This window comes from Argopecten irradians, chromosome 1 (assembly GCF_041381155.1).
Source record: "Argopecten irradians isolate NY chromosome 1, Ai_NY, whole genome shotgun sequence".
NCBI classification, from domain to species: domain Eukaryota; kingdom Metazoa; phylum Mollusca; class Bivalvia; order Pectinida; family Pectinidae; genus Argopecten; species Argopecten irradians.
In genome coordinates, this window is record NC_091134.1 from 16,022,190 (window position 1) to 16,091,450 (window position 69,261).

Genomic DNA, 69,261 nt, shown 5'->3' on the forward strand with positions numbered 1-69,261 from the left:
ACCAAAGAAATAACTCATGCCATTCTAATTTAGACTCGGTAGATCTAAAATACGTCATAGGACATTTGACCTGGGGCATATTTTTAGCTCGGGCAAGACCTGCGCGAGGCCCAGTTCGTGAAAGAAGGAATATTGCCATATGTTTAAGATTTCAATTATTCGATGTATCTTTATTATTTTACAGTTCATCTGAAATTCTTGATTTCACTAATACTTAAAGATGCTCCACCGCCGACAGACGCATAAATGATAGTCATCATTTGAACACTAATTGGTGTTTAATCGTGTATATATATGTCTAATTAACACAAAAAATGGTATAAAATAATTTATTTTGCCTTTGGTGCATGCACAATCAGTATAGGATATAGTGCCACGGATTTTTGTCGGGATGCAATTAATTATTTTTCATATTTTTAATTTGAAGTAAAATTAGAAGCTCAAACTTTTCAATGGTGGTAATGGTGTAAAGCAAGGAACTTTTGTAGCTGAAGAAAAATACTAAATCGTCTGCTCGTGCTTCTGAAAGTGAAAAAAATACCATTTGTCAGCGGTCGAGCATCTTTAAAGTAAGAAAGTCAACTTCTTAATCCTGTTATGGAAAATTCCTTCAAGTATTTCAACTCTGTTAGTAACATCATCTAATTATTACTCATTTAAGGAGCATTGGTTTCAACAGTCATAGTAATCAGTTGACTTAACCTTCCGCTTCAATATATATTACGTGTTATCAAATAGGCTTCAGAGTTAGTGTTTTTAAAATAAATTAACACATACAAAATACCGTGACATTGCTGGACTCCCTAAAATCTCAAAAATAAGAATCAATGTTAATAACTGAACAATCAAAACTAGAGAAAGGTTTTAAGATCGATTGTAATCTGGAAAAACGGATTTGAAAATCATAATAAGTGTAACGAAAGTTTCAAAGAGCGATTCGATTGATTTCTAGAAAACTAACTGTGAACATGTACGCAAAACGTTGGTGACTCGAATTCTAGTATAGAGAGAGGTTCGCTCCCATCCCGGGACCCTTTAACAGTGGAAGAAAGCAATCTCGTCCTTAGAGCATCATTTATCGATAGCCCGATTCGCCTATTACATGGATATAAGGCGATGGAGGAATCACGGAGCTTAACTCCGCAGCATCAGTCTCACATACGTATATCAGAGCACTTGGCTGTACAATACGGTTATCACTGGCATCCGATGCTATCCAGCAGCAGCAGCAGCGCGCGCTGATTCCGTGTATCTGATTGGTTCTCAAAGAATCGTTTCCTTTCTGACAATATGCCTTGACAAAGTTTCGCGATCACTACTGAGTCTGAGTTCAGACAGCCCTTACGACTGGGAGAGATTCTGTCACCTAAGTCATCATCACAGCTTGTTTCTATAAACATTCCAGCGTCCTTTATGGTAACCAACATTTCATGTTTTCAATTTCAAAAGTTTTTAATTTTTGATATTTCAAGAATTCATTTCAATTTCTTTGACTCGCATTTTAAGCGATTTACGAAGTCTTTGGTGTGGAAAAACACTTGCTTCTTTGTTTGTTAATTTTAATAGAATACATTGGTTGGTGAGAGTTTTTTTTATGATCGCTTCATTTGTTGACATGTAATGAACATGATGTTTTCAATGACTTAAACGTGATTATTGGGACACCAACAACGTGCTGTACGTCCGCTACGGATCTTCAGTAATCTTTAAGAGCACGGTTATGATAATAGAAGACGTTTTACGGATATTGTGACACTATATATTTTCTTCTGTCCTGTGGGGAAAGAACACTTTAAAGGAGAATTCTATAGTGACAGGTAAGTTTGTCTACTGATATTCCCAACCTAAATGATATATATTTAAAGGTTTTTATTTCTATTTAAAAGGTCTCTATGTTCTCGAAAGTTGTCGAAAGACTGGAAAAATGTGTTGTATTATATAACATTTAAATAACTTTGAAAAACCGCTAAATTTTCGCGACATAAAATGTTCGCGTTATTTCGCGCGAGAGAGATTGAACGCAAAATAAAATTTTATAAAAGGGAAAATGAACAAACATTGTTGTCCGTAAGATTTATTGATTTATGTGAATATGTTAAAGATAAAGACGACTTGTTTTACACAAAAGTAAAGCGATTGACAGTGCTAATATACTCGGCTAATGATATTGATTCTCTCGTCAAACCAGGATACTAATCAGGTTTTCAGCTAAATCTTTTAATTGCAAAATATTTTAAAATGTGAAAGGATCAAATCAATTCCAAAACCCATATTTATCAATTCATTCGTGGAAAAGCGCATGAAACAGTGAACCTGGAAATTGGAAATACCTGTATTCAGTGCTGACTGAATACTAACGCATTTTGGTTGTTAGAGTGTGATACAAATAACTAGTAGTAGATTTAATATAGACTTGCTCGTAAATATAGGTTACTGAAGTCGACGTGACACTTAATACAATCCCAAAGGCTCATTTTACTGCTAAAGTGAATTAAATAGTTGTAGTGAAAGTGCTGAAAATTGGTCTATGAATCCTGGCACGATATCCTTCCGATTGATCCACCATCAATGTTAGACCGTTTGCCATTTGGTTATGCAATGCATCCCTTGAGAGATGCTCTGAAATGAATTATGTACACATCTAATAGGTGATGTTGAGGCAAATCATTACCCTTTACATGCCGCTAATGCTGTGTGTGCAGGCAATTTCATCCGTATAAATATATATCGATATACAGTAACAGTATCGCAACTGTTAACCCTGTCATTTAAACATTTGTTTCAAGTATCAATCCTGTCGAGTCTATCAGCCATTGATACTGTGAACCAATGTATTCTCGTGGTAACTTGATTTCGCGTTTTCTTCCTTAGCGTGTGTTCATGGTGGGTTAGTTAGCTTCGCGATTTAAACGTATACGGTTCAACTGTTCCTGTGTTTGAACAAAGAAATTCTATTTAGAGTACAGTTGCGTTCTTATTTTTTCGCAAATGCAAAACAAAACTGTTAAGTATGATGCATTTGCGCGGATAAAGCAAAATTTGATGGTTTAATACTGGAAATGTCATGTAACATAATTCAGAGCTGTACATGAATTAGCGCTTGGTGGAATTGGTTTTCAGTAGTTGCTAGGATTTGGCATCTGATTATTTACAATGTGTGATATCATATTTGTATATGATATATCATGTATATGGAATATTGTTTGTATAATTCTTAGTAAATCACAACAAAACAATAGCAAAAGTATTATCAATATATGGTAAGAAACATTTCGTACAATATCAAAATTGTGTATTTATGCAATATATTTTTGTAGTGAAATGAGATTTTTGAAATGAGATAGTTTAGAGAGTAATTTCTTTTGAAACGGTTTTTATATGACGATTTTAAATATAACGAGAAAATTGTTCTTTGTACAACTACGATTTTGACATTCTTAGGATAGCCAACAATTTTTTACATGTTATTAAGTTTATCAAGTTTTATTATTTATTTCCGAAATATCGTTAGTTTTCGCTAAAGCCTTAGAGGGTATCGACAGTATCTATGTATGCTCCTTCATTTTCCCGTACGATTCTATAATATTTATTGCTAATAATATTATATTTCGTGGAATATGCTTTCAAGCATTTATTTTATATCTAACGTTTTTGGTTATACGTAATATTCACTTTAGAATATCAACACATACCTACATGTAATTCCTAAACGGTTAACTGTCGAATTTACAACAAAAGAGATATGTTTATGATAATCGCTTTCGAGCGTGATTTTTAAATCATATATGCCTAGTTTTATATAGGAACGGCATTGATCTTTGATAAATATATCTAACTTGCTTAACATTGGTATGCCATCAACATGAATATACCGCAGTCTCCCAAAACACGCACCTCGCACAACATACACGCAACACACCGCATACATGGGAGGCCGTCCTTACATGACCATAGCTGTTAATAGGACGTTAATTAATCAAACAAACAAACAAACAAATTATTGGAAAATTAACTTGTGACTGACGAAATGACATTCGATAGACTTTGGGTAGAGTGCTCGCTCCATATGGCAAACCAAGCCCATAACATTGTATCATCTATGGTTATGATGATTCAACAAAGTGTACTAACAATCAATAGAATCTATAAAAAATATACACGAATGGTTATTCAACATTTCCAAAGCGTTCATTTTAAATACTAAATAATTATTCTGACACAATTCAAGAAGTATATCTTTATTTGTTCCATTTCAGGCTTTAAATGTCAATAGGTCACACACTTACTTATTCTTAGGATAATATTTACAAAATGTCATGAGTTAAATTATCCTTTTTATTTCATAGAAGTATATTAAAGCAAGAAATTATAAACACAAAATATTTCCTCTAGAACATGTTATTCTCACTCAACAATTCTTTCGACACATTGTTGCACAGGCAGTAAATACAAAACTTTGACAGGAAAGCTGTCATTTTGCTATGGCAACCGCGTTACTAAGGTTTTAGGGTTCAACGAACATGTCTCCGTACTGTGACGTCATTACTGCACGATGGCCTTCATTACAAATAGCTCCTAAAGAAAGAAATACATTACTTTGTATATATTTGCTATATTATTTCTTCATTTCCATGTTTTAATGTCTTTTCAGAATAGAAACATTAAAACATAATACGATTCTATTTCGGGTTTTTAGCATTGATTTACTTTCAGTTGGCATTTATAAGATGAGGAACGGGAATAGACTAATGGTATCTATTAATGAGGCACATTAATCATTATGATGACAACAATCCATACACTGTTAAGTGCTAAATATATTAGTTGGATTACATAATGGGACTGCAACGAAAATCTAAATATAGGAATGTAATATGAAATACCATAGCATTAGATTAATTTATTACACACAAATAAAATGTTTCTTTGGACGTTTATTACATTCAGTTTATCATTGTATAGCAGACCGTTCATCGTTGACAAGTTTCCATTAATAAAACATTCAGGTATTGTTCGAAGGTTCCGAGTTTGAGTCCCGCTCTGGCCGCCACATTTTCTCCTTTCCTGAAATACACTTATCTTCGCGTCGAATTCATTGCGCGTTTTCATACCTAAAGACATTTTGCGAAATGCGCTAAATTTATTTTTTGATTACAGTACGGGTCTATTTGGTCAATTAATTTCTTACCATAGGTAAAAATTAGCTTCGACCGAATTTTAGAGATCAAAGCAATAGTTTATTTGTCATTTTGCTATGGCAACCCGTTACTAAGGTTTTAGAGTTCAACGAACATGTGTCCGCACTGTGACGTCATTAATGCACAATAGTATTTATTACAAATAGCTCCTAAAGAAAGAACTACATTATTTTGCATATATTTGCGATAAAATACTTCTTCAATTTTGTGTTCGAAGGTTCTGAGTTTGAATCCCGCTCTAGCCGCCACAATTTCTCCTTTCCTGAAATATACTTGTGCGAGAAAACATGAAAAAAATGTTTTTGTACTCGTAGAAACTACAAGACATCGGCATGCCTGCAATGTTTAATTGACTTTCATAACAGTGACATGTCGATCTGATATGTTAGAATAATATGGCAAGCTTCCTGGGGTAATTTGTCCTTTTGTCTAGACAGGCAAGGGGCAATTACGTAACACAAAACACACTGGTGCATATAGGCGATGTCTCCGTATCAGGTCATGACGAAGCTAATATATACTACTCGGGTTTATTCGCATCAAATTGTCTGACATACAGTTGCTTACTCTTATCAGACCTATAAATACAAATGTATTATTATAAACACATATGGGACAAATAGTAATATTAACCGTGTAGACAAAATACACTGTCGAATTCTCAAGGCAGTCCGCCTCTTTATTTAGCAATAACATAGATTTAGCAATAGAGAATACACGAAGACAAAGAAAAACGCAATAAATCCTTCAGTGAGGGAGGCTGAAGGCAGAATCTAGCGAGGTTTTCTAGAACTTACTAAAACGCTAGAACGCTATGCTTGAAACCGGTTGAAACGACCATTATACTTATGTTGGTCAAAGGAAGTTTGTGGGGTAGGTGGATTCAACAATTGTGACTGAACTATTTCCTTTGAAAATTATTTTAGATAATTCAATTTTGCTTGTTACGAGCATTTTCATTGGCTTGAAAATTAACTATCAGTCCATAAAGGAAAAAATGGCGTCGCCGTTTGTAACGTTGCTTCAGATTGGCTGAGATGACGGCGTAATGATTCCATAGATAAAAGAGTCACAAAAGGAATTTTGATTATTGAAGAGATAATCTTTAGTAAATTGAATTATAAGGATTCATTTGAATAGATTTTTATGCTATGGAGATATAACACAAAAATATGAGTGTACTCTCATCATAAACCGCTTCTCGGTTTATTTATAGTGCACTCTGATTTTTGTGTTATATCTCCATAACATAAAAAATCTATTAAAGTTAATCCTTAGATATTTTGATAAAATAAATCACTTAAACAATTTCGGATGATAAATATAAACAATAATTCATACTAATAATTAATTTTATCATAGTTTCCCTCATACTTTGGTATCAACCGCTTATACAGAGTATATAATTGATACATATTTACCGTACACACAACTCAACAGATCCATAGCCTTACTTAACATATGCGCAGCTATATGCACGTGATTGAAACGTGGTGAACAGAGAGGGATACTTTTCAGGGTGCGCAAGGAACAAATCAAGCGCATCTTTTCGCTGAAAATCTAAGGTAAAATGCAAGCGTTTGGGGTTAAAAATAAAATTAAATAATGTGTTTCAAAAGTAGATGTTAAAGAAACGATTTTTTGATATGCGTTCGAACTTCTCAAAAAATGCGCGAAAATTTGTATCTTACAAAGATAAAGAGGTTTCAAACATGTTGACCTCTATTTAACGCAGGTAAAAAATATTTTCATCAAAAACCTTTCTTCGCATGCGACCCAATAGCTAGTTTGATGGAGAGTGTCTTCTAATGCTGTTATTCTCCTGCCTGGATACCTCTGACAGTTTCATGTTAAACAAACATCACAGATTTATTACCTCTTTTGCGTTTGTATGGATTAATTTTGAGTACTGCAAACGAACTTATCTTCGCGTCGAATTCATTGCGCGTTTTCATATATCTTACGACATATTCAAGGCAAATGAATTTTGCGCCATGCGGCAAATTTATACTGGATTACAGTACAGGTCTTTCCAGTAGATTTAACTCTGACTATAATTAAAAATAAGCTTCGACCGAATTTTAGAGACCTGAGAAATAGCTAATTTGTATTAATTTGTTATTTAAGTTCACTCGTTTCAGTATTCCCCTAAAGGTACCGATTTCCGTTTTCTCAAGGATGAAACAAAAGGTTTGCAATTAAAAATCGAATGAATTTCTGGTGAGATAAACTCGAAGCAATGTATTTGGTGTTAAAAACTAGTCTCCTCGGTCGAATATTGATTATTACATGCAACTACACCTGTACACTCATAGTATATAGTTCGTTATTCTGGTCTATGTCTTATGTAGAAAGTTGCTGAAATCCATTAATTAAGCCAAATACGAACTTTTACATAAGTCAAAAAGAAGTCATCAATACTATAATACGCTAAATCTAATGATGCATGAAGGTGATTGCATAATGTCGCTGGAGGATTGTGCAGTATCTGGAAGGTTCTCGGCATTCAAGCCGGAAATAACACGAACCCGTTACTTAGCGTCGTCTCTCATACTGTCGGCAGGGTGTAAAGATCTGACAAATCAATTCTGTGAACCGCGTATCATTGTTGGCCCCTGTGGAGCCATGGATTTTCTTTCATTTGAGCTAGAGAGGGAAAATCTCTTGTGGTGTTGGCAATGGTTTCTCGTGGGTCGTAATGGTCTTTTGATTTTGATGTGATGTCAATTATTATTAGCTTAAGTGTGTATATCAACTGATATATAAACTAATTTTAGCTGATATAAAAGTTTCATAGGATAAATTCATTGCTTTGAAGTATCAGAACGACCTAACCTAAGGTAATACCAGAAATCACATCGTACAATTTCTGGATGACCCTCAGACTATATAAAACATTTTATTCCCGCAACGTCACTAAGCGAAAGTATGAAACAACGCATGTCTTCATGGTGGATTTATAGGAAAACGGGCCGGGCCGTTCACGATGTAAATTATATATCGCGAGCCGGTGACAATATTTAAAATTTTGAGTGATAACAGCGACCTTTATGTACTCGTATTGGGATGACATTAGTTAGCGACCTTGACTCTTTGGACATAAGACCTCAATCTCTGTGGGCGTCAGAACAGCAGCGTTTTGACTTCATTAGTGACCTCTGTATATTGGAACGTAAAATGCTACTTCTATCTATTTGGGTGTCAGTGTCATCCTTTATCTATCTGGCAACAATAGCGACCTGTATCTTTTCGAATATTAGTTCGCATATCAGTTATCTAATTGGGCGCCAAAGGCGATTCTACAGTTTTTGAGGTCTGTTAATTTCCTCCATATTTGGGCGTCAGAATTGAGTGGTTACCTGTCTTTATGTTATCGTCAGTAGCGGCTTCTATCACATTTGGTGTCAGTCATGACCTATTTCCGTGATGGCGTCTGTAAAGATTTATATCTTTCGCGCCAATAGACACCTTTCTATTTGTCTTTTAGCGTTAACAGCGATTTCGTCGGATAGGGAACCCGTATCTGTTTGGACGAAAGTATTGGCATCTAGCTAGATTGTCCGAGTGTCGATTGAATTTAGGAACAGAATAGATATAATTCTTGACATACCAGCATTTGTTTCAAGAATGCGTGGCGACTATAACATACACAAGAGTTTTACTGAATTTAGTGTCTACCATTACATAGTTACAATCGCTGTCCAGTATTTCATAGCGAGACGTGCATAGCCTACATATCCATTAAAAAGGTATTTTTTTATCCCACTATTTGTTTTAATGAATTTCATCTGTAATACGGTATTTTAATAATCTAATTTGGAATTACAGTCGTTTTAAAACATTTTTTTTTATTATTTTCTGCGTGGAGGTGTATAATTATTTACATCATATCATTACGGTTACCACTATCCATAGTGTGTTAAAAAGCCCAAATTAACTGTTTCTGCCTCATTTAGAATTCTTGCCATCAATGTGTTCCTTTTCCCCTCTTTTTGAAGGTGCTAATCAATTTATTGTGTATTTTTCGTACAAGCTCTTCAATTACCCACACTGTACATAATGTCGCGTTGTAACCAATAGCCTAATTGCAGTATCATGTAACAATTCTTCGTTAATGCAGGCTTCATAATATCGGTCCTTGCTAATAGCAAATAGTGGGGGAATGTCACGTGATATGAACGTTAATTAAACTAATTGTTGCGGCACGTGAGAGAAATGGTGCAATGGTGACAAAGCTGTTTTGGCCTCTGTTGATTGTGAATCAAATTATCTGTTCTCATCATGGTACAAAATTCAATATGGCTCTTCCCTGTTAAAAAAACTAATCACTTTCATCCTTTACATTTGCAAATACAAAACAAAATTTAGCGAAAGAGTATGTTCCAGGATGATAGGAAATGGAAAGGCATGTTCCCAGAGGATGAGTGTTGTTAAAGCAATCAGAACTATATGCAGAGCGTCTCGGATTCCAGCCTACCATTATATAGTGACCACATTACGTAAGCTGTTGTTTCGTATAGAAGATACTTCCACCTGTTTAAATGGAGTTTCCTCTCAGACATAAAGTGAAGGCGAATAAGGTTTCAGCAGGGTTTCCTATATATTGGCCACTTCACTGTAGTTGATTCTTGTTCCGGAAAGGGGAATAGATCTAAAGTTAGAATTTCGTATTAACTGAATCAAGCGCTTTCAGTGGTGTGACTGATGTGGACTTCTTCGACCTTGCCGTTAATTTGAAATTGGCATTTGTAACGTTTTCTTTTAATTGGTCAATAGATGAAATTTTAATAAAAATTAATACATGTCTGAAGAATTTTCAGCAAATGCTGTGCATCAACATGATACAATATCTTAAAGTTTTAATGAAATTATTTATTAATTAAAAAGTACATTTTCCAGTCTGGAGTGCATGGAATACTTACGACAAAAAATATTCCTACGATAACGGTCTGATGTCACGCCTCTGAATGTTAATTATCCTTTGAAACCATAAACGCATAACATCAAAAATGACATGAACAGTTTCTGGGTAGAAATTTTGGTTGTTTTTTCGTGGTTACATGTACTATATTTATAGTACGAATACAAAGAGAAACATATTTTTTTTTTATATATTGGCATTTTAATTCCAAGGCGGACCCTCTAGTTCTATACATGCTTAAATTAGAAGAATTAAAATCATTTTAGTACATTTATAGTATTTCTAACTAAATCAACCCAATAAGCAAATGCAGATGTCTATCCACCCGCCAGATGTCATGAATGCCCATTGAATGGCATTTGTAGAAAATAAGTAAGGCATTTACAAACATTTTACATAAATATTTATTTTGAAAGCACGGGAATTTCAACAGTTAAAGTTGTATGGTCTATAAATTTCACTCTTTTTGTCATAGTGAAAACTGTTTTAAGTGTTATACATATTTTTTTCTCCGTCTTTCTGAGGTTTTAATCTTTCTAATTTTACCACTTTTTATAAAGTTGCAGAGAAAAATAGGCTCGAAAGATGCCGAATTATTCCGAACTCTTCCGAACATCGTCGCGTCCATCTCGAGGTATATAACACAAGAATTGTGAAACCAAGAGAAAATGTCAATGTCTTTCTTAAACAAAAAATATGTTCAACACCAGCAGACTGGATCTACTAAGAAGATAATGCTCGCACATTTGTGACACAACACATACACATGGTATTTAGTTAAAAGTTTATTTTGTACTTCCATTGTGTTTTACATATCCTTTGCATACTCCAGTTCCGACCACCTCGGACCCCCGTCCGGGGGATGTTGACTCGTGGCCTACATCCCGGAGTCTCTTTCTAAACTCTTCAAATTCCCAGTATATCTAACAACCTAACGCCTACTCCGCCACACATCTTTGTACATATATTAAAAAGGCACGTGCGGCCTAAAATACACTTATATTAATCATCTATCTGAATTGCAACATCCACCATACCCTTTCCAAACCAGTGCGTTATCATATACGCTCTCCCCCATCTGACAGACTGCCCTCACACTGACCATCCAAATCACTACTATCATCTACAGGCTGTCAGATCGCTGGCTAGTGGCTGCAGAACCCTAAACTACCGACCACAACAGATACTATGCCCATCACCTGTGTGATGCATTTTGGCTGTTATTCCTAAACCTAACCCCTTGTACTGAAGGCTCGTCATTTGAATATCTTAGTTACCCTTGCATTTCACTAATTATCAGCCCATTTTGTTACACATTACAATATTTGATACATCCAATGTTTTACGGCGATGTGTTAATTAGATGTTTCAAATATTCACCAGCATGATTTGCTCATATCAGCCATGCAGAAGGAAGACGTAATAAAAGCATGTGCACTTACGCTAGTTACCTCGCTCTCTTGTCGACGTCAGTCACGTGATACGATTCGGAAATTCCGACAAAACGATTTAAGGCGCTTTAATAAAATCCAGGAATATATGATCCCTATATTTCGGCTCTCTTATAGGCTAACATATGCTTTTGAGGAGCTCAAATTACATGCCCATGTTCAAATATCAAATGTTTAAGCGACATCTCGTTACAGGGAAATTCTCATAAAATATAACACAGATATGTCAGTAATACATTATTACTGATTTTGAAGATTCCATAGACATTGATAGAAAAAATCCTGAATTTGTTTCATGAATATATGTTACATTGCTATGTCATAGTCACATGTCCATGTTAATGGATGTCACAACAGAGATTAGCGAACATAAGCTGTTGCTTTTATACAAAAGACATACAAAATATCAATATCTTTAAAACGGAAATTGACTGATGGATCCTACCGTACAATCAAATCCCTGTTTGATTTGCCAGCAATACTGATGATGTTGAAGGAGGCAATCAAAAATAGAATTTTTTATAATTCATTATGTTTTGTTGGTGGGGTTCGTTATTTTCCGCTGTTTGGTTTATTTCAAAAAATACAGTTGAATTAAAACAGAAGAAGCGTGGGTGATCGGGTGGTGTAGTGGTTAAACCAATCGCCTTTCACCTAGCCGGCCGGGGTTCGATCCCCGGCATGGACGTGAAAAGGTTCGGGGTCACCTGCCCGATGACATGGGTTTTCTCCGGGCACTCCGGTTTCCTCCCACACTGAGACCCCTCACGCGCTTACATCCGGGCCATCGAGAGTGATTTGCATAAGTTGTATAACTTGTTTCGTAATCGATGTAAAAGAAAAGTATATATATATATAGAAGAAGCGAATGTATGTACTAAGAATAGTAATATATATCAGTAATTTGTACAAGATGACGTTGTGAATTATAAACCATTCAGTTTCAATTGCTATTCAGTCGATATGGTCACACCATTGGTGATTTAACAAGATTCGATCAAATTATGACAGAATATTTAACAGGTAGCGGGCATATCAGTCATTAATTAATAATTGATGATTGCAGTTGTTTACTGTGCAAATCGCCGTTAGCCAGATCAAAGTATTCAACGTTTACCAATTAGCTCAATTCAGAATATTGGGAAATCTGTGATGGCATCTCACTATAATTAAACTTTCATATCCCTTGATACATTTGTTAATAGGTTTGCTCTTGATAATAGTCGATATCCATGACTATTTCGTAAAATATATCATTTATATATGTATTGTAATTGTAATCAATGATTGATGTATTATTGTATTTTCGAAACATTATATTCAAAACAACAATATCAGGCAATATGAAATTTTCCCCAAAACAATATCGGATGTAATATTCCAGATAACATTAGACCTGTACAAACGTTAGTCGGCGGGATACGGCTAACAGATGTACTAAAAATGCCCAATAAGGGACATAAAACAAATGCCTACCGTCGCCTTGACAGAAAATCGAATCTTTGAGGTCATTCGGACATATGCCTCGAAGACAAAACAATAAAGATACAAATACAGGCATGGAATATGAACTATACTTAAACCGTAAAAAGATATATTACATGTGTTCAGATTTTTCTCTATTTTGATTCGCTAATACATGGTCAGGTGGGGTTCAATATATAGCATATCGACTGGGTGTTATCATTTTAGAAACATCGAGTCAATATTCCTTCTGTGACCATATTATCCAAGGTTCTTCAGGGTGACATCCTTTGACCATCGCTCTTCTTCTAATACTTCTATCACACACTTTGAATCATTTTTATCTATGTCCGAGGAAATACATATCTAAGATGAAAAATATTATCTTAGTAGAATATAAAACAATGTCTTTGCCCTCGTTCATTATTTAATTCTACTAAGGCCGCATAACACTATATGAACTACAACAAAGGCCCATTGTTTGATAAGTAATATAGTAAGTGTACATTTTACTTATAAAAAGAACAAGCAACCCATCGGAGAACGGAGGCTTAAAGAAGAATGAGCATCATGAACGCTATGAGACCAATGACCAAGCTTAAAATAAAAGCTATACAAATGTCAAAAAAACTATTTGTGATAGTTTGCTCTATAAATTATCATGTTTATTACATAAAACGTGTGATCTGAAATATCTGAAAACTGGCGATAGTCGAGGATGATGCGAATTTTTCGGAATTTTGCGTCGAAGTCTATTTAAGGTTTATCAATTCAACAAGTCGGTTAATCTTGGTTTTTGTGACGTCCCATGGAAATCTCGGTTTTTGTGACTCCTGACCCCTCCTGTAGATTTTTTTATATCCACATACAAAGACTTGCGCTGGAGGATGAAAGAAATACAGATTGTTTACATGAGTATGTCAATGGTGATCCAATACAACACGTATTTAAGTCAGAACGCTCAGAATACTTGTCATTATTCATACTGCATGGACAGTTTAGTCTTTCCGGTTGATATCGCGCGTGTCATCGACCAATCAAAATAATATCCGGTCATGCTATAGCACAAAACAAAACCAATTCCGGAAAATATTATCTGGATATGGTGGTGATTTTCCGGGATTAATATTGTCATATATGTTTGCCAAGCACCCAACAAGTGCGAAAGGGTACAGGTTAGCGTCGGTGTGCTTAGTCTACCGAGAATCAATTCCGTGACGGTGTCGCTAGTACGGAATGTGTTCCGTAGTGAAATATTTGTGAAACTAATGCATATCAAGGAAGATAGACATCTAAAATAAATTTTATTGAAATAGGGAAAACAATCAGCATTGAACAAAGAAGTGCAATGTAAACAACATTAATGCACAAACTACATTAGGTTATTCATTCTCATAAAATATTTAAAAACTTGACCAATGGAAGCCATGGCAACGCATGATTTTCATTTTGACGATTGGAATTAGATTAACGCAAAGGCTGTGCTAAAAATACACCTGCAACAATTCATTTGTGTTGTGATGAAGAGCATAGATTAGATTCGGAAAATTCAAAGCTGATCAAAGGCAAATTAACAGAAGCTTGTAAAAACACCACTCTGATAACAAAAGAGGAATTTAATATGAGAGAGAAAATAGCATTACAGAGAGAATTACCAGGACGAGATATTAGAGCACCAAGGAGGAATTCTGCAAAGATGAGAAGGAAATACTCTACATTGATTCATTTTTGTGTAGGCCTATTTTACCATTTCTATTCGTTGTATTGTACCAATCGTCATTGTTGTTTTTCGCTGCATTTTATTTTGTCCCATGTCTTCCTTACCTATTTCATCCATCTTTCTCTGGAAATAAGAAAATAGGTTCATTAATTAAAGATCCAAAGGCGGTATATCAAATGAGACCACCTATTATATAACCCTGTTTAGATTGCTGCTGTGCAAAGACTTATTTATGATTATATACATTAATTATTTTGGTATTATGGTCATTAAACACATCTTCATTAAATCATATGTGCTCAGCCCGTTGTTGACCGGATGGGGTGTGTTGCTTGGTGTCTTCGGCAGCATGCTTCAGTGATATAGCACTATAAAAAGGGCAACAGTTCCACTGTACAAGAAGACGAACACATTGCAGACTTCTAAAACACGCACTTCGGGCTCTCACGTGAATCAGGAGGCCGTCCTTATTTGACCCTGGCTGTTAATAGGACATAGATACAATCAAACAAACAAACCGTGTTTTTCAATGAGGAGGAGAGTACAGCGGTGTGAGCCCGTGACAGTTGATCTACGCTCGCTGTTAGCAGTGCGGGGATGAGTAATTGACAGTTCTTGAGACAGGAAATATATAACCTGCCATTCAGACAAGATTCGAAAGTGATTTGATGTTATTCAGATCAGCCCATTGTCTTTCTATGTCTTGTCATCTTACACACCGCACGGAAATAATCCACAAACATCATTCGGGAATCCATATCATAAATAAAAACCCTCAAAAGTATATTTCTAGTTCTACTACAAAATGTATATTGCACTATGGATAGTTTGTTATATACCTTCGCTGGTTTTAAGTTATATGTGCCGTATTTTTCATTCTCACGAATCCAGAAGAGCTTTTGATATGACATTCAACACCAAAACGTAGCAATATTTTGATAATTACAAAACTTGCAATGCATAGGTTGTTGTTTTACAGGTACAAATAAGAGTTGAAACAGATATTTTGGCAGTACTGCCAAAATTTATGATATTTACGTCAATAGTGCAGTGAAATGAGTGCATACGGACAGACCATGAAGCCAAGGTGTGGTCTACAATTTCATTTGGCATTATTAGAAAGTTGTTAACAATGTAAAATGATTTATTCGGGTATGTTTCCATCTAAGTATGTATAAGACATTAAAAAGAATTTTACAGTGCATTATAAGGCACCATGCAAGTTTCTCTGTCAATGTGGAATATTTTCACAACTTAATTCATCAAAACTTACAATTTTCAATTGATTACTGTAGAAAAAAATAGCATGTCGAAATTTTCACCCTGTTACGGCACATATAACTTTAACATAAATATTTACATTTTGCATTCATTCATATAAATCAATCATGTATAAATTAATTCTTTCTCTCACCAAATACATTAATTAATTATATTCATGCATTGCATTTCTTTGTGCTTTTATATCATCAGACATTATGGGAACGAGAAAAAGAAGGTACACCAATTAGAAGTAAATTGAATTGTGCGCATGATAAAATGTTTCAAGACATTCAAATGCATTAATGTGACCAGAGAATGAAACTATGATAAAAGTATATCCTTAGCTTTCTGACATTTCACAAATCCTATAGCATTCTTATGACGGTCCAAATATACCCGCACTGGTGTTTGAAACACCTCCATTAACATACCGGTATTTGCCTTGCAGACACGGACTTCCATGTTCCACATGCCGTTCGTTATCCCGCAGCCCACTGATACATGGTAAGGCAGTAAAACATATTTAATGACGCACACAATAAGCTTGTCACATGCAGACTGTAAGGCCAGAGGGAGGGAGGATATTTATAGGAATAGCCATCAATCGGCAATATCAGGTTAATTAAGAGGCAGCGAGAGATTCATTAAAAGTGTGGATTGATAAATCACAGACTTGTCTTCTGGTCATTATCACAGTGGTGCGGAGGGCAACACTGGAGACCCGGTCATTGGGACATTGGGATAAAGTATCGGTCAGCGGGGCCTGGGTATAGTTTATAGTCTCTCTCATGGGTTAAGCGATTCTCACTGAGTCTGTAGATAGATTATAGTCTTTTTTACAGGGGCCTGAATATAGAGTATAGTCTCTCTCACAGAGGCCTCCAAGTAGAGTATATTCTCTCCCATACGGACATGGAGATTGAGTAAAGTCTATCTCTCACAGTGACATTGAGATAAGGTATGTGTCACAGGGGCTGGGGAACAAAGTATAGTCTCTTTCACAGCGGTCAAGAAACAACATATAGTCTCTCTCACAGGGGTCAGGGGACAACATATAGTCTCTCTTACAGGAGTCAGGGGACAACGTATAGTCTCTCTTACAGGAGTCAGGGGACAACGTATAGTCTCTCTCACAGGGGTCAGGGGACAACATATAGTCTCTCTCACAGGGGTCAGGGGACAACGTATAGTCTCTCTTACAGGTGTCAGGGGACAACGTATAGTCTCTCTCACAGGGGTCAGGGGACAACATATAGTTCTCTCTCTCTATAGTCTCTCTTACAGGGAGTCAGGGGACAACATATAGGGGTCAGGGGACAACGTATAGTCTCTCTTACAAGTGTCAGGGGACAACATATAGTCTCTCTCACAGGGGTCAGGGGACAACATATAGTCTCTCTCACAGGGGTCAGGGGACAACGTATAGTCTCTCTTACAGGAGTCAGGGGACAACGTATAGTCTCTCTCACAGGGGTCAGGGGACAACGTATAGTTTCTCTCACAGGGGTCTGGGGACAACGTAAAGTCTCTCTAACAGGGGTCAGGGGACAACGTACAGTCTCTCTCCTGGGGATAAATTGTGGGTTTTTCTCACAGGGCCTGTTTTTGGGGGGAGCAGAAGTTGAGCAAGGTTGTTTTTTTGTTTGGGGCGGATTCTATAATATTTATACCGTTAGTATAATGCGATCAGATAAACGCGACGCCCTGATCTCCTCAAACTCTATGTTGTTTCCAGATTATTACTGCATAGGGATATTGCTTTAAAAAGATATATAAACGTCATCTTATTGGTACAGCCTTGTGTATAAAATGTAATATAGACTTGCACGTCGTAACATGACTCTGTGATTAGGTCGTTTGGCTCAAGAAACCGACATAATAGTCTGTATATGTTCAATACCTGGTGATGTCAAATCTCAGCATGTAATTCCATCTGAAGGTACACCATTAAAATGTCTGCAGCAATATACATGAGGATTTAAAGTAATTTTGAAAATCAATCTCGGGGAAAAAAAATCAAGACTGATTTATTTTTCTGCTGGTGAGACATTATTAGATTTATATGTAGCTATACGAGTCTTGCTTTTTATTCAGATTGTGTGGTTTCTTTTTGTATTTATGAACATTTTCCAAAAATTGGTTGGAATAATAGAAAATAATTGGAACAATGCCCTATGTCTGCAAGCAAAGTATTCGGCTGCTTTTTTTCTCTTTCTTTTATGTAACATAGTTTTACCGTAGACAGAGTAACCATGTAATCTAACCATGGCAGATATATTGAATTTTCTTATTTGAGCACGATACAGCCTGTACACTTGGTAAGTAAAGACATATGATGTATATCAGAACATAAATAGTGCTTTTGAATACATAAGTCAAGTAAAAAAAAACGTTAAACGAAAAACAAAACGCAAATGTTGTCAAGACTATCTTTTGCAACAACAGCGAACACCTTGAACTGCTTAACCCCGCGGTGGCCGAGTGGTTAACATGTCCCTATATATTACTATAAGCCCTCCACCTCTCGGTTCGAGCTTGAAATCCCATGTGGGGTAGTTTCCAGGAACTGACCGCTGGATGCTGGTATTTCTCCGGGTACTCTGGCTTTCCTTCATCAACAAACCTTACATGACCCTGGCTGTTGATAGGACGTTAACCTGATAAAGACTGAACCCTTACCATCCAGTCAAGTCTGATGTCTAGTTCATGTATCATAGCGAAACTCATTTCAATGTGTAAACTTATATTTATGATATTTCATATCAAAAAGAATAACGCCCGTATGCAGCAATTAGATTACATGTTTGTTTTCTTAAAAAAATTAACGAAAAAACGATTGATGAAAGGAAATAAGGTGATTAATATTATTTAAAGGCCCAATACCTTTCCGGAGCAAAATATAAAGGTTTCTTAAAAAACATAAATAACATCAGAAAATGCGTACCGATGACCTAAATAAGGTTACGACACCAAGCATATGCAAGATTTCCTGCGTAATATATGAAAACAGTGGAGAGTCAATTCGCTGTTTTGCCGTCTGCGCAGTGATAAAACTACCGCCAGGTATTTAGGACGACGCGGGAAACATAAACGACCCGCGGTATGAAAATAAACATTTTATTTATTTTAATCAAATCGTTCGGAAGGTGATGATAATGTAATAAGGTGCGACTCTACAAAATTATCGATCTTGTTTTACATTCCCATTTTAAAAAATTTAAAACCGTTTTCGGAAGGTAGTGTGCCTTTAATGTAATTTTCATTACGGCAAATATTGGAGATATAGGATTATATAAGAAGCATTTCATTCTTTTTAAAATGCACCTTATTTGTTATCTTAGAAATACCATAATTCCAAAGGAAACAACATGTCCGGAATAATTACATGTCTTTCACTTTCAGTGGGGTTTTTTAGGATAGAAAAGACTAATTTAATAATATTGGTCGAAATACGATGATAAACACATTAAAACCATGTTAAGTTAAGATTTAGTAAGGCATAAGCCATTTTTGATCCAGGTGATGTTTTGGGACGCAATATATGAAAAATAAATAAATCCTGATAAAAATGGATAAAATTCAAATTATTATTGTTATATTTGGAACCGTATGTAGGCCAAAATAACTAGATTAGAGTATATATTGGATTGTTATCACGGCTGTTAATAAGATATGCTCGCGATGGTCTATAGACAAGAGTACGACAAAGCAGAAAATCCCATATTCCAATTTGGGAAATTGGTGATATATGAGACTGCGGGGCACTGATGTGCATTACGAACAATTATTTTCAATTTAAATATGGATATTGGAGCTTTTAAAGATTTTAAATTCTCGCTCTTATATTTCCATCCACAGAAAGGCTGATTAAACGCTAAACCCAATATAATACATTCGGCAGAAATGTTCATCAATAACCTATTAACTTACTTACAGATTGTTTGAATGCCTTGAAGACAATTTCGCTTGTCCTAGATAATGGGTTTATAGCAGCTTAGATAACGGGAAGTATGGATGCCTACATGTGACACTTGTATTGGTGAAACTGAGTAGAAATCAAAGTCGAAAAAAAATATCAAATAGTACATCACGCCATATTTAACAAACGTAATTAATTTAGTTCTGCTTATTTTGTCAAATTGTTTATACAGAACATAATTTATGTGTCAGTTATAAAAAGAAGAATACACATTGTGTCTGTGTGTGTGTTTTTTATTTTATTTTTTTTTATATTGTGTGTGTGTGTGGGGTTTTTTCTGTTACATTTCATTTGCGCAAACAATTCATGTCTTCAAAGAATCTCTCATTAACTTTAGGAAAAAATCGCCTATGATATAGGCAATCATAGTCGGAGACAAAGTACGGTTGCTTGCACACCGCTACACTACATCTGTACTTTCATTTATTTACTCTCTGTGCTTTTTCTGATTTACGTTTTTGTTGCGAATGTTGTTGGTAAACCTGCATCTACTATAACAATCCTTTTATGTGAAACAAACACGAGTTTAGCAAGTGTGAGTGTTGCGAGACAGCTATTATTTATTAATGTTTCATTGTGGTGACAAGCCCTTATGTCTAAATCATAGTGCTATCTTACTGAATCATACTATTGTTATACCCCTATAAAATAGTTTCTATATAAACTCTATTGACAAAAATGCCAATAAATGAATTGTTCCGTCGAGCGGTCCAAAGACGTATATTTACACTTGCTATGCTTGGTCACTATACGCTAATACTAGCCGATTTTGTTTACCATAACTGCATGGTAACATTGAACTTTGAACTTGCGTAAGAAAATGTTCTATGCAACGTAAAAGGACTACTTTTTTAAACAAACACATGGCTTTGTTTACATTTTGATGCAACATTACGTGTATATTGTTGTTTTTCATAGAATTTTGGAAAAATGTAAACAATAAATACATGTTTAATATTTATATATGATTCAAACAATTTTTAAATTAACAATTGTATAAAGAAACGGAAAAATATCCCGACCGGGGCGACGTGCTTTCATTTTTGTTAAAAATGATGGGTGTCAAATGTAAACATTACCTCTGTGTCTGTGTTCGTCATACGATCTAGTCTTTTGGGTGGACGGGCGTGAGACCTCCTGATAGAGGTCAGTTATAAACATATCCTCTTGTCTTTGTTCTTTGAGAATTTAATCATGTGTATTATAAAACATGCACCGCTAGTAATCCACGTGTTGACAGTTACGCGTCACCACAAATACATTGTATCCATCGAACACAAGTGAAGTTGTTCCATCTATAGCCTAGATGGCGATGGATATAAGCGTAGATTATATAATCACATGGCTCCGAAGGATGTAATAGACGACAATCTCAAACAAATTTAGCTACTTGAACACTGGTGTTTTGACAACTTCGGAAAACTCCACTGTGTAAGCGTGCGTCAGCCTCGCCTCGCTGCACAATAACGGTCACCGAGTTCACACATGTGGTCGAGAACAAATACTTTATGTTATTACGCTATATATGAACTTTTTGCAAAATTTAATACCTACTTAAAGTTCTGATCTGATTAAATAAAATTATCTCTGAAATTTACTTTGTTTGTCATGTTTATTTTACACTAAAACATTAAACTTTTTTGTCATTGCGCGGATGAATAATTCTACCTTACGTGCAGAGTCATCATTCGCTGTTCAATTGAGTAAGCTCCTCCCACTTTTGACCGACTTTTATTGAATAATTACGTCACTTTCAAATGACGATTTTATTGCATAAAATATAAATAAAAAGTCGTGTGAGTGTAAATATAGGGATTGGATTTCGTTTTTATGTTAACCATGCTTGTATGGAGCAATTCCTCTAAGAATATATTCAAGCGCCCCATAGAATATATTCTTAGAGGAATTGCTCCATACAAGCATGGTTAACATAAAAACGAAATCCAATCCCTATCGACTGTTAAAATGTGCTGTTCGACGGAGTGACGTCACACCTACAATTTGTGACGTCAATGCATTGTTTGAGTCAATGGTTATGACAAAACAGTTATCGACTGAGATTTCGGGCAACAGATAATTTGTTGGACCCTCACACAAACTGTTGCCCTCGACCTTCGGCCTTGGGCAACAGTTTGTCTTCGGGTCCAACAAATCACCTGTTACCCTCAACCCCAGTCAACAACTGTATACTATCGATCTCTCTTTACATATGTGCTTGCAATAGACGAACCAGTGATAGGGAAATTAAATCAATACGCAATGGAAAGAAACATAGTCATTCTATACTCAGAAAGCGATCAATGTGTCTTAATCTTACTAAAAAGCATGTATGAAATATATTTTTTTTTTCAAAAAACACGGTATATCAATAATGTAACGTTATGACAATCTAATCCAGAAGGCTTTTGCTAATCAAAGGCGATATCGAACAAACGCATTGATCTTGTTTTTTTCTTGGCGAAATTTTAATACCATTTATCCTTCTCTGAATCAATTCGAGAGTACAAAGATATATTCTCTCGACATTGATACAAATAAAATAATGCCGTCAGACAATGAAGCCATACAATACTATATTATGTAGGCTTTACCTATTTTTAAAGTGTCATCGGCGCCTTGTCTCCTTCTCTTAGTAATACCTTTGGCCTCACAATTGTTTATATAGATCAACAAGGATGTATCTCCAAAACAGATAATAGTTTGTCTACTAAAACTCAATTTTCGTCCCTCTCTGGTAGAATATTTCAGAGTGACAACACTTTAAAAAGGGCAAGAGTTCCACTATTATGAGACAATACGAATGTACCACAGTCTCCCAACATCCACGCATGCGTGAGGCCGTCCTTACATGATCCTAGTTGTTAATGTAATCAGTCAAGGAGCCAACCAACCCGGTTCTATTTTGACCTGTTACGTGACCTCCGGTATTTATCAAAATAAGAGTTTGAACTTTGAAACATCTTCTTGAACTCATACGTATCATCGCCTGCTTCAATTATTGCCCGTTCCTGTTTGACTTATCTACCTACCTAGTCTACCTGGCTTCGGTCTGTTAGTTAGACGATTTCGTCTCTTGACCACCTTGAATAGTTCGTAATCATTGATGCTTAGTTGCGCCTTTTCCTTAATGATACTTTATCTTAATCCTTAGATGTTTTGGTTGTGGTTTGGCGGGATCCTCTTTTCTATTTACACAAATCCCCTCATCTCTATTTAATACTAATCAATCGCTGAATTTATTAAACCCCCCCAACCTTCTTGACCTCTTATCATTTCCACTCGCTGTAACATTGACTTTAACATTAAAGCGACGAGAGTATCTAATTTCGACGATAAGTTAATTAATATAAGCATTGGCAAGGTTTTGAGATGTGCATTATGATATCATTGTCGTTCATTGATATGATTATGTCTGATGAAATGGTATATATATACATACATACATAAGTATTGATACAAGCATACAGTGTACCTATACCTGTCTGCATTTTTACATGTGTATATATCAACTGTCCACTGTGATAAAAACAAGGAAATAAAATAATCTTATCTGAATCTGACCCTTCTTCTTGGCCTTGGGCACTTAATTATTTAAATATGTGTATACAATTTTCAGCGCGATTCTAACAATGGCTGTTAATATCAAGGGCAACAGCATGCTCGCCTCGGTTTTGAATGCATGGTTATCTCAAAGAATTTAACAAATTTATGATTTTGTGAAATATAATTGAACATTTCACTCCTTCACGTACTAGTTAAAGCATAAAACCAGGTTATTGGCGGGACCTACATTAGGGTTTAGGTGTAATATGACATTTTCGTATCACCATTTGACATCTATCAACGCGATTGATATCTCTCAATATCGTATTAATGTCAAGACTTATTCTTCATATTTTCCAGAAATGTTACCTCTACGCATGACGAAGAAACCGGAAGTGAGAATGTAAATAAAGACGACGGATACACCAGATCCGGCGAAGTAGTCTACACTAAAGAATCCGTGGACCACTCTTTTACAGAACAGTGAGTATTGATAAAAAACGCCGTATTGCCCGTATATGCTAAAAATAATTTATGGGAATGTAGAAATATAATTACTTGAGCACATACTAAGTAGTCAAACGCTCTCTCACTTGATAGTGTGTTTAATGCTGACACTTCGTCTGAATTATTCAATAAATCTATCGTCGTTTTATATAAACCTTCATACGATGTTCTAGGCCGAATGATTCCGCCATTGTATCGTTTTAATACAGGCCTTGAGCCGATGAACATCGTTCCAATGCCTACATAAAAGGACGATAGAACAACAAAACTAATCTGACTATCTTTTGCTGTAAATTGAAGTATTCTGTGACAGCACCTTAACGTAAAATCGAGTTAATTAGGAGAATGTTTTTACGTGTCTAATCCACCACCTTGTTCAGATTCGTTGTGAGTTGTATTTGTTTTATCGTTTGTGAAGAAAGATGGAGCTATTTTACGACTACATTAGAACATATCAAAACGACAGCTCACCATGCATTAGTCATAAACAGTTTACGAACAATGATGAGGGGTATTCCTTATTCCAGTCAATTTATTTTAAAAGGACGTGACTCTAAATGAAATTTGAAGTTTGAGTAAAATACATATTTATGACGTGCCAGATACCTTACTAAATAATATAGTAGAATTATTGTTCAAATATGTCAAATAAAATAATTAGAAAGGAATTTCCATAAATTTTCTATATTTTTGAGTGATCAGGTCGAGACTATGCTGAGTGAGATAAAATAGTAGCATTAAATTTTGGTTACTTCCCACAATGCACGGCATAAATTAAGTAAATGTAAACAAAATGGCGGGTGATAAACGTGGGTGAAGCGAAATAAATTCCAATAGAAAACGGAGTACGGCAAGGGTTAGTAACACACGCGATTGTGTTTTGAAAGGAGATAAATATAAATGGATCGCAGCAAATACAAGAGACAGGGGCAATTTCCCGACTTTATACTTGCATAATGTACACATACAATTCAAGAACCTCCCTCCCCCTTTCTGGTGCCCAATGGAAATTGAATGTTCTTTACAATGCCAGAAACTTTATTTGTTCATTATAACCCCGTTTTTGACCAGCTTTCGTTTTGCGTTCCAAGAAAAGAATATGGCGTTCAAATTTAAAAATATTTTTGGGTTGATGTTCTCCTGAGTTTCTGGCGTTTTATATAAATAACTAGCCCTACAGAACTACTTATTTTGGATCATGTCCCTTTAAATAAAAAAACGGCATATGTTTGGTCAACTGAAAAATTAGTGCGCGCACGATTTCTATTCAGCATGCAGGTACTGGCCGCTGGTCGTTGGTTTTTCACCGGGTACTCCGGCTTTCTTCCACCAACAAACCTGGCACATCCTTAAATGACCCTGGCTGTTAATAGGACGTTCAACTAATCAAATTCAGCATGCAACATAAATATTTTGTTTTATTCAACGTAAGTTCTTTTGCAATTGAATATATACTAAGCTCTGGACACTATATCTAAACTTGTGCGAATTTGTTTGTTCCATTTTCATAATTATTCTTTATTCTTTATAGAAAACTGTCAGACATTTCAGTCCCTGGGCCAATATAGATAAAGAAGAGTGACATTATTATCCTATTCATATCACATTCTTCCATATAAATTTTGCAATTTTACGTACTTTTGGTGATAGATGTTATTAATATTCACAAAAAGCTTTCAGTTTTCTATGCAACTTATTCTTACGGACAATAAAATTTTCGTGATGACATTGATGTCTTAGTACATCGTGAAATGCCATATTCGAATTGACATTTAGGTTTTATCGGAATGCACTATTAAATGAAGAAATTTCCCGAAGCATGTATAACTTTATTAGGAATTTATCGTTCTGTCCAGTTGAATGGCTCATAAAATGTACTTCCTGGCGATCTAATTGTATCACGTGTGCGTCAGATCGGGTCCAGCTTACTCTTATTCATCAATTATTTGTGGATTTCTCCTTACATCACAATACTTGAGGGAAATATCATTTCTAAACTTTCGTAATATACAACATGTCACGAGGTCGTGGTCCTAGCAATATACGTACTACGACGGATTCTTCATTACTGTCATAAAAAGCGTCTGTTTGACCTAGATTCGGCAAGTAGCTGTTTTACGAAGTAAGCGTATTGATGACACTGACTGGATCATGGCGAACTCTCTTGTGACGGAAATGACAGATGAGTCCAGAACTGTGATGATACGTGCCGTGTCGATTTGTCTACATTATATCAAGGTGAACAATCAATACACCTACCCTTGAAATCATCTGATTTTACCTGACGGACCATAACATGGGATGAACTTGATAATTATCGAATGTTTGACCACAGTTTATGTATTAGATCCACATATGGAATTTGTATGTTTCTTACATGTATGCAAGTTTAATTATTCTCATTTTACTGATATTTCTTATAAAGAAGCTCCATTGAGTTGTTTTATATTGCTTAACTGAAATATTTCGACACACCTGGTTAATTTGATTGTTTACACGAAAATTGCAATCAAAAGTCTCGCTTCGATTTCAAATACTCGTATACTCGTATTTAAGATACTCCACCGCCGATAGAGCACAAACGATGTTCATCATTTGAACAATAATTTGTGTTTAATTGTGTATATATACAGTCTTTATGTCTAATTAACACAAAATACATTCAAAATAATTTATTTTGCTTTTGGTGCATGCAAAATTAGTAGTTCGTTCTATATATGACATGGTGCGACGGAATTGTTTCGGTTTGCAATTAATTATTTTCAATATTTTTATCTTGAAGTAAACTTAGAAGCTCAAACTTTGCATTGATGGTAATGGTGTAAAGATATTAACTTTTGTAATTGAAGAAAATACTAAATCGTCTGCTCATGTTTTGATACTGAAAAACACCGTTTGTCAGCGGTGGAGCATCTTTAAAGCTCATTTTTGTTATTCCACGAGTCTATTTACTGTACGATTAGTGTAAGATATGTATATATGGTCGACACATTATAATTTTTTTTCTGGTACTTAACTTAACTACCCAAGTGCTCTAATAGTGAAATATATGGGATGTTTCATCTCGACTGGTTTTCCTTCGTTCATTAATTGCATGTTACAGGCACAAAGGCTTATTTTCTCAAGACGCAGTCGCCGTGACGTGTAGACGTTTGATATTTCCATTAATATGTCGGCTTTTTGCACTTGGATAACCCTGATCATACATCTACTATATTAACGGATAGTTTTAGATATCTTACGCTTCAATTCCTCTGGTCGCCATTGTGCTGGAATGTCTATCTTAATCTTATTTTTCTAGACCTATTGCTATACGAACTGCTTAGTCAGCTGTCTTCAATGGTATTAAATTCTGAAAGCGTTATATGAATAATAAGTGAAAAACAATTGGACTAAAATTATTTGAAATGAAAGGATATTTAAATCACTCAACTATGCAAAGACTAATTCTATAATTCTGATTTGATTACAATTTGAAGACGGATTTTGAGACGGATTTATCTGTCAGGAGACATATTTGTTTTTCAAAAATAGAAATGGAAACTGATGTTATTTCAACGCCATGTATTATAAACAGTATGTTTACGTCATAAAGTGTAAACTAATTCAGTGACTTTTTATAGAACAAATTGGCCTGTTTATATGTCTGGATATTTGTATTTGATAAAAAGTGTGGGATAAAAATTAAAAAAAAAAATTGGATTCAGTACTGTAACATGACTCCAGCGTACTTCTTTCTGACTCGCAGACGACAGGTTTGCCGATCCATAAATCCATTTATAGAGGACGAGAAACATGTGAATTCGTAATTTCATTATTGGTAGACACTAAAAAGATTTCCAAGGATTAAAACCACGAAACATTGAAATGTATGCGGAAAAAAAGAATTCAAAGATTGAATTTCCGCGGCGAGGTTCTCGGTTTAGTGCCAATCAAGCATTGGTTGATTCCCAGGGGGAAGTTCACCGTGTTCTCTCAGAGTTTTGTCGCCAAATTCCGTTCACCTTGAGACGGAACATGAAACATTATTACACCAGTTAAGATGTAACCAGACCAACACTGGAGCGATGTGTAGACAGTGATATCAATTATTTAAGAGAGCATTTTTATAAAAGGCATATACTATTGTATAGTTACGCTTTCTGATATATAGATCAACATCGCGGGATCAGGCGTTCTAGTGATCCATCGCTAAATCGATCCTACCGAACATATCCCTCAAACTGACAGTCTGACGGGGTTTAGACGAATTGGACCGGTGATATACGTCGCCGCTTAGTAAATAATCACATGACTGGCGGCGATGTCAGACTGGTTTAGTTAAGGTTACTGCATATTTGTTTAGATAATTTGCAAATAAAATGTAAGCAAATGTATTTACGCTTGCCAAATACTTCTTTTTCTGATTTGTTCTTTTTAATTTAGTCTTGTGAATATTAGTAAAGCTGGTCTTTGATATGAATGACGCAGATCAAGTTTAATGTCTTACTCTTCCGGAGCTCCTGGTTCGTAATATTTTAGTTACATTGAAGTAATTTTCTCCTACCTCTCCTTGTTTGTTGGTGTTTTCTCACATTTTATGGTTTGTAGCTTAAATTACAATTACATTCAAATCAAGTGTCCTTTGACGTTTTAATAAGGTAGAAGTTTCCTTCGTGCGTTTTGGGTTTATATTACAAATATTTACATTTGAAAATGTCTGCCACATTCAGATGTTTTTCCAGGACTCAACCACAATACCCAACCGTGATGATTTCATCAGGCGGACAGCCAAGTTCAAACATCTGATTTACAAAATACGTCTTTTATCTTTTAAGGCTATTTGCGTAATATTTCATGATTTAAATGATTAAAGCAGGTAATTGTGAATTTTATTTTCGAATATATTCTATGCATATGATCTAACGAAAGCTAATCGGTGGCATGAAGTGTCTGATGTTATTGCTTCACACAAAACTCCATTTTCGCCTAAAAAGAATCTTTCTTTTGAGGTAGATCCCATAGTTGTCCATGTAAAATGTGGTGTCACAGGTTGGATACCTCAATAGTATTATGAAGATATAGCTCTAAACCCGCAAAATGTGGCATTTAAAATTATGCGATGGATATATAACTTATATATGTATAACTTCAGCCGTTCTTTACCTGAATCCTGATTAGTCCATTGCAGACCTATGATCTCGTCATCACAAACATAAAAGCGGTTTTTAAACCTGAAATGATAGCAGTCAAATTAAAATGAATTGAATGTATAATTCATAACGCGGGTCGTATTATGTTTCCCGCCGTCGTCCTAATTACCGAGCGTTAGTTGACTATCACCGTGCCAGACGGCAAAACAGCGAAATGAATCTTCAGTGTTAAAATATATGTAGATTACGCAGGAAAACTTGCATTTGTTTGGTGTTGTAACCTCATCTTAGGCCATCGATAAAAATATTCGTATGTTATTATTGTTTTCAAGAATCTTTTTTGTTTTTGTTTTGGAAAGGTAGAAGGCCTTTAATGAGTTATTCCCTGGTGTTTGATCGTGTGTCTGTGGAGAATGATACCATGCAATGTCATATGTATACTCACATCAGGTAATCAATTATTAAACAAGGTTGGTGACTCGAATAAAGATTTCCAATATCTATACACGGACATAAAAAAAACGCCATACTGGTTTGTAATCAAATAAAGCAATGGAAGGTCATTGTGGACAGTTCTGATGTCAAAGGGTTGTTGTTCTTCAATAAAATGACAATAGTATGTGGATTGTTTTGTTTTACGTGACGTCTGGAACGCATTGTTCGGTCAGTTATAGAAATCGTGACGAATATGGAGATGTAAATTATAGGATTATCAAATTAATAATATGTTACTGATACTTTGTTTACTCTTTTATAAACCATGCGTTTAAATATTGCAACGATCGAGATTTCGTGAGAATGTCAAGAGGCGAGGCAGTAATGCCTATATAGACCGAATATTAGGTCTATGAGGTTAATAAACACAGGACGACGATGACATGTCTATGATGCTGACACGACTGTGTTGTTGTTGTCATGACAACAGTTTAACATTTTCAATGGCGATTACCGTTTTTGTGTAAACCTTTAAAATTTCACATTTCTGGAGTACATTATTAATATATACCCCCAGAATATGCATATTCTCCTCATACCTATTACCTACCTATCACAAAATAGGGTACCATAATCTTACCATCCTAACATTGTCTATTGACACCATGATAGGTACAAATATATGTAGATTTCAACTAATTATCATGTCCCTGTGTTGTATACTGAGATTTGTGCAGTATTTGCTGCACTTTGAAGCAATCTGGTTCTGATCGAAGATTAATATGTGGTAATATTGTGTAAATAGATTTGTAGATTGTAACACGCTCAATTTGTTGATGGTATCAACAACATTATCCACGAAGAGCGTGAGCACGTGCGCCGTATGTCTGATAAGGTAGGCGTCTAATTGACACATCTGTACACCGTTAGCGGCGAGATGTATCTGTGTATCTGTACGAACGCCGAGATAATACTCCTGTTTACTTAATTAACAGACATTGTCCGGTATCGATGTCAGTCTAAGGTGCATTATATCTAATTAATACAAAAATGACAGGTCCGCAACCTTTCATTATAGACATTGTACATATCCAATTTATCTTGCACGACGTTGTCATGTCATCGACCTATCTTGTTAATTAAAGGAGGACGGACCACTGAAGATCATATGGACGTCATCGAGTGTGATATCAGACGTCACTGTCAATATATCAGACATTACTGCAGGTTATATCAGACAATATCAGCACTGGTCTTAAAACTGACAATGCAAGTTTTAAAAAAAACCATAACATTTATTTTTAGATATGTCTTTATCGGTTAAGTAAGTTGATTGTTTGTCATATTTTGGAGTCTTTGTGTTGTTTCTATTTTTACCTTTGACAGATAAAGTTGATCAGTACTTAGAATCTTCACGTCACTAGGCACAGAAAAAAAAATATTGTACTAAACTTGGGATACGGAATAAATGTAGCACAGCCAAATAAGAAATTTTATTATGTTGAGCTATATTAGATCAATACTCGTCGATATACTCGTCGATACTACAAAAATATCCCGGGAGAGTGAGCGTCTTTGGCTACATCATTGATATCTACTATAAAAATTGAAGTAAAATGTGATTACTATGCAGGAGTAATGTTCGCGTACTGATGTCGAGTGGTAATCTGTCCGATATGCTCTCGTGATTTTACAGCACAGTCTAGCATTTTGAAAATGAGATATTTTCAGCAGTTTCACAAACATTCCTTATCTAAAAGTAATTCCTTAACTTAAAATTCATCATACAAAGATTTATAAAAATAACCTAACAGCCTTCGGTTTTACTATGAGATAGTCCAGGGGTGGATATAACGTCAGGTATAGTAACCCCTGGAGTTTTGGGGATGGAGTAGGGACAACTATAATGTTAAAGCGTCGCCCTAGACTTGTCTGCAGCAGTATAAAGTACACGTCCGACTCTCTGTGTGACGGTACTCAAAGTAACGTGGAGTCCGTCTGACGTTATAATAGTGACGTCTTGTCACAATGCACCGTTCTCTTCTCGAAGTCGAAATTAGATATTGATCGTAAGTCTGGACTCGCCGTAAACAAGTACTGTAAGATAATTGGAAAGTAAAGGCCATTACGATGTTTGTCTCCCCGAACGTGACTTGCCTAACAATGGTCGGTTAGTCGTTTGACGAGAAGATCCGTGATATCTACGGTAAAAAAAAGGCATCGAGTCTCTGTCACATCTACCACAAGCATACCTTCAATGGTGTTTGTCTATCAAACCCGCAAGGAATATCTCATAACACAAAACCAAACCAAAATCACAGTTAGGCACTTTTGAGCTTCGCAAGGTCTTTTTCTGATATTTCAAATACATTTACATCTTAGATGCACAACGCAAAAAATAATTTCGATGAGCAAAACTTGCGCCAGTCCAAGCATTGAATGCGTGGGCCTACTATCGTGACTATTACACATACAACATTAAACCTCTCCAAAACACATCACATCAAAGAATTTGTCACAAAATTCATTTACGTGAATCTTATCTTAACTTTTATAAATTTTCTTTGCCGTTGCTTCTATGTTATCGGTATTTAAGGTTTAAGTTAAATTGATTTTTGTAATAAAATATATAAATGTAATTTAATTAGAATGACCTTTGCAAGCAAGATTTAATTATTTTTATTATAACAATTGAATATTCTTACACATAATTCTGCAATATTGAATAGGGTTATAAGAAGAATTATCAAAACTAATTTAGTTGTGGTTTCGGAGATAATAAGCCTCATAGACAATGAAAATCTCCTAATCATAACCATCTATAGTTTTCATTCCCTTTTATGCAAAGATGAATGAAATGAGCGTACAGACTCGTGTTGCATCAACATTAGAGGTCATTGGGCTGGGTAGCTCAGAATTGCAGCAAAAGGGTTCATTCGACGCTGGTATGACAGTGATAATAGTTACATTAACGTCGAATTACCCTTTCGCATGTCAAGCAGTTGTGTTTTCCTCCATTTCTGCCGGACGTACAACAGTCTACACAAAGATATTTACAAAGAACCAGACATCGGACAAAAATTTCCGGAATTACTATTATGAGTTTGACCCTGCCTAACTATAGCGTCAAAACTCATTATCAAAACCTAGACGGCTTTTTCGATGAATCCTGTTTGGTAAGGTCCTATTTTCAGTTTTACAATTATGTATAAAAAGAACACGTTTTTCATTATCATTGAAATAAATTTTAAGATACAAACACCTCTGTGACCATTGTGTGAGGTCAAGATTCGAACATAATACTGTTTTATGACTTCATTGGCTACCACCTGTTTACACTAAGACGTTGATATCGTGTAAAATATATAAGCATATTTGCATCCACATTCAAAAATTCTATAGATTTTGCAAGAATTATTGTACAGTTCTATTTGTTAAAAGCATTTAAAATTTGATATTCATCTTTGATGACTGTGTTGGTTGATATAAGGTACAAAAAACACATTTCAAAATCTGCTATTACGTGATAAATTTGCATCCTTTTATAATTTTTAAGGAAGTTCGCAAGTCTTCCATAAACGATGTTTGCATCTTGTAAGAGTGTTTCGTTAATTTGAAATGCATCTTTCAATATTGCAAAGTCTTCAAATATATCTCGAAAAACCTTATTGAATGTTGAATTTGACATTTCTTAAGTTCGGGTCATTACTGTCAAACACAAAATAAAACAGATCGCTAAATGGTCTGTATGGAGCATATTAAAGGATTTATTTAGGATGGTTGTCACACCTTATGATAGCTTTCCCATTGTAAATACATTGAGATTCATAAAACTATCAAATGATCCAAAATGCTCTTTTTATGTCTCAGACAGCATTTCATTTACAGTTTTGAAATTGCTTCGATTTTTTAAAACTTGCTTTATGCTACCTCTGCGAATGGTACAAATCTTGTTAAAACATTTTATTTTGTTAAAACAAAACAAGCAACACTGCATTATCCATGCATGTATGCCGACTTAAAAAAAATAGACATCACGCATGCTTGCAATTTTCACTTTCGATTCTGTCTCCAAGGAAAAGCTTCCTTGTTCTTCATGGCTTTTAATGATGTTACCGTCACAATTTCAACAGAAAATAAAATTTGACACTCGGTTAAATCAGAAACATTGATGGCTTTGAGAGAACAAAAGGCCAATAGTTTAAACTGTTTCATAGTTAGTTTTTATGTGTCAATTTAGCTGTTTTATTGTTGGTTAGTCCCTACAGATATGAGACATCAGTAAACATGTAATGTTATAATAGGAACGGGCTAATAATGGCTCCCTGGGAAACGCCTTTATTTACTAACCCATACATACAAAATTTAAATACACAATGGTGAATTCATTTACGGTTTGCTTCTTAAAATAACTGAACCATTACAGTGGCAGATTTGATGACGATCAAGACGAGATCAGTAAAGTTCTGGGAGCATTCTATTTGCACATACTCGATTTGTTCTTAATTTTTCGTTGTTTATATTACACAAAATGCAGCATTGCTTAAAGTTGTATGGTCTATAACTTTCGCTCTTTTGGTCATAGTGAAAACTGTTTAAGTGTTATACATGTTTTCTCCGTCTGCCTGAGGTTTAAACTTTCTAATTTTACCACTTTTTATAAAGTTGCAGCACTGGGAGTATCTTTAATTATAAAAGTAAAAAATCTTTTTAACGTGTTCACGTGAAAAATAGGCTCGAAAGATGCCGAATCATTCCGAACTCTTCCGAACATCGTCGCGACAATCTCGAAGTAAAACGAGAGTTGTGAAACCAAGAGAAAATATCAACAATTTTTCATAAACAAAACATGTGGTCGACCTCATCAGACTCTATCTACAAAGAAAATAATGCTCGCACATTACAATATTTGATACACACAACATTTTACGGTAATGTGTAAATTGGATGTTTCAAATACTCAATCTGTGGACATATACCAGCATGATTTGCTCATATAGGCCAGAAGGAAAACGTAAACAAACACATGTGTGCTTACGCTAGTTACCTGGCTCACCACGTGCAGGTTGTGTCGAACGTCAGTCACGTGATATGATTAGGAATCCGACAAAACCCGAAGTTACTGAACATGGCGGTGATTGAAGGCGCTTTATTCAAAACCAGAAATATATGATTCCTAGATTTCGGCTCTCTTATAGGCCGACATATGCTTTTGGGGAGCTAAATCATCAAGTTATATGTCAATGTTTAAATATCAAATGTTTAAGTTACATATCGTTACAGTGAAATTAGCAGTAATACAACTTTAAGGTTTTTTCTTCTCTTCCCTATAATAAATAGTGAATGCTGAAAAATGGTGACATTATTGTGATATCAAAACAGAGAAATTGACGTTGACAATAACCCCTTGATAAATTAATTGAACATTAAGTTGCTCTTCTGTTATAGCGTCCCATAAATTAATTACGTCAATGATTTCACTGTTTTGAAACATCATCGGGTTATGTAGAATTATTTTAGATACTTTTGTTACGCTGCAATGCAAACAACCCGTGCGTTCCATTTGCATATTCGTACCAGTTGTATCCATACGAATCTGTTGTATTGCAAATGTAACGCGACGTACCAGCAGAACTATACCGGTACAAGTGGTTCGTTTTCAGAAGCTTAACACCAACATATAGCGCTTGGACGGTAAGCGAAAAGGCGTAAACGGAAAGCTCCGTCCTTTATTTGGAAAAAAATGTATTGATAAACAGACTAATTTGGCAAAACTATTACTAAATAGCTCCAGATAAATTTTGAAGCGCCTCTTCAAAAAACAAAGATGGAGTCGAAAAAAGAAACGAGTGCGCATCTTTTTTGGGCGGTTAATATTTTGCACTGTCAAAAATACACTATCACCCGTTGCTAGGGGGTTGCTACGAACGTGTCTATTGTTTCCTATTGTTCTAATGTTACCTGCCGTGTGATAGTGTAAAATACCAAATATCTCTCGACCAATGATTTTAGATTTTAAAATAATAGTATATTACGAGTGAAACTAACACCTTGAGGAGCATACTGGTTATAAAATAGCTCTCTCCCTCCCCCACCCTCTCTTTCTCGTTCTTCCCTACTCTCTCCTCTCTCTCGTCTCAAATACAACTTTATATATATGTATATATTCTCTTGTAAATGCCATTTGTCTGTAATTTGAATGTTTTATTATTTTTTGGAACGGGTTTATATAAGTTTATAACTTGTGCCCAATCCCATTGCACATTTTGCAATAAAATATGTTTAAATCAAATAAAAAACCAATGATAGTGTAAAATACCAAATATCTCTCGACCAATCAGAATGCAGGATTTTCACTTGAGGTATAATAAACCCGTCTATATTTCATTTAGTTGGTTTGTCTCTATAAAGACAAGAAACGTCAGTAAGATTTAATGTTAGAAACAGAAATAGGCTAATAGTGGCTCCCTGGGAAACGCCTTTATCTACTTCCATATCATTACACTGGTTGTTCTGATTGGTAACAATTCTGGTGTTGTTTTGCTTATCACTATCTTTATGTTAGGGATTAAAGGGGTCAGAGTGAAATATCCTTCCAGTTGAGACATGCAAATAGAAATTGTCTTAATAATTTAAGAATATATTATTAAATTCCTCATTTAAAATTTCAATATTTCACAATTTTCTATTCATTTGGATGATGTTTTTACAGCTTACGTTATCAGAGCTTAAGGTTTTTCATAAATAACCGAAAAATGTTATATAACAAAAATTTTATGTAAATTCTACATCAACTTCATTCCTAACAACCGATATTTCTGAGGTAAGAATTTTGTGCAGAATTTTTTACAACACAAAGCACAATAAAATGGCCCTAAATAAAACGCTTAATTAATAAACATGTAACTTCCAAACGCAAAAAGTCGATGGTTTTTGCGAGAGTTTAGTGATAATCAGTTACGAATGTTCTGGTAACATAGTGGTAAATATTGGCTTTCACTTGGACGACCGGGCTTCGAATCCCTATCATTCCATACGAAGGCCTTATGCGAGCTTCCATTCAGGGCATATCAAATACATCGGTGTAATTTGCTTTGCAATTCTTGTTACATAACTGAAATCTATTCCTAAGATAACAAAGACATTCGGCTATTTAAGAACCGTTTAAAATTCCAAATCTTAAGAATAATAGCATAATGAGTCCCTGTTGCGATGGCATATAGAATAGTCAATACACTGGTAAAACCGATTGGCAGGGGTAATAAAGCCTTAGGTACCACTAATGTAGCAGTCTTGTAGTTACGAAACCTTGTATCGTAGATTGATTTATGTTTGCAGGCTGTTCATTTTCTGAAGTATTCACAATTTACATTTGATCCTACCTCAAGAGACAGGAGCTCGTAAAACAGGCGCAGTTGTCTGCGTTTGATACAAAAAAGCAATGGCAATAGTGTTTTGAGAAGGAACATACTGTTCCAAGAAAAGAGATATAGGAATCTTATGAGAACAATGTTTCTTTCTATTAAAGACCTATTAAAAACTGGACAGTATAGGGATGTAAACATCATTAAAACGACAAGTCTGATAGTATTAATGTTATTTCTCTTTTTCAATGGCTTAACAGAAAATTCTAAAGCTCAGAGGTTGATATTTAGGGTGAATTAACTAGAGAGTTTGATGCTGGTAACGGTGAGAGTGTGCTTTCGTGCGTGTATGGCCTAATAATATGAAGTCTATTTGAGCATGTTTGTTACTTTTTTTTTAATTTCATCGGGATAAGAAAAAAAATTTGCAAAAGTTTGAAAATATAATTTACTTCAAAATACAGTAAAATTACAAATAAATAATATTTTGAGTGTCTTGAATGCATCTCCTGGTGCATAAAGAGGCTTGTATACATTTCCTAGTTATCTAAATGAATGAAATATAATTGTTTGTTGGGGGGAGGGGAGAGAAATATAATGACATAATATTACCCTATCTATATAATTATTGAAAAGGGGATATGTAGTTAAATGGACCATTTTAAATATGGCTGCATATCTTACTGACATTGACGGACTAACTATTGTATTTGGTGCTTCACTACCCAGAAGGTTTGGTGTGGAAATTAATGGCAAACATTCCACAATGGAAAAAGAAACGCCTATGTAAGGTTTGGTGTAGAAATAAATGGCAAACATTCCACAATGGAAAAAGAAACGCCTATGTAAGGTTTCTTATTTTTATTATTTGTTCCAACACTTGACAAACGATGGTTGCTGTAGTATATTGGTTGAATGCTGATAAATGATAAAGGCATGATACATTGTTATGTCCTCGCACGGTTTCCTTGACTACAACGAAAACAAAATAATATCTTTCGAAAAGCAGTTCGTGTTTCTTGGTGGTCCATTTGTCTTCATCTATTACAATAATTGCCTCCTTCTAACGACAAATGTGTTGGTAGCTCTATAAATTTTTGTTTGAGCTTATACTTATGTCAGTTTTTTTACATAAATCACCCGAGCGGGGAACAAACACTAAGATTCGAGTAATGGTAATAGTCTCCTGCTGTGCGTCATTAATGATATACTGTTTCTATAAAATTGATAAATTTTCTTTACGTTAATACTAGTATCAATGCCATGATACATCAGTAACACGAGGAATATACAGCTCTAGGTAAGATCAGATAGGCCTAGTTAAGCTTTATGTTAATACTAGTGGTTCAATGTCATCTGTTGTGATGTAGCCACATTTTGTGTGTTACGTCATAGTTCCTTGTCTTTTACGCGTAATCCGCCATGGCAAGAGTCCATCGGCGACATTTCATCACAACAGAAGTTTTAATTGTAGTTTAAGAAAAGTGAAAATGACAATTTAAGTTTGAAAAATTACTTGAAAAGGTCGGATTTTCGTGAAACTTGAGGATTTCATCGTTAGGAATTAGGAATGTTAATACTTGCAAATCTTAAATCCTGTCAACAATGAGGAGTGTTCAGATTATCAAAAATTAGGCATAAAGTACAATGTTTTGTGGAAATTGACCTAAAGGATGTTATAAACATTGTTTGGACCAAAATGTGATTTTTTGTTTAAGCAGTATAAGTCCATGGTGTTTGACCTAACCCCACAGCGTTTACAACAATTATTGGCCAGACGTTTCAGTAGCGTCTTCCGTCCATGGCAGTTTCAGTTGGCCTAAGTCCTCAGTAGTGTTTTACCGTTTCCTAGCAGATTGTAGCCTTTGTGTCAGTGAAACAGTTTCAGCACTGAAGCACTTTAGTCATGTTACATCCTTTATCGTTAATCCTGACACCACTGAAGAAGCTAATTGATTATAAGTGGCTAAACACGATAGGGTTTTTAAAAGGGTAAGGTACTGACCAATGGCTATAACGTTATTGATTGCTTGGCGCTAATGCAGTTTTAATGTACGACTGGTGGTCATTTTGAGAATGTGAGTAATCAGAGACTTACACGGCCGCGAATCCGGTCACTATCGTCTAATTAATATATAACACAGGCGATGGTGACAACTTTATCGTCGACGAATCTGACGGCAGATTCTAGAACACATAGGGTGATGTAGATGGATGTTACATATACCAATAACATATCCTGTTACAACATTGTAGCTTTCATAGGGTTTTTGTCACAGTATTTCCACAATTTGAAACACTGTGTAGGGGTTTATGGTTAGTTAGAACAAGCGGAATACTTTGGAAAATAATATTATGGATGGCACAGAGTAAAGTGCTCTTGCGGATGGGTATCAATTGTTTGCTCTAAGTGCTCGTAAGCGTAACGAATATTTATCAACGTAATTGACGTTATTTTTGTACACGTATAACATAACAACCGATACCTTCCCATCAAAGAGTAGATAACTCTGCTACCTCCAAAGATACGATAAATGACATTGGCTTGTTTACAAATAACCCTAATTTGTTTACCGCTACTCTTGCTTCTTAATTGACAGAAACAAAATCACTGATCACGGCTTCTAGGAAAATTCAAAGTCAATGTATAATTATATTGCAAGATATATCACCTTTGCTGTCTAGAAATTGACGATGAATTTTAAGCAGCTCTATGACTTGTCTTAATTACAGTTATAAAGTGAATCCCGTGGAGTAAACAAACTTTCTTCTATTATGCGATAAAAAGAAATTGGTGGTAATTATAAGAAGAGGAACACTTTTTATTGGAATGTTTGCATCACAATAATTCGAAAAGATAATAATTTGTAATACACATATTTTATTTCTGATTATGACTCTCGTATGTGGCAAGCGCTAAAGATTATTTTTGGTTCTTTTATTCCATCATTGGATAAATATCTCCCTTATTTTTTCGAGTAGATGTTGTCAAGTCTTCTGTGTGTGAATGTAACGTAGTCGTCCCTGACAAAATATGAAGTTTGGTACATACATATATCCCGTGACACTAACCGAAAGCTATATATTCAGAATATACAAATACAGAATATTAATACGAAAATGAACGGTTTGACGTCGATTTAATGATGTATTACACGACGTATGATGACGTCATACATTTCCACCAAATTATGACGTCATATACTTTAACAACATCTTTTACCAATTTATCCAAATTAACTACATATTGTATGCATGTGTTTGGCAAATGCTTGTTTGCGTTTGAAGTCGAGTTTATAATCTGAAGTCTTTAACAGCTATGCCCTTTGAAGGAAACCTCAATACGATATGTGTGATGTCTCGCAAATGTAAAGATATTCCCAAAGATAGTTTTATGGAAAGTAGACACATACGTCATACGTACCAATTAGATGTGATTCTCCCGACTCACACAACAGGTGGCCGCCATTACCAAAACAACCTAGAAATGTCACTTTTTGTTCGGAACGGAAGCACGAGACCCCAGTCGAACACGCGCAACCTGTTGTGCTATGTGTGAGGAAACGATATAGATTTTTGTAAGTGTATGGTTCCCAGCTATGATTCTGTATGGAAATATACTATTGAACGGCATTCTCCCTACGAGCCTTCACAATGAGTACATGTATCAGATATGCAAGACATATGCATAGCTTATTTTAACCTGCGACACAACTATTTTAAATAATCTTATTTAGTTTCCTCGTATCCCTTTATGGGGCCTCCATATCCTGTTGGGGGCCCCTTCAGTAGCCAGTTTAGTTGCTCTCCGATTGGCTAGTTATTTTTAGCCAGTCTATGCGAGAAAAAAAATTCAGCAGCGCCATTTTGTCCAGCAGCTTTGTGCATCATTTAAACTTGGCGATTTCATAGACAATTTTAAGCCCACCCTCAATCCACCCAATTTGTTATCTTTTGTTTATTGCATAATAAGTATATCTTGATGTATTTACCAGAGTGTTTAATTCAGTAGAATTTTGTTATTTTAATTTCTATATGCATATTGGCGGCGTAATTCTGTGGAATTCCCACCACAGGATGTAAACTGTTTTAATATATTGTGCAAAAGTTGTATTTCCTATAAGATGGCCATTTCAATTCATATTGTCTTTGAGTCTTATGTGGAGCAAGCATAAATATATTTTCAAAACAAAAGGGCGAGATAAAAAAAAACGAAACAGTAACCACACTATTTTATTTGTTATAGAGTTAAACAACTATGTGTGATATCACTAAATGGAAATGCAGTAGAAAGTTTGCTTTTTGTAGCTTGTTTTTGGCAATTGGTGAAAACCATTACTGACTTCAGCGTTAGTGAACGACGTTATGTAAACTTATGAAGACATGGGTATGTTCTCTCTCTCATTGTTCTGTATACTTCTGTTTTATTTCCTTATCACTTTCTTTCTCGTTTATTTATCTGTGTTCACTGTATTGTTATTGTTTTGTTTTGGTGTATCTATCTATGTCTTTGACGACGATAAATAACCTGTTGTCGTAAGACACTCCTCAAATCTGAATTTAATTCGTTTATTTTTGATATTTTATAGGTTGCCATAGTAACAGGCCTACTCTACCGCCATGACGGAGGTACACTACACCAATGGGAGCCTTGCAGAACCAATTGAGTACAATTTCACAAGAATCGCTGACGTCATATGTAGGTTTGAGTACCCGGATGAGCCAATAAGCACAACCTCCATTGCCATTATATGTATGTTGGCTGTGTTCAGTATCATCGGAACCGTGGGAAACGTGCTAGTGATTTATGTGTACGCACAAAGGAAGGACCATTTGACGTCATCGGTGTTTATTCTGGCTTTGGCGGGAACTGATTTCATTACGTGTTTAATCGTGATTCCTTATACTATAGTGGCTATATACGAGAATTACGTTCTCCGTTTTGACGCCGTTTGTAAGTTTTACAACTTTCTTATTACATCCAATGTGCCGTTGTCAGCATTCATCATGGTAGCCATTGCGGTTGATCGTTACATCTGCATTTGTCATCCTTTCGTCCATATCCTAACCGTTCCTCGTGCCAAAACAATCATATCTCTTCTCGCCGCGTTCGCGTGTGTCCTCGGTCTGATAACGGCCTTGAACTATGACGTATACCAAACGTATGAGGATATCGCACTTCACTTGGCTAATTCGTCAAGTCTGAACGAATGTGAGATGATATACACTGGGGTTTGTCAACCATCCTCTAAAATACTCCATGAGTCCTTCAGAGATGTATATCAAAAAATATACGCATCTTTCTTTTTGATATCTGTTCTTCTTGTGATTGGGCTTTACTCTGTCATATACAGGTCGGTGATATCGCGGCGGGCCAAACGACAGAAACAAAAACGTAAAAAGCAATTCTCAACCACCATGGTACAGACGGATGAAACAGCAAACAGTGTCAGCCACACCAAATCCACCACCTTGTCGGCGACCGTTGATATGAATGTTGAAATCAAGGAGAACGGAACATGTTCGAAGGCCGTCACGCACAAACTCAATAATGGCGAGACAGTACCGCTAAAATCAGCACCGCCAAAAAACACTCTTAAAGAAAAGAAAGATCATATTTTACTGGCGAACGTTAAGATGGCGATCATGTTGTGCATTGTTACGATTGTCTTCATCATAGCGTTTCTACCAGCTTGGCTTATGGCCTTGGGGCTGATCAGCTACAATGAGTTTGGGTTTTACATATATTTTATTTACAATGTCGCCAATCCTGTCATATACGCCTTTATGAATCCTACGTTCAGAAACGACCTATTAAAGCTCCATGTATGTTGTTATTGCAGATAAAAAGACATTTTCAAGGACGATTACATAATTTAAGCCAAAACAAAATTATATATCGGAGATGTATTAGTGTTGATAAATCGTTTTATGTGTGGGAGAAACAAATTTGAAATAATTTGGAAGTACATGAATGAACGATTGAGGAATTTCGCAACGGGACTATAAAAAAATATGAAAGATTTTGATTTTATGTGCTTTTCGTGACAGGCATAAACCAAAACAAATAGACAAAAGGTATGGCAACGAACGCAGCAAATATAATATTCATCTGCTCGTATCAAAAGTGTGAATTAAGTTGAAGTTGGCAGAAAACGTAGGTAAAATTGTAGATGATACAAAATGCCAAATAGACTATGAATCACAAAGGACAGGATTTTCGAATGGTGAGTGGGTAGAATATTGTATACGTACTTGTTAAGCAAGAAACGTGGAACAGGGATTTTGTCTGGAAAAACAGATACTAAAAGTGATCTGCTGTCATATTTAACACGATGGAGACTGACCATGACAGCGGATACAGTATCTGGATGTTACAGCCGAGACACCAGATAAAGAAGTACACACTATACTATACATTACATATGGAGAATGACTTATGGAAGCGATGAATTAATTATGTAAATGCCTTATCAACACAGGACACGATATTGAAGATATAGGCTATAACGTGAAACAAAGCTTCATTAAACTCGATAATATTTTGGTGTAATCTCGATTTGCGCAGCTGAATGTGTCTACTTCCGGATAGGGAAACGTGCTAGATTTTATTTTAAGGGTGATAAAAATTGAGTCAGTTCGCAAGGTCACTAAAGTTTCAGGTAGATGCATATTGTGTCATTGTGGGATATCAACGTATGTTGATTGGCTGCGTAACATGAATGAATATGAAATGTGTGTTTCATGTTTGTTTCTAACGAACATTTTTTTCAAACTACACAGCATTATTTGGCTGCAGTATTTGTCATTTGGCGTAATAACTTCATGTCACTTTCTCTTTTGTGTAAATTCTTCCAGTTTTTATCCTCCTGGATAGAAGCTTATAGTGCGGCCCAATGAATGAGCTGTTTTAGTAAATATTGATATTTATGAAATTGATATATATGAAATTGATATTTATGAAAATATGAATGAGTGTACGTCATACCTTATTAAGAGAGAAAGACTATGAGTGATATTTGCCAGTTTTGAGATTTTTTCAGTTGAAGAATAGCTTTAACTTTAAAATTACTTACTATGATTACTTATGACTTACTGGTGACTAGCTTAATCACGTGATTAGTTGTCTTCTCTGCTCTGATTTGCTGAAAAAACGGGTTACATTTTCATTTTCTCGAGTAGGCAAGTAGGGAAAGAATATTGTCAAGTACGCTTCAAAAGAAATTGATTGAGGAAGAGCAAATTCTGAAAGATTATTTAAAGATGCTCATCCGCTGACAAATGCTTTTTTTAACTATCAAAAACAGGAGCAAACGATTTAATATTTTTCTTCAGTTACAAAAGTTACTTATTTTTCACCATTACCTCCATTGAAAAGTTTGAGCTCCTAATTTTACACTAAGTTAAACATATAAAAATAATCAATTGCATCCCGAAAAAATTCCGTGTCACTATATCCTATATGGAATCAAATACTGATTGCGCATGCACCAAAGGCAAAAGGAATAATTTTTGTATATTTTTTTGTTAATTAGACATATAGATATATACGATAAAACACCAATTATTATTCAAATGATGAATATCATTTATGCTCTCTCGGCGGTGGAGCATTTTTAAGATATCCTCGATTCAAAATAACTTTCCTGTCTTCAGCTTCGCCAAGCATTATATGTAGAAAACCATCGCCCTTAATGCATCGTAAACCTTAATTACTATAATAATATAGACAGTTTATTTCCTCTGTTTGGAGTATCGTCGGAGACCAACGGTTGATTGCACTACGTCATGCTGCACTAACCACGGTCGATAGCACTACGTTATGCTTCACTAGACGTAGCTTAGTGTAATCAACTGTGAGGCTGACAATTCTGTTCGATGATATAGGTGAAGGAACTACACAACGTCATAAGTAAACTTTATCTTACAAACCTTTTTAAAAAGCAAATGAAATCCTTGCGCAAATGTGTTTTGTTCTGCCATTTTTTTTTATTCTTTCGTTAATCTGCAGTATGTAAAGGAAATCGATGCAGGATTTTTGACAATGATTGTTAATCTACTGACATTTATTAATATCTAAACCTCATAAAGTAAATTTATTTAAGCAATTAATGAAATTCAAAAACGGTGAAATCAGTGCTTATAAGTAATTATTCCAACTACTTGACAATATAACCATAGTTTTAATGTACGATTCCATTAACTTTCCAACGAATTATTTATCCAAATCGTGCAGTCACGATAACGTCAAGGGTTTGCGTCATTTTTCAGATTTGAATCATAAAGAGGTATGAAATGAAAGAATCGGTTAATCAGAAAGTCAGATTTAGTGTGAAAACAAAAGAATCATTAGCCAAGCTAAGTAGACTCAAAAGTAAGTAGCTTTTCTGCATACCTTTTCGATATTCACAAAGGTATTTATGAGATATTGCGTTTGGTTTACCTGGCTTGTCTGGGTTCCGTGATCATTGCCTTTACAATGATGATATCTACTAAAAGTGAAAGATATGACAGAGTAACTGAAAAAAAAGTGAAAATAAAGTAAACGAACTTTTTTTCACAGTGATTTATTAAAAAAACAACGTCATTTATAGGTAAAAAGAATCGTTGTACTTATTGTATTTATTTTTTTCAGTGGAGATTTATTTCCGTGAAATCGAATCGGCCGTGAAATACGGGGAAATAATAAATTACCATAAAATAAAGCTGGTTTACAATATTGCTGCCTTTTACGAGTTGTGAGGGACTGACGCATGTTCAGATCCTTTCATGAAAATTGACATCCTTGTTTATTGCATATTTTTTAATCACATCTATATTCTGTTTTATAAAATGTAGCTTTTGGATTGTATTCAGACTAGTTTAGAATATATTGTAGTTGTCTCACACGTGCTTTCTGTCTGTCTGTCGGGCGGAGCTAATTGGCTACTGCTTATAGCAATATTAACTCATTTTATTGGTCCGTTAAAAACTTTTTTGTTTCGTAAATTCAGGACCAAGTTAGGATCCAATCGTTAAGAAAGATCAGTTTTGTGAAACCGTCTCTAATTTTCCCGAATATTAAACACAGGTCCATACATGTATTCTTAATCATTTATTTCCTTTAATTTCTTGTATTTTAATTCAATAAAGTACGGGTGGTCAATATGCTTTGTATGGAAATCTAATATTTTTTAATATATATATGACTTTTATTGTCGGATACTTAGTCTTGCATCCTCGATATTCCAGGGGTTCCGATCACTTACGATCTCTACACCCCTGGACTATCTCATAGTAAAACTGGAGGCAACAGAATAGAACAGGTAATTTAGTCATTTGATGTACATCAAAAGAACCGTATAACGGTACACTGTGGTTGTCTGTGTGGCTTTGATGTTAGGCGTCGCTCTCTCTGTAGTCTTCAATGGAAATCTTTGCTGGCCTGTGATTGGTCAAATGTTTTCAGCTGAGTTGCCTTCAATTTCACTATGAGATAGTCCAGGGGTGTAGAGATCGTAAGTGATCGGAACCCCTGGAATATCGAGGATGTTAGTCTTGTAGATATTACTCTTTAGCATTACTCTTTGTTTGAATCTCTATTGTATATACGTCTGAAACTAACAATTCCGACTAACATTGTATGTACTGATGAACAATAAAGACTGTTAATAGTATATAGTTTTACTTGTTTAATACTTCTGGTGATAATGAAGCCAGCGCTCTGACTAGATGGTAATAAACAAAGGACCGTCGCAATATCATAAGTCATTTTCAGACTACCATTGTAAATCTTCTTTCCTCTGCGGTCAGTTAATACTAGAGCTCGGCACTAGCAAAGACATCGAGATGTAACCTTAACAGATATCAATTCGAGGGTAATATGTTAAACAACATCGAATCAGTAACCGTTTTTGACTCTAAAACTGTTAAAAACAAATAAAATACTAAATATTATACATTGATAACAACAGAAACATCTTCCCTTGTCATAAATAACAAATAATACTAAGAAACGTACCAAACTAACATCATCGACTATCCTTAATGATTGGAACTGCTCTACTTCAAAACAAATTTAGCAAACCATCATAACAGCAAAGTACCCTTAAGAGCATATAAAACATCAAACGACACAATAGGGAATTCGAATACATTGACAGTAACTGAGGGTAAAGGTGACTATCAAATAGAAAAAGACCATGGGGAGCGTTCTCAAAAGCAAATTTCATAATATAACACATGGGAACGGTTTGAACAGCAAGGCTCTCTGGGTAAGGCCTTTAAGAGTAAACGACTACAAAGAACATTCTAAGTAAAAACAACCCAATGGAATGGGAATAAGAGAATATTTAAAAAAGCAAACGAAGGTAGATATCTAGTTAAAGTTCTACTAAGATAAAAACACGAGAGGATGGTGTGAGCAGCGAATCACAAATATGACGTCATCAAAAGAAAATTAATCAAGATGCTCTCAAAAGCAAACTCGACTAGAAAACGATTTGACAGAGATGCGAACTTCGATCTCAAAATGACGAAATTAGTTACAAACCATAAGTTACATCAATGCAAAGGTGGGATAACATACTAAACAGATATACCAATGTGGTTCCCTAAACTATTATATTTTCGAGACGAACCTTGTAAATTTCCCGCGGATTTTCATGTAAGAACGTCTGCCACTATTTCGTTGAGTGTAAAATGAACTGAATTTTGATATCTTAACTGTGCGCGATCTTTTTCAGAAAGAGTTGTTTGACATTTTTTTCTTTTGTATTTACACATCGTTACCATGGTATGCCAATCATCTGACTAAATTATCTTTCTTCGTCATATGAAAAAAGTGAAATATTCAGAACGAGCATAACAAACTCAAAACGAGGATTTTCAAAGAGAGACACCAACAGCAAAATCACTTTGTAATGATCCATGCCACAATATGAAATACCATATGAAACATTTAAAAGAAGATCAAAGAGTTCTCGAAACGCCTTCAGATGTAAGTCGGATGTCCCATATATATTGATTAACCATTTAGAATCGGCGTTACTTCCAGAAAAACACCGATGTATACGTATTGCATGGCGACAACGTGACGGTTTTACATTTTGAGATTGAATCTTCTAGTTTTGATTAATCCTGTGTCTGAGATCGCCGACGGCAGCTTTGCAGCTTCCTGGAATTGCCTCGATTTACAAAATATTAATGAAGTTATGTTCAGCAAAATTAAAAAATGAAATTGACTAGTTAGCCGAACAATTTGCCATAAGCTTGTATCATTGATTCAGAAACATGTCGACGGTAATTTAATGTTCCTACCGGCCAGATGGAGTACGGTTCGGTGAGGTAGCACTGTAAAGTCAGAAGTGAGGGTAGAAATTATCAAAAACATTCAAGAGTCAAGACACACGTAATATACACATAAGTAAAACTTGTTTATTTTTTGCCAGATAGAATATGATTCAGTATGATAGCACTATAAATTGGAGAGAGATTTTGCTATTGCAAAGAGACATTGTATTGATAATACTGCAGCCTCCAAAACAGCAAACAGAAGCAAAACGTTTACATGGAAAACTATGCTTAATTGCTATGTTGCAATATTGAATTAGATAATAACCGAGGGCATAGCCCTTGGTCATTATTTTATATTCTACCAAGGTAGTTTAACACAATATGGACCGAATCAAAGGTCATTAATTTAGAAATACATTTGTACATATATTAGACTTTCTTTTATAAAAGTCAAAAGGATTATCTGATGTGCAATTTAATTACATGAAAAACGATGGTCATACGACGCCCCGCTAAAGAACTCAACGTTTGGGAAACAAAGGAATATTGACTCGATATTCTCGAAAATGGATACACCGAGTCGACGTGCTATATATATATAGAACACTATGTGATAACGCGAGAACTGTAGACATTTGAATGTGTCTAATATTGAAAGGAATAATTATCACGATTCCTTCTTCCAGCCTCAATTTTGTAAATCTCTCAGACATGTCCTGGGTTCGTCTGGTCCTTGCTTTTGGTATACTTAAACTTTAATTAATTTGTAATGCAATATTACTCAAAAGATAATTTAATTCTGAGGGTCACTTTATTAGGAACAACCTTTTACACAATTGTACAAAATGTAGTATGTATCTATTAAATACACAATCTCTTTACCATGGACAGTGTTGTTGATAAATGGAGCTGTTTTGGTTAATTTCTATATATATACATGTACCAACCTCGATGACATGAGAGTACCATATTTATATTTAAAATTAAAATCAGGTCTCATATATTAGAAAAAAACATATCTAAAACATTGAGATTGGAAAAAAATTAATAATTGGATTTAAATGTTTGTTTACATCTAGTAAGTGTGTATCTCTGACGCGAAATTATAAACATACATTGTCAAAAACAAATTTTACAGAACTGAAACCACAGCTAAAATACCTGTGACCAAAGATAGATTTCAGTCCAAGTGGTTTTCCAACATCTTATATAAGTGGATTTACCGTACGGACATTGCCATTGGAACAAACATAGTGATTTGATTAACTTTCGTCTGAACCGTGATCCAATTAATAGATGTGTTTAACAATTAAATTAGGAGGAAGACTTCATCTGAATCCCTAGATAGTTCAGTACACTGTAACCAAAACTGTTTGTTTGAAAGGGGGTCAATATCCCCTGTACTGGTATAAATGAATAGGGATTAAAAGAACATACAGAAAAAGTCAAAACACACGTAATAATCAAGTGTTCGGAGTTATCAGCTAGCCTCTACAGACGTAAATGTGGAAACGCGACTTCTTCGTAACCCCCTCCCCCTCCCCCAAAATATAGTAAATAAAAGATATATATAATTAAAATATATTACCATTGATCTGCTGCAGACAGACGAACCTAGAATTGAATGTAAATTTCTGTGAACAGTTCTGTAAAAAAGGAATTGCGTGAATCATTGTCCACCAATACTATTTTAATTCAAATTAAGCACAGCGAACTAAAGCACAACTGTGCTACATGACATATTAGATTGTTAACGAAGCCATTATCAATCATTATATGAAAAATAATGTCAGGGCGTTGATAATTTCTACATGCAGTTGAACTTCATCAATTCGAACTCATAAAACATGAAAAAAAAAATAAAAACGGAATAGCTTTAATGCCATTTGTCTCGACATATTACCACATGCCCTACTCCTCCAGGGTTGCTAGCTCGGATCCCGTGTGAGTTAGTTGCTAGGTACTGGTCGGTGGTTTTTTCGGGTACTCCAACTTTCCTCCACCAACACACCTGGCACGTCCTGAAATTATCCTGGCTGTACATAGGACGTTAAACTAAGAGATAGAAAGTCGAACATGTACGGCTTCACTAACTAGGCGCTTAAAGTTTGTTTTATATGCAAAACCATTCAAAATGAATTTTAACCAAATCGGAAATAAGATATGAAAATAAAACAACAACACAGATCGGAAGTATTATTTCATTTGCATTCTTGAGAACAAAATACTTCGGTAGAGGAATGATAGTAATCAATGGTTCTGAGATAGAGTACATGTGTACTGGGACTCCGCGCAATTATCTCATCATCAGCGTAGTAATTACATTAACATTTCCCCCTGTAGCAACCAATTATGACAAATTAATCTCCATGAGGTTCTTATTCCCTATGCAAACACAATACAGCTAGTTAATCGGTAACCTCTTTTTCGTACGATGACCAATCCACTAACCCTCTCGCCAACACTCACTCACAACCCCCTCCAACTCCCTCACTCACTCTCTCATCCTCATTTACTTACTTAGCGACGCTAATCATTCAGGTTTTTTTAACATGGGAGAAAAGAATGCATGAGTCTGTCAAGAAGACAGGCATATTTCAACACTCATGAAAAAATTGGCCTCAGCAAACCTCGGGTTGACACGCCAAAATCTTTTACTTGGGTTGAGATATCCCTTGCCGCTTGGACAGACGAATTTGAAATTCTATTAGTCATGAATAACAAAAATATGACACTTTTTTCCAAATATTTTCGTCAGGTTAGAAATGAGGTGAAGATATTGTTTAACAACCAAATATATGTACGACGTTTTAATGACTACTACAATGTGTACCTTCATCTGACAAATAATTAGAGGTGTACAAGTTGTCTTCAAATGAAAGTCGAAGATCGATCGATATTCAATGTTGATTTCTGTATATGCTCCGATATCACAAGGAAATTTAGCTTACCATATGTTGAAGTATTGTGAACGGATTAATTGATATAAGCCAAAATCAATTGTACTGCTTTGGAAAAAGTGTAGACATAATTGTTAGTTTAGTTTCTCCCATTTCAATTGATTTATCAGTTGTACTAGATGGCAAATCAATCCTCACACATATAGATAGTCTGCACTTAAATATGCAACATATCGTGGCGCCCAAATTATGTGATAACGAAGTTTGCTCATGTTTCAGATACGCTGCTAAACTATGTAACTCATTATCCTTCCAAATGCGTTTGTAATCACCGATGTCCATGCTATCTGTTTTCGACAGTTACTGTTAATACACCTTATCTGAAACTAATAAGAAAATGCATGAATATAGTACAAAGTATAAAAAATATTAATTTCCAAAATCTCTGGTCTGCATCTGGTGGATGAAGGTAATTTCCTTATGGCTGTTGCATTCTCATTTCTTTATTATTATACTTTTTGAAAAAAAATTACTATCTATAATCTCATTAATAATATCTCATATACTGTCATAACTTCTGAAACATATACTTTCAAATGCTTTCAAATACTCTTTCATGTCATTTGTATATATACATTCTGTTACCAGGGAGAGAACTTACATAGTTGTTTGATCCCATTTCAATTTATTTCAAATAAAAATTTTGTTGAAATTGAAAATTTCCAAAAGAACTGACAATGCAGGATAAAAACATTCGTTTTGTCATGAAAAAACAGCTTTCAAATGGTTTGTCAGCCAATGTTTATAAGTAAATCGGTGGCCAATATATGTTTCATGAACATTCCTTAAATTTTAAGGAATCCCTTAACATAAAATTCTCTATAAGAAAAGCATAACATATTTTAAGGAAGGCTCCTTAACTTTAGATGTTTTCTTTAACTTTTAAAATGCTTTCCTATGAAGAATTTGAAGTTAAGGAATTCCGTGAAATTTAAGGAATATTCGTGAAACTGGGCAAAGTTTTGGAATGGACGAGTATAAATTATCTTTAAAAATACAAATTACAGCAAACAACGGTTCCGTACTTACATGTCCTGTCGGTCATAATAGGTAAAAAAAGAAACATGTATGATAATGGCAAATACATAACAAAAATAGAATTCAAATAGGTCAACGTCTGGATCCCAACACACAATATTTGACCTAAATTGTGACACTCGACAATCTCCTGCACCATCAATCCTGTCACGTCCTTACATGGCCCTGACTGTTTGTTTAATAGGACGTTAAACTAAACAAAGCAAACTAAACTAAATCCTTCATTCATACTTTAGTTTCATTTTCATTTGTTTAGCGAAAGGGGTGATGATAACATTATACTATACACCAAAATCCTTCCGCGTACGATTTAATTTCGCGGTCGTATTAAATTAGTGATAATCTCCGCGAATTAATATCTACATCATTTATACTGATATGAATTTCTATTCAACTTCTAAAATCCGCGAATGTTAATCTTCGACAGTTTGTTTTGATATTTCGCTAGCCAATAGTTACCATCCACATACTTATCATAGAGGAGTACGAGAATCGCACGGATCGTATTTCTTGTCCAGCGAAAATGGAAATCGCGATTTTAGTAGTCTTTCAGATTGCACCTAGGGCAGGATGAATAAACAGAATCTCGTCTGCGCCCCCAGGACTTGTATATCTATCCCCGCCCCACATTCATCTACAAAACTATATAATAATGCACTATCTTTATTATGAACTTCACAGTACTCCATTTCTCCGTTATTTCACAGTAGAGCAAAGTCATTCCGTTTCTGTAATCAGTAGATTCAATAAGCAATTCGTCCTGTAAGCAATGTTATGATATTAGAGGAAGAATCATAAACAAAGGACTTTTACTTCCTGAAGGTAACTCGAGATTTCCAGACTTGTACATTACAATGATGACACAAATCAGATGAACAGTTCACATAGGATCCATAAACCAGAGCTTCAGACTCAACTCGCGTCAGAATATAGCTACATTAAGATATGTATCCTTGTCGAATCGCCGAGAGGAAGTTGACTTACCGTAGATACTGTATGTAACAAAACTTGTTTTTGCATTGACTTGTTTTTTGCATTGACTTGATTTTTCGCTGACTTTTTTGCGTTGACTTGTTTTTGACTTGTTTTTGCGTTGACCTTTTTTTTTACTTGTTTTTGGCTTTATTTTTGCGTTGATTTGTTTATTTATTTTTGACTTGTTTTGCTCTTACTCATTTTTGCGTTGACTTATATTGCTATAAACCTACTTCAATCACTTAGGATTTTCGTGATGTTAACTATGTATTGACGGTTTATTTTTGTTAACTCTTTTCGCAAGTAAAATGGACGAATTTCAATCGCACGCAAAATGACTTTTTTAATGTGTGTGTGATGTAGCAAGTATAAATATCATTATCATAAACGAACTGAAAAAAATATTAGCTAAACCTTATTATTTAAAACCTTGATTTCACGGCGATTTAATTGAAAATAGCATACTTAAATGTGTACCATCTATCGAATGGGTCGAGGAAACCCCTTGCCTTCACTATATCATTGCGTTATCTTGACAACCGACGTTACATTTTTCACGGACGAGACGCAATTGCCTGCACATCGCCATCGCCATATTGATTGACAACCGACAGGGGGCCGAGATGGTCGGGTCTGATAGCACCTAGCTTTGCTGTGACAAAATCAAGAAAGCATACATGGCTTCGTTAGCGGGGATAATTGTGGTTGGTAATCTCGGCTTACTTTTACCTTGGCTACAGATTAATAGGACCAATAAGATGTGGTGACGATCCCAGGTTTTATTACTTAGTCATCACATTTTACAGCCTCAGAGAAAAACATTTTATAAATCTTACCAAGGATTCTCGGGAATACAATTAAAACTTTGTGTAAAGCGACGTTTGTTTCTGTCAACATCTTAATTGCAGGTTCGGCATCAAATATTTCCTGTTTACAGTTAATCAAGCACTAATTGTTATTTATTAGGCTTTGATTATGAAAAAGCAATGAATTTTTTTAGAAATTTAAGTTCAGAAACATTTCGCAATGGAAGCATCAGGTGTGTTGGTTTATATCATATTATTGAAGATTGCTGTAAAAACAAAAACAAAAAAAAACAAACAAACATTTCCAGTCGATTTTTTTTAAATTCTGAATAACAACAAATCGAGTTTGTGTGATTTAAATGTCTGCTATGTGAGATGCGTCTGTTTCTCGAATAACTCTCTCAAAAACTGTAAACCAATGTCATTCAATTAATTTTTTAAAACATTTTACAAGAGGGAAATCAATATCATCTATAGGCATCAGCTTTAAGATTGCGTGACTTATTTGCTATGTTTAAAACGCAACTATCGTTTTTGTTATGGACACATGGATATTTAATTAATCTGCTTGATTTGGTTTGTAATATTTGCGTCCTATTAAGAGCCATGGTCATTTAAGGACTGCCTCTCATGCATGTGGTATCTTACATGTGTGAGGTGCGGGGTGCGTGTTTTTGTTGACTGTGGTATCCGTGTTGTGCCTTCTAGTAAAGTGGAAATCTTGTCCTTTTTATTGTTCTACATCACTGAAGCATGCCGACGAAGACACCAAACAACACACCCCACCCGACTAAACCAAACCTTCCGTTGATTTTGCTGATATTCAAAGATGCTAAACCGGTGACGAATGGAAGTTTTTATCTATCAGAAACTGGAGCAGACGAAGTAGTATTTTACTTCAGTTACAAAAGTTACTTACTTTACACCATTACCAACATAGAAAAGTTTGAGCTTCTTATTTTACTTCAAGATAAAAATACAAAAAAAATTAATTGCGTCCCGAAAAAAAACCCATGGCGCTATGTACTATATGGAATGAAGTACTGATTGTACATCCACCAAAGGCAAAATTAATTATTTTATATCATTGTTTGTGTTAATTAGACATATATATACCCGACTAAATAATTATTGTTCAAATGATGAGAGTCGTTTTTGCTCTATCGGGGGTGGATAATCTTTAAACTAGAGATGCACGGTTTGAATATTATAACACAGTGAACAGCTTAAAAGCTGACTTGGCGAAAATATTTACGTATACAGCATTGATTTAAGGCCAACGATGCATTGAGTGACTAATACTGTTCCATATAAGTACGTTTGACGTGATTTACATCTACATATATTTCTAACTGGGTTTGATCAAAGAAATATTGCAGTTCAGGTTGGTGCTTTATCCGATTCAGTTATTTTTTATTGATTAAAAAGTTAAACAAACGAATTCCGTTGCGTTTATCCTGATTAGGTTTTGTCATTAAAAAGACATTAATCTTTTATACAATTAAGATACCACAACGAACAAATCTTGTTTCTTAATGATATCTTCGGAAGAGAATATCAACCTGTCTCATTCGAAAGATTGGAATGAAATTTTGTTAAAGCCTTTCTGCATCTAAAATCCATAAGGTTGCAGGCATATGGATGTATGTAGTAACTAGTCAGACAAACCAGTATTAACTAGTTTTAATATCTACTCTTTATATCATTAATACACGGTTCGTTTGTCCTGTTACAGTGACATAACCGACATTTAGAGTGATGCAAAGGTAGATTTGAATTGATGATATAATATTAGCATGTAAAAAAATGGGACTATTTTGGTGCGGAGTCATTTCCGTGTCTGCGTTAAGTGGTCTGGCTTCCTTCAGGACCAACCAATTGAACTTCGAAATGTGCCATTCAATGAAGACAAATGTCGGTCAAGAGTTAAGTTGCAGTATCTAAACTGATATTAGATCGTTATTAAATATAACAAGCCGTTACATCATATGTTTGTCTCATCCTTGCAGGACTCGTCAGAAACGTTCAGAGCTTTTACAAATGGCTTGGACTTTAACTAAAGGGATCAAACGAACTATCTTTCGCTATTTAATGGCATAAAAATATTATTAATGAAAGATTAAATGATTTTCAGCACAGAATTTTCAAAATAAGAAAACTATTTTGTAGAAAGAGACATGTTTCCCACGAAGAATAGCAAAGTATTCATATTTTTTTATTCCTCTTTCATGTGAACATACATAATGTAAGTATTGTGAAACGTAAGAATTCTTACTACAATATTTATCAACATCAGCTCTCATATTCCCGTTGTTTGACATTTTATCACAAATGTATAGATCTATCACACCATCCTGTATCCTTTATATCGAACTTTTTCCTAATATCATTAGTAGACGGTACTGATAAGATAGTAAAACAACTTTGGGATTCATTGCTTATTCTGTGATTCGAAAGCAGATAGCTAGGGTTGATATTTTTTTACGGCGCATATCACATCTATATCCCCGAGCTGGTTGCAAACAAATAAGATTAAACTGGTACTGATTTTCTGTTATGTGTGGTTGATGTCACAAGATCAAGCTAAAGTTGTAACTTGTAATACTCATGCGACACGCTACGAGGTATCACATGTCGCGATATTGTATAGATATGGCTGGCATCAATCTACAGCCCTTTACATTTTAATCTTCTATATATCAATGTCTGGTCTCCCTGGTGTTCATATGACTGATTGTGTGTAATCGTGATACACCAAGGGAGGTAAATCAATTATACATATATCACGGGTACATTTATAAAATTGAAATTTTAAGGAAAAAACATAGGAAAACATATATTGCATAACTCATTTTGTCTTATCTTTAAAAGTTGAAAAGTCATTTTCACTCATTGAACAACAACATGACATACTATCATGATTATTTGAAATTTTCCCTTTAATTTTGAAATGTGTTTAATATCAGATATACAATTTCAGTTATAAAGTGTAGTGAAATGTCAAATATATCAGCAGTGGATGGAAATTTCGAATATATCAAATAGGCCGTAAAGTATTATCAGTGATACTAAATTATTCCGCTACCTTCCTTAGATGTTGAAAGACGGTGAATCAGAGTTTAAAATTAAACATAATTCAATAATTAATTTTTCTTTGTTTCTGGTTCTGATTGGCCTCTTCTATTATTTTTTCATTTTTTTATGCCACGATGAAAAAAAAATCCGAGAATGGCGCGGAAACCGGACGTTATCGTGACGTCACAATAGAAACATTGACGTTGCGTATTGATTTGGAAAAAAAATAATCCCTTGGAAAAAATCAATGGAATCGTACGTGTAAACGTATTCATTTCATAAAGTAGCCTGGAAAATTAATTATAAGCATTGAAGTCACTGTTTTTTAATTTCATTGGGGTATGAAATAAATTTTGTTTGCAAATTTTTGTGAGAACATACGCGGATTCACAAAGTTTGCGAACAAAATTTCTTTCATACCCCGATGAAATTTGAAAAAAATGACTTCAATGCTTAATTAAACTGAATCGTATTTTGCAATGATTTATCTTTACTTTCTTACTACATTATCATGACCGTCAATTCATATTATCACAGGTAGAATGTCAACGTTAGACCTAAAATATTATAATTGATATATCAAAGATGTTTTCTAGCATTTGCTCTTTTGCTTAAAGTAACACTTTCAATATGAATCCAGTACACATAATCTATCATGGCTCAAATATTACTTGACTTGTTTCTTGTTCTCATTGTCCTAAATACAGTTTTGTTATTGACTTGACATAATGTGAACCATTATTTTCGCATCGCCACATTTGCTGGGTTGCATGATAAAATATTTTTGAGTCATTTATATCGCCATTTTTGCGTATTAAAAGTTGTATAATACATATTGACGCTATAATGTTGTACTTCTCGGTGAATTCTGATCGCCCAAATATATCCCTAATTTACTTGTAATATACAGTCTTACTTCACAATGTAGAAGTCGTCAAGGAATTGAAGATACTTTTTTTATTTCATTTCTTTATATGTATGTCCACGTGCAAGAAACCAAGATTTAAGCAACACCTGGGCAGCTGCTTTACACACAGGTAACTTGGTTACATCAGCATTTTCATTTTTTATCAAATTTGCTTCTCTGACGTATTTATTTGAATTTTAGACATTTTCAATAACGAAAGAAAATTCTTCGTACATTGTTAAGTTTGACTGGTTCACATCTGTTTGCCTGTAGTATAACAGTGCTCTATCGTAACTTAAGCATATCCTGGTAGACTGTGGGTAACCATGGTAACGTATTTTCCCTGATACAGAACATGGTTGCCAAGGGACGACTCAGGTCAGGGCACCCTCATTTCCTCTGTTGGCTGGAAAAGGAAATCACCGTTATAAACTCCTGCAAAATCTCAGATAAGTACACTATTTATATATAAAACAACGAAAATATGAAGTCATAATTTTCAAAATGATAAGTCGCTGTTTGCGTGTTTGGTGGTACTAATCTAACGTAATGTTTATCAGTCCGTGTAGAAACCTTATTTCTATTCCGTCCTTGTTATGGCTTTCAGTGTCAGGATTAACACTTTACAGCTGACATTCGGAGACAGTTTTATAACCAAACAAACGTCTTCATGGAATTGAAGTCAACAACAATAAAATTAGATTGATTGTCATACCAATCCTGAATCCACATGAAACTTTAATTATGAATCATCTCCATAGATCGTTTACATTCAGCAAGGCCAACCTGTTTGACACAATGACATTTCAGGCTGTGTCGTGACGAGGTTGGATTTTAAACATTATCGGAACCAAGGGAAATATAACTCTCAGGTATAAAATCTTATTGTTATTGCCAAGTTGACAGTCATCTGAAGCACGATAATTGATGAAGTTGTCAAAATAAAAACTACGAACCCTACAGCGATAGTGATGTATTTGTCAATTTCACGTTTGATTTTAAATATGATACATCACCGCCGTTAGTGTCGCTTGAAATGAGAATGTGACTACAGTTGATGGCTCATAGAGAAAATAAGATAAAAATTGCAATTTTTCATATAGTACCATATTGTCTGTTATTTTCAAGGAGCATTTTTCATATAATTTCCGTAATGAAATAGAAAAACTTTCAAAGTTTCGTCACGTTCATTTTGTAATTTATAAAGCATGATTATTAATTCACATGCAGATGTTTTAACTTGGATTTCTATAGCACAACTCCCATGAACAGCTAAGGCCATTAAAGGATGATGCCTCAATCGATCCCTTTCGGTCTATACATTTATAGATTTGACAAAATATCATCAAAATGGCGTTGTAAATATGCGAGTTTTTTATAATTCCTGTAGTGAAAGAAGAAATAAAAAAAAGATTATGAATTGAAGCCTTAAAAAACCGATGTTTATAGTTTAATCCTCAAAATATGCAAAAAAGCAAAGGCATCAAACAGCTGTATGATCTGGTCATGGAAATAGTTACATGACCCAGGCACATAGTCGGTCATAGTCATACAAGAGAAAGGAAGTATAACAGAAAAGACTATGGGCACTTTGTTATCAATGACTCTCTTCAGGAAAAAAGTCTCATTTCCGGTATCATTATATAGTTTGGTTACTTTACCTTTCTGTTTTACTCACCTTTGGAAATCCATATAGTACATGTATTGTCTGATAATGTTTATCTATTATGTATACATTTTTATTCATCTTTTGATTTAAAGATGCTTCACCGCTGACAAAAAGTATTTTTTCTCTTTCAAAACAGGAACAGACGAATTAGTATTCTTCTTCAGTTACAAAAGTTATTACTTTACGCCATTACCACCATTGAAAAGTTTGAGTTTCTTAGTTTACTTCAAGACAAAAATATCGAAAAATGATTAATTGCATCACGGAAAAAATCCGTGGTACTCTATCCTATATGGAATGAAGTATTGATTGCGCACGCACCAAAAGCAAACCAAATTATATTATATGATTTTTTTTGTGTGATTTAGACATATATAAACACGATTAAACACCAATTATTGTTCAAATGATGAATATCATTTTTGCTCTGTCGGCGGTGAAGCATCTTCAATATGCACATTGCGTTAAACACTAATTACATAGAATACTTTTCAGTCCCCAATATTTAAGTTTCTTGCAATTGTCATCCTTGAATTTATCCGTCGTATAGTGGAACGTTTTGGAATCCACGACTAGACTTCTACGTCTTCCGAAATTCTATGTCGGAAATCTTCATTTTATAAGAATCATTTTCTGGCTTATAAATTATTTCTGCTTTCAATGTCAATTAACATAACTGCTACTTTGTTTTGCCTCGTTCTGACTTTTATCGCCTCGACTCAGTTTAGCATTTGGGTGATGAGAGATGCTTTTCTGTGAGAGCGTTCTCTTTTAAATTCGCAACAACTATCATGATCAAAAGCATTAAAATGTCTTCATGAATCTTAACAGAATACATACAAGTGCTTAAACAATTTAATTTGTGAATGTGTATTTTCAATAGAGTTTGAAACAATAACTGGACTGCATTGTCACACTACAAAATAATTTCCACGGTTCGTCGATGGAAGATGACAGCTGCAAGTGACAGGTCCTGCAGTTGACAGAAGTGCCCGGTATTGACCATGAACCCGCACGCCTAAAGGACACCACCGGGGTCAGCGCTGGACATTCGCGGCTTTGGTTAATGTAATTGGGCAGAGAAGACGAAGACAAAATAGTCCTTTATTCGTCAGTAAATAGTTGTCCTCGAGGATATAAAACAAGTCAGTTTGTGTCAGCATTAACAATGTGTGATTGTAGCAAAATAAAAAGAGTACATGCTTTCGTTCATTTCAACTGATTAAAGAGGAAACCCAATTTGTAAGATAGGCTGATGCCATCTACAAAGCAAGTCTATTTTACAAGAAATGACGACTTTCATTTACTTCTAGCGTTTGAATGGTATACGGCACATCATTACAAATCGCGTGGATACACATAAAACATATCATATCTTATTTTTAATTTTATGAAACAGATTTTGAGATTTATTCATTTAGTTCACACTCACACAAAGTCACTTGATATATTATGACATCTGACTTTTTTTTTACTTCTTCCGTTGAAGTGTCAGGACTTGTTTGTGGAGCTGGAAAAGTATTTTTTATGATTTTGTATAACCTGATGAAGCTTGCTTTAATCTACGTTGGAAAGTAGCTCCTAGTTTAGTGATTGGACCATGGATGTTACATACCCAGACTCCCTAGACATATTGTTGACATTATATACTAATTGAGCAGTTGAACATCCTCTAGCTGCATAATATTACCTGTATAGTGTGGGTCCGAACATGAAGACGTATAATCTATAGCAGGTCTTACAATACTGCAGTATGTTTGCACTTTGACTTGTTTAGAACAAGATGTCTTGTTGTAACGTTAGAAATTTAATGTCATGTTAGCTTTACTTACAATCTTTGATCGCAGGGGAAATATTTGAAATTTGCAAATTGATACTATCATATAGCAACATAAATCATAGACCATGTACGTTTTAATGAAAAAATAGATGTTTTTATTTTGTAATGATCAAATTTTAGATATGTTGCAAATTGAGAGAAATGAAGAAAAAACGCATAATCGAAAGACTGTTTACGATTTTAAACTACATTCAAAAGATATCTTTAGTACGGCCACATTTTAGATCGTTGAGCATCAAGACCTTTCAGTTTCACAACACCGCTCCGTGTTTATGTTGGTGGTTATTGATTGTAGGGCGTTGACACATTTATACAACCTTGAGTAAGTTTGACAGTCCATCACCATGTTACAATAGGCACTCGTCAACATAATAGCATCATACCAAACATGTGCAATGACCGCAACTTGACCTATCTAGGACCGTCAGAGTGCAACTTAAGTGTGACGTCCACTGCACGTGCGCGTTGTATTGACCCTTACTGACCAGTTGTAGTTGTACTTGACATGAAGCCGTCAATCTTGACTGGTGGTCGTAGATCCAGAATCACCTCGAGACGTTTCCCTGTTTCTTGACTAGCTATCAATAAGAGCTGCCCGCTGCCATTACTACCGACACGTGTACCGGAAATGTATCATCACCTCTGTCGTGCGTGTACGCCATCTTAACACACGTAGGGGTATAATTCACCGATTCATCAGAAAATATTTAAAACAATAGGCGTTTGGTCGTTGTTAATGGCTACAGAACCGTCTTGTAATGATTGGATAATTTCGATACTAAATTCATGGACATATTTAAAACATGTTAGTTGATATAGATCCTTATTGCCCTAGATAAATTAGCGTTTTAGTAGAGATTCTAATGAAAATATATGTAGTTTCAAAATATTCCATTTTAATCTTTTTAAAAATCTGTATTCATCAGCAATTCACGCAGACGTTAACGCTTTTATAATACATTTTTATTTCTATTTCGAATTGAACAAAACGTGATCTTAAAACGGTGATCTACAAGCTCAAGAACATTGTAACTTGCCCGAAGCCTGCTGCTCTAGACATAATGTCTCAGATGTTCACCGAGACCGCTCCAAGGTGGAAAACTTGAGATATGCAGAATGTCAGAAAAATCTTAACCACTTGGTCTAAAGGAGGAATTTTATTTTGGATTTTGTTCTGATTTTTTTACCAATTTTCTGAACAAATTTTGAAAATCTGGAAATAAACACAGGTTCAGGTCATTATGTATCTCTTCAAGTCCTTTCTACAGCTTTCTTATTTTCCATCTTTTAGCAGATATTGTAACCAATATATTTTCGTATGGGAGTTACTTTTCGCTGGCAAAATGAAATCGCATATATCAAGCAACATGAAAAAATGTCCAGTATATAAATTTAAGGAAGAACCGCTTGACTCTAAATCGCGAGATGAAATCGCTGCGAAAAAATAGATCGCGAATTAAAGTCGCCACGAAGATAAATTGGTTTTGCAGTAAGATAGAGATAGTTGTTACATGTACAAAAATCTAATAACCGCCTTATTGCTCGGTTATGTAAAGTATATAGTGAAGGAGATTATTTGCAATACTGTTATGTAAATGTTCGTATAGTTTTATATATGGTTGTCAGACAATGATATTAATAACACTAGTCTATATTTCGATTCTCACAGAAGATCAATGATCCATACATGTCGTACACGGCGGAATGCTCCATTTGCAGTTAAAATGAAAGCTGATTTTCTTCCATAACTTTTATCGTTGTGATCGATCGATACAATTTCTCTCCTTCTCTAAGTGTCATATTCTGGATAATGAAAGGCTGATGCTCAAATAAATTACAACAATATAGATGACATGATTGTTAAGATGTTGGTGTTATTATTGTTTGGTTGACGTCTTATCAGCACGTTTTTGTCATTTTTGTTTGCTGGCGTTTTAAAATGCCATATTCTGGAGATTGAAAGGTTGATGTTCAAATAGATTACAAAATTAAAGTGGTGATTGTTCAGCTGTTGGCTTTGTCTTGATTCATTGACGTCTGATCAGCAGTTTTCAATTTAGCTTGGCTTTGTTTTACGTGCTATAAACAGCAAATTCAATTTTATGTTCATTGACGTCTGTACTGTTCTTTACGGCGCCCCATCTTAGCATGATGGAATACACTTCTAGTAACTAGTCTGTCGGTCAATGACTTCCTCGATACTTCAGGGGTTTCGATCACATACTATATCTACACCCCTGGACTATCGACGATGGTAAAGGACAAGTGGCAGACATTGCAAATGTATTAATGTTTGCACAATCCACTTTTCGGACAAAATTGGCATGTGTATAACTTGGGTGAAGTTGATCTAGGAACTCCACAATAGCCGGTCCTAAGCCCATGTTGGGAAAATGAGAGATTAGCATTGAGTAGAGGCTGCAACCTAAATCTTGACTATAAACAACCAACCAGAAAAAATAATCTGTGATCTAGAAGTGACCTCTTATCGTGAAGGTATATAGCAGCTTATCGGTTTGGTATGTTCAAAGTCTAGCCAAGGTCTTTTGGAAGACAGGTACTGCTGTTAGTTTGTCTTCACTACCACAGTGCAGCACTTCTACAATTGCCTTAGCTTTAGAAATAATCTAAAATACAGCCGCATAAAAAATGAAGAAGAAAAAATTCTCCTGATAAGACGTCAATCAATAGAACCAAATCAAACAGCTCAACAGTCATGCTTTTATTTTTGCAATCTATTTGAAAGTCAGCTCATCAATCTCAAGAATATGGCATTTTAAAATCGGAGAGAAATTGGATCGTACTATTGCACCTATAAACCCTGAACGTTGTCATTTTCCGGCGATACTGGCGCTAGTAATCCGTTGGTGGTTTCAGTAATCGTCAATCTAAGTGTAAAATCTCAGATTGTGTCGCATCTCCGTCGCAGAGTGGTGAGTTATGAAGACGTTTCCTCCATTGTTTTAATTGTTCATATTTAGATTAGAAGTCGGATTACTCGATATCTCTATAAACGGTCATTTCCGTCATTACAATTTTTAAATAGAAATATTGTCGTTATGATTATAAACCAACCTATATTTGTGATCTATTTTTTTTTTTTTTCATTATGAAGAAAAATATGTTTTTTGTATGTCATTATTATTAATTTTATTGTTCTTCTAATTATGAAATAAATCTATATTTAAGAACACATGCAGCTTCTTTGGTTTATTGATATTGCCAAAATAAGGTTTGTCTTAAACGCTGTTACTAATATATTTTCATCCGTGTGGTGGCAAGAAAACAGGTTTTACCGCATCGGCCATAGAAATCTGCACTTCCGGTGAGTGTTAGATTTCTCTGTCTTACCGAGGGCAAGGCAATCTGCACGCGTAGAACATATTCGCGGGATAAGCCGGAAGTTGTTAAACGTCATATATAAACTAACATTAACTTGTGCAGTCCAATTGGACAATCTATATCACTTTTGACCCCGAACTCGTGCTTCTCGCGCGTGGTGACCTAATCATCATCGCAATTGGAAATCCAGAAGCCTTCACATATTTCCTTGACGTTTACCCGGTTGAAAGACTGTATTTGAATTGGTTTTTTTTTCAATATTTGTGTTAGTATTTCTTGACTTCGAATATTTCAAAATGATTCAGATTCTTGTTTGTCACAGTAGAACAAGTTCAATTAAGTGTTTGACAAAGTAGACTTAAAAAAACTCCAAGTTGATAAGTTAGTAAATTAATATTTTGCTTTTTTTGAAATCGTGAAATGTGCAGTTTTTAATATTTCTGTGGTAATCAGAAGGGCAGAAAAGGGATCATTTACTACCATGTACCACTACCTATTGTCTTCGTAATATCGCTAGGTCATTGAAGTATGTTGCGATCTAAATGTCACAGGGCTTTAATTAGAAACATCACACTGATACCGGTTTGGCTTTTAGCGTTCTGTCTACAACTAAAGGTCGACATATTCTACATACTGCATGCGATATGTTAGACTTATGAGGATAGATCTACGTTTACACATTTTTAAAACGCTCATCTCAGAGGACATAAACGATGTGTTGTCGAGAGAGACATAAAGAAGTATGCGGGATATAGTAAAAAAAAAAGGAAAAAGGAAAATATAAGACACCTTTGTGATGGTCTTTCAATAGGGGTCTACAGTATAATGCCCTCCCCTGCTGGACCGTACTAAAAATGGGCAGATCACTTTGTACAACAGAAAGGCGGAAGTATGATGCAAGGGTATAGCAAAAGATAAACAAAAATTTAGCTTGAACATGTGGATATTGTTGACGCTTAACCTATTCGACAAAATAAAGCTTGGAAGTCGTGCACCAGTGCCTACATTTTATATTGCCACTTATTTTATCTCGAAGTTTTACAACAACTCAGCCATAAAGTTGGTTCGCTTTCTAACCGTGCGTTCCATTTGCGGATTCGTACCAATTGCACTAAAGTGATACGGCACCGCCAAATGGAACGCGTTTGGATTTTCCATGATGGCGGCAACCATATGAAAGATACGCTTCGAATATAAAAGCTCTGTATTTTCGGTGTTAACAATGAAATGGATATAAAAATAATTCCTAAATAGTTTCAGCACACATTGAAATAAACGATCCATGTAATTTTATCGAATATAAATACGCTTTGTCTTGTTTTCAACAAAGAAAACATTCCGGTGACAAATGAAGAATCTCGTCTCCGCCAATTTGGATACAAGTGGTACGCTTCTGAAAACGAACCAATAGTGTTCCATTACAGATACAGCGGGTTCGTACCAGTTGTATCTGCAAATGGAACGCACGGTAAAGACTTGTCGATAGTGGTAAGGACAAAAAGGATGGTTTATCTGAGGCCACATTTAGATCAGATGAAATTTCTGATGGTATGTGTGTGAGGTATCAAAATTTGGAAGTCTTTCAAATAATTAAACAATATTAATACAGAATTTTGTTTAAAACAAATGGTACAGGTGTGAAGTATCAAAATTTGGAAGTAATTTCAGTTTCAGTTAATTAAACAATATTGATACAGAATTTTGTTTAAAACAAATGGTACAGGCGTGAAGTATCAAAATTTGGAAGTAATTTCAGTTTCAATTTATTATACGATATTAATACAGAATGTTGTAAAAGAAAATGACTACTTCTGACGTACCTATAGCAGAAACATGTCAAAACTCTGGTTTCTTCTGTAGTCTGATCGGCCGTCTAAAAGGGCAAGCATTGGTCAATTTATCACAGGACATAAAATCCAACCGACTGACAGATAGTAGTGATTACATTGCTGATCACTGGGCTTAATGAGATTCAACTCCAAATTACAATGTACGCTAACAATATCTTTCTATAAACTGTAATGGTGGCTGGGAGACGCTCTTGTACATAATAGATAATTAATCATGTCCCTGAATCTATGTACATATACTTCATGTTTTCGGAATTGTTTTACTTAATTCTGAATACTGCATTATATATAATTGTTTTAATTTTAGATTAATGCTGATGTGATCCATTATGATATAAAACTAAACTAGTGCCCCGTCATCAGATTTGTGTGTGTCAGTTGCAATGGACATAAGATTAGTTAAAGTAGACTGTAGTTAATCAAAGACGCCGGTCCCGTCATTATAGAGAAGACGGCCATAGACATGGTTTATCACAGAAATACCTTATATGGACACAAATCGCGTCGTCTTAGAAACAATTTTTATCTTTAAGATGTTTCACCTGGCCCTAGACACTAGACACAACAACTGTCTATATATGAGAATACTAGATACCAGGAGCGATAAGTTGTGGGGGCGTATGGAACACCATATCTCTCATATGGAACGCCATAGCTGTCTCGTATGGTTCAAATATACTATTATATGGTTAATCATTACATAATTTTGATGTTATCAATATGTAGATGATATTCCTTGTTTCTTGATGAATACCAGTTATATTTCATCGAGTGAGATGAAAACTGTGATATTTGTCACGAGTGCGAAGCACGTGTGAAAAATATCAAAGTTTTAACCTTACAAGAGGAAATATTACTGGTATTCATCAAGAAACAATGAATGTTCTGTCTATTACATTTGGTTTCCCGCTTCCATTTACAATAGACCATATCACTACTAGTTCCGTCAAAATTATTCCACCATTGTATTTTACAGAGTTATTTTCCCTTGCCATTATTATGACGTATTTGTGAGCATAATGACATGTCATATTTCTACACAAAAATATGACGTCATTTTTGTGCACAAACTAATGACGTAACAATCAAAATGATATTATCACTCTCAAAGGCTGCATTCTGATTGGTCCAAAGCGAAAATATCAAAAATTACTAAAATGAGATATCAATGAGGTAACTGTAATAACTAGTAACGTTTTTTAACAATATTTTATTTCATTTGACCAATATATCAATTGTTTCTACTTTTATTGCATTTTCACACTTTCATGATTTTATCAAATATAGACAATACATGGTAAGCGTCTTAAAATATTAGCTGTATTTTGGCAAGAGTTAAGAAAGACAAAAATGGCGACCCTCTGGCGAGGCAATTTTTTCTTTCTGTTCTGAGCCAAAATATACTTTAAACACTAGTCATGTATTCTTTTTATCCTGCAACATTACAAAATGATTTATATGTTTCGCAGTGTTATATTTAATATGACTGAAGGCAAGGGCTTAAAGGGCGCAGCCAGATGTTTTAATATGAATCATACACGGCATAGGAAGAGCAAATCTCTATTTATTTATTTTATTTTTTATTTCATGTAGAAGACATAATTTAGAAATAAAAGGCCACACTTTAAACTAAAGAAGTATGTGATATAATAATTGTCTAGCATAAACTCAAAGAAATGAGCTGAAAGATTCGGATTTCTCTGTGTCCATTCAAGGCCTGGAGTGCCGCGTATGCGAATCCTATGATTTCGCGCCATTTGTTGACGTTATGTGACGTCATGATTCCTTGTGCTCATTTTCGCTTTCGTGGATATTTTGACTGCATTCTATAGCTTTTAATTTTCAAACTGTTATTATTAATATTTAAAAAATAATAAAAAAAATAAAAAAATGTTTAATTACCCCTGTTATGCATTTGCATTAGTTAAATATATATTTACTGGGGAGAGCAGTACCGGAGCAACGCACAACCTCCCCATATGTATGAAAAAATGGCGGCCGCAAACTGAAGCTGTCAGTGTGTAGGATTGAATTTTGAAGATTGTGTTTTTTCTTATATTTTCGTGTATCTGTTACCTTAGAAGTGCTTCGCACTTCGTATCCGGCACGAAGGGCTGCGACCTTATTAACATATTCGTATTACAATGTTCAACAAACATGTCCCAACTTTCAAACAATGGATCAACTAATAGGAAGTTGATGAAATCGGCGCACGTGAAAACAATACTGCAGCTGTTTTCCGCCAGTGCCGAATACAGCAAAAATATATGCAAATAACATATAATCATAAAATATTGCCGGATGGCTTGTGGGGGGAATTAAACCAATTATTTTTTTTTATATCCATACTAATATTCTTCATAAAGATTTATTCAAAAGAAATATACCCATTTACACTAACCTAAGTTAATTCTAGTTCTTCATCATTCTCAAACATACAGACAGCTGTGTCGGACATTAATCGTTCAGAATGTCTATATCTTATCACACAGCAGGAGTAACTAGGCTCTGTCAGTCTGAATGTCTAATTTCAATACATGAATTGTTC

At 34.9% G+C, this 69,261-nt stretch overlaps 1 protein-coding gene across 1 annotated transcript; it reads left to right on the forward strand.

Annotated features, from left to right (window-relative positions):
* Positions 1–1,341: 1,341 nt before the first annotated feature.
* Positions 1,342–46,633, forward strand: LOC138318945 (cholecystokinin receptor type A-like). Its single transcript, XM_069261776.1, has 3 exons — positions 1,342–1,817; positions 23,900–24,022; positions 41,567–46,633. The coding sequence occupies exon 3, from the start codon at positions 41,598–41,600 to the stop codon at positions 42,822–42,824; it is 1,227 nt and encodes a 408-aa protein (XP_069117877.1). The 5' UTR covers positions 1,342–1,817; positions 23,900–24,022; positions 41,567–41,597; the 3' UTR covers positions 42,825–46,633.
* The last annotated feature ends 22,628 nt before the right edge of the window (positions 46,634–69,261 follow it).

Excerpts from the sequence above, each read along its gene's own strand:
- LOC138318945 (XM_069261776.1), top strand. The coding sequence starts at position 41,598 with ATGACGGAGGTACACTACACCAATGGGAGCCTTGCAGAACCAATTGAG.